At 43.6% G+C, this 60,948-nt stretch overlaps 1 protein-coding gene and 7 non-coding genes across 8 annotated transcripts; 4 read left to right on the plus strand and 4 right to left on the minus strand.

Moving 5' to 3' along the window:
- Positions 1-10,241: 10,241 nt before the first annotated feature.
- Positions 10,242-12,161, minus strand: LOC147089536 (uncharacterized). The gene has a single exon (XM_085977092.1). It carries the CDS (start codon positions 12,090-12,092, stop codon positions 11,274-11,276), a length of 819 nt encoding a protein of 272 aa, XP_085833218.1. The 5' UTR covers positions 12,093-12,161; the 3' UTR covers positions 10,242-11,273.
- Positions 12,162-31,244: 19,083 nt separating this feature from the next.
- Positions 31,245-31,317, minus strand: trnak-cuu (transfer RNA lysine (anticodon CUU)). The gene has a single exon. It is a non-coding gene; the product is annotated as a tRNA-Lys (tRNA).
- A 1,685-nt stretch (positions 31,318-33,002) lies between these two features.
- On the minus strand, positions 33,003-33,075 carry trnaf-gaa (transfer RNA phenylalanine (anticodon GAA)). Its single transcript has one exon. It is a non-coding gene; the product is annotated as a tRNA-Phe (tRNA).
- An 8,763-nt stretch (positions 33,076-41,838) lies between these two features.
- Positions 41,839-41,911, minus strand: trnak-uuu (transfer RNA lysine (anticodon UUU)). The gene has a single exon. It is a non-coding gene; the product is annotated as a tRNA-Lys (tRNA).
- A 3,681-nt stretch (positions 41,912-45,592) lies between these two features.
- Positions 45,593-45,665, plus strand: trnav-aac (transfer RNA valine (anticodon AAC)). Its single transcript has one exon. It is a non-coding gene; the product is annotated as a tRNA-Val (tRNA).
- Positions 45,666-49,692: 4,027 nt separating this feature from the next.
- trnav-aac (transfer RNA valine (anticodon AAC)) lies at positions 49,693-49,765 on the plus strand. Its single transcript has one exon. It is a non-coding gene; the product is annotated as a tRNA-Val (tRNA).
- A 1,977-nt stretch (positions 49,766-51,742) lies between these two features.
- Positions 51,743-51,815, plus strand: trnav-aac (transfer RNA valine (anticodon AAC)). Its single transcript has one exon. It is a non-coding gene; the product is annotated as a tRNA-Val (tRNA).
- Positions 51,816-53,792: 1,977 nt separating this feature from the next.
- Positions 53,793-53,865, plus strand: trnav-aac (transfer RNA valine (anticodon AAC)). Its single transcript has one exon. It is a non-coding gene; the product is annotated as a tRNA-Val (tRNA).
- The last annotated feature ends 7,083 nt before the right edge of the window (positions 53,866-60,948 follow it).

The raw sequence follows: 60,948 nt of genomic DNA on the forward strand, positions 1-60,948 counted from the left end.
GCGACCCCAATAAACGTAATTGGAACACAGGAACATCGCAACATAGGAGCAGGATAAGGCCATTGAACCCCTCGAACCTGTTCCGACATTCAATGAGATCATGGCTGATCCATGACCTAACTCTATATACCCGTCTTTGCCCAAATCCCTTAATAGATTTGGTTAACAGAAATCGATCAATCTCAGATTTAAAATTAACAATTGACCCAGCATCAAGTGCATTTTGGGCAAGTGAGTTTTATGAGATATACGATTGAGAGTTTTGATGAGATAACTGAGAGGGTAGGTGACAGCAGTATATTTCATGACGGGTGTATGGATTATCACAAGGCGGTTGATGGGGCACCATATATAAGGTAAGTGTACAAATCTGAAGCCCATGCGATAAAAGAGCCAGTAGCAGCATGGATATAAAAGGGCAAAGGGATAGAATGCAATGAGTTGTGGTGAATGGCTGTTATATCGGAATGGGCAGATGTATACAGTGGAATTCGCTCTGGTTCAGAACCGGGGCCACTGCCGATTTTGAAATACATTAACGACATGGACATGGGGGTATAAGGCAGGGTATAGACAAAGTAAATAAAGACAAACGGTTTCCAAGGGCTGAAGGTTCAGTAACCAGGGAGCACTGATTTAAGCTGATTTTGAAAAGAGCCAGAGGCGACATGAGGAACTATTTTACGCAACGAGTAGTTAGGATTTGGAATGCATTACCTGATCGGATTGAGGTTATAGATTAAATAGTAGCCTTGCAGGGCTTTATCAATACTGGGCCCACTCACAGTACCTGCTTTCAAGGCGTTATCATCTCTTGCAACATGATTCGGTAATGGCAAATTTCATCGAATATTCTGTGGAATTTTCATGTAAATTCAGAATCAAAAGGCGACAGTAAAATATCTAGGCTTTTCGGCATTTGAAAGCCGGACCTCTCACAAATGCCCGTCCGAAAGCGAGATTCACACCATGACAGCAAAGCAAGGTAATCGATCTGCCATCTGCTCCATCGCCCGCAGGGAGTGAGATACCATCAGAAGCACCGATTAACTGTCAACTTCAATAACCTGCTGCCCCGGTACAATTGCACACCTCGGGCCAAGAGAATTATCAGTCGGTCTGAAACCGCGAGATTGGGGATGTTTGAGCTGCTATGAAAGCAAGGAGGTTGAAACCATCAGGATCGTACCGGGTTTAGTCACCCGGATGGGGCAGGCACCGGGCAGTACTCACCTAATCCAGAGATTTTTACCTTTGAGGTCCTGGTTTTATAATGTGTACCCTAACTCCCACAGCAGAAGACATTCCTAGTTCTACCTATCTCGTTTGTTCCTACAATAACTGGGTCCTCCCGTTCATACTCCAAGTGTTCTCCAGCCGCAAGGATATGTCCTTAACACTGGCACCAGGCAAGCTTCACGGCCTTAGAGACTCCCAGTCGGAGCTGCAGTGAACATCATCTACGCCCATGACTACACTGTACCCTACCACTACCATATTCCTTTCCTCGCCACCTATTTTGAATGGCCTCTTGTGCGAGTGTAACGTGGTCAATTTGTCCCTTTCCCTAAAGTCTTCGTTCTCAGCCACTCCAGGAGCAAGTATCTTGTAGCTGTTGGACAAAGGCAAAGGCCAAGTCTCCTCGACATCTGCATCTGAGGCCCTTGTAGCTGCCTGACTCGCTTTCACATCATCCCATCCCTGACCACTAATCCAATATAAACCAGTACCTGACCTAAGCAGTGTGACGGCCTCCTGGGTCAAAATGTGTAGGTAATTCCATACCTTTCTTATGCATCGCAATGCCTGGGCCGCGGATTCCAGCTTAACAACTTGAGTTGAAGTTCCACGAGATGCAGACACGCACTGTAGATATGGTTGCCTCGGATCAGGCTGCTCTGCAGAAATTATCACATGTGGCAGAGGCGACACCCCTTCTACACTGCCGTCTCCATCTAACATTGTTCTATATATTTAATTAGTTAAATGTTTTATGTAAATAATTATTTGATTCATTTTTAGTTTTTAAAACTAATTCATTTATCGAGTTTAATATATTAATTTAATAAAGTATTAGCAAGTTAGACGTTCCTAATTCCTGTATTAAAAAACTCCCCTAGCTTAGAGTGGCTTGGTAGTACAAAGTCCCGTAGGACATAACTCCAGGAATGGGCCAGCGGCAGCTGGTGAATTATCAAACACGAGGGGAGAAAAACGTGTTGACCATGTCCGCACCAATCTACCTATCACAGATGCATCTGTTCAGTACAGTATTGTTAGGTGTGACCACTGCACATTCCCGGTGGAGACAAAGTCCAGTTATGACACTGATAACACCCTCCATCGTGTTGTGTGGCACTAACACCGTGCTAAATGGGATAGATTCAGAATATAGCGTTCAAAACTGGGCGTCCATGAGGCATTGTGCGCCGTTAGCAGCAGCAGAATTTTATTCAACTACAATCCGTAACCTCATGGCCGGCATATTCCTCACTCTACCATTACGATCAAGCGAGGGGACCAAAGCTGGTTCAATTAGCAATGTAGAAGAGCATGCAAGGACCAGCACAAATTATACATACAAATGAGGTGCCAACCTGATGAAGCTACAACACAGGACCACATGAATGCTGAACAGCGGAAGCTGCATGCCATAGACAGAGCGGAGCGATCCCACAATCAATTGAACACATCAAAGCTCTGCAGTCCTGCCACATCCAGTCGTCAATGGTTGTGGACAATTAAACAACGAACGGCAGGTGGAAGCTCCATGAACATCCCCAACCTCAGTAATGGGCGGAGTCCAGCACCTGAGTGAATAAGACAAGGCTGAAGCGTTTGCCACCAATTCAGCGAGAAGCGCCGAGTGGATGGTCCATCTCGGCCTCCTCCTGTTATCCCCAACATCACAGAAGGCAGTCCATTCGCATTCACCAACAAAGTCTTTCGGATGAGACGTAGAACAAAGACCCCATCTGCTCCTTCAGGTGGACGTAAAATACCCCTTGGCGCTACTTCGGAGAAGACCAGGGGAGTTATCCCCGGTGTTCTGGCCGAAATTTATCACTCAATCAACGTCACTAAAACAGATTATCTGGTCATGATCACACTGCTCTTTGTGGGATCTTGCTGTGCGCATATGTTCTGCCGTGTTTCCCACATTACAACAGTGACTACACTGCAAAAGTACTTCATTGGCTGTAAAGCACCTTGAGATATCCAGTGGTCGTGAAAGGTGCTTTATAAATGCAAGTCTTCCAAGTCTTCTTTTCAGTGATGGAAGGTGCCTATGAAAGTACTATTAAACAACACTTATTCACGAAATTTTCTGCTCACATTGGGTTCCACCAGGACCACGCAGCTTCAGACCTCATTACAGTCTTGGTAGAACCTAGGACAAAAGAGCTGAATTCCAGAGATATGGTGAGTGTGACTGGCCTTGACATCAATGCAGCATTTGACCGTGTGTGGCATAAAGGAGCCCTAGTAAAATTGAATTCAGTGGGAAGTAATTGGCTGGTGTCATACCCAGCACAAAAGAAGATGTTAGCGGTTGTTGCAGGCCAGTTACCTCAGCCCCAGGTCATCACTGCAGGTGTACCTCAGGCAGTGTCCTAGGATGAACCATCTCCAGCTGTTTCATGAATTACCTTCCCTCCATCATAAGGTCAGAAGTGTGGATGTTCAGTTCCATTCGGTACTCCTCAGATAATGAAGCTGGCAGTAATCAGGCTTCATTTGTTAAGTGACAAGTAACATTGACGCCACACAAGTGACAGGAAAGATCATCTACAGAGAAAATGTCTAAACACATCTCTGATATTCGATGGCATTACCATCGTCGAATCGCCCACCATCAACTCTCCAGGGGTCACCAATAACCAGAAACTTAACTGGAACAGCGATATTAGTACTTTGGCTACAAGAGCAGGTCAGATTCTGGGTATTCTGCAGCGAGTGACTCATTTCCTCACTCCTCAAATTGTTTCCACCACCTACAAGGCACACGTCAGGAGTGTGATGGAATAATCTCTACTTGCCTGGATGAGTGCAGCTCCAAGAACACTCAAGAAGCTCGACACCATTCAGGACAAAGCAACTCACTTCATTGGCACCTCCACCACTTTTCACATTCCCTCCCTCCACCACCAGTGCACCGTGGCTGCAGTGTCTACCATCGACAAGATATACTGCAGCAACTCCCAAACCCACGATCTCTGCCACCGAGAAAGATAAAGGCAGCAGGTGTATCGGAGCAGCAACTAATCATCAACCTGCTATCGGGAGATGTCTCAAGGTCCAAGATGTTATCCCAGCTGGAGGAAGCAGCTGGAAAAAGGCACACTTAAATAATACTAGTTTAATTAGTCCATAAGAACATAAGAAATAGGAGCAGGAGTAGGCCAATCGGCCCCCGAGCCTGCTCCGCCATTCAATAAGATCATGGCTGATCTGATCCTAACTGCCAATCCACTATCACAGAACCATCTCCTGCATCTAACAGAATTAGACACACGAAATAGGAGCAGGATCAGGCTACACGGCCGCTGGACCCGCTCCGCTACGCACAGGGCCATGACCAATCCGAACCTAGACTCATGTCCAAATTCCTGCCCGCTCCCCGTAACTCTTAATTCCCTGTACTTCTAGGAAACTGTCTATTTCTGTTTTAAATTTATGTAATGATGTAGCTTCTACAGTTTTTTGGGGCAGCATATTCCATGGACCTACCACCCTCTGAGTGAAGTAGTTCCTCCTCATCTCAGTTTTGAAGGAGCAGCCTCTTATTCTAAGACTATGCCCCCTAGTTCTAGTTTCACCCATCATCGGGAACATCTTCCCTGCATCCACCCGATCCAACCCCTTCACAATCTTATATGTTTCAATAAGATCGCCTCTCATTCTTCTGAACTCCAATGAGTAGAGTCCCAATCTACTCCACCTCTCCTCATATGTCCATCCCCTCATCCTCGGGATTAACCGAGTGAACCTTCTTTGTACTGACTCGAGAGCAAGTATGTCCTTTCTTAAGTATGGACACCAAAACTGTACGCAGTATTCCAGGTGCGGTCTCACCAATACCTTGTACAACTGAAGCAATACCTCCCTATTTTTATATTCTATCCCCCTAGCAATGAAAGCCAACATTCCATTGGCCTTCTTAATCACTTGCTGCACCAGCATACTAACCTTTTGAGTTTCGTGCACCAGGACCCCCAGATCCCTTTTTACTTCAGTACTTTCCAGTTTCTTGCCATTACGATGATAACTTGCTCTCCGATTTTTCCTGCCAAAGTGCATAGCCTCACACTTTCCAGTATTGTATTCCATCTGCCAAATCTCTGCCCACTTACTTAGCCTGCCTATGTCCCCTTGAAGGTTTTTTATGTCCTCCTCACTCACTACTTCCCCCCCATCTTAGTATCATCTGCAAACTTTGATATGTTTCACTCGGTCCCCTCCTCCAAATCGTTAATATAGATTGTAAAGAGTTGGGGACCCAGCACTGACCCCTGAGGAACACCACTAGTTACTGATTGCCAGTCTGAGCATGAACCATTTATCCCAACTCTCTGCCTTCTGTTAGATAGCCAATCCTCTATCCGTGCCAGAATATTACCCCCAATCCCGTGATTTTTTATCTTAAGCAATAATCTTTTGTGTGGCACCTTGTCAAATGCCTTTTGGAAGTCTAAATACACTACGTCCACTGGTTCCCCTTTATCCACCCTATATGTTGCTTCCTCAAAGAACTCCAGCAAATTTGTCAAAAATGACTTCCCCTTCATAAAACCATGCTGACTTTGTCCTATTAAATTATGATTATCCAAATGTCCTATTACTGTCTCCTTAATAATGGACTCCAAAATTTTACCTACCACAGATATTAGGCTAACCGGTCTATAGTTTCCAGCCTTCTGTCTACAGCCCTTTTTAAATAAGGATGTTACATTAGCAGTTTTCCAGTCTGCCGGGACCATTGCCAAGTCCAGGGAGTTTTGGAAAATTATTACCAATGCATCCACAATCCCTACCGCCACTTCCCTCAAGACCCTAGGATGTAAGCCATCAGGTCCAGGTGATTTATCCGCCATGAGTCCCATTATTTTACCGAGTACCACTTCCTTAGTGATTTTGATCGTGTTTAGCTCCTCCCTCCCTTTAGCCCCCTGTTTGTCCAGTGTTGGGAAATTCTTAGTGTCTTCTACTGTAAAGACTGATGTAAAATATTCATTTAGTGTTTTTGCCATCTCTATATTTCCCACCATTAATTTCCCGGTCTCATCCTCTAAGGGACCAACATTTACTTTAGCCACCCTTTTTCTTTTTATATAACTATAAAAACTCTTACTATCTGTTTTTATATTTTTTGCTAATTTACTTTCATAATCTATCTTCCCTTTCTTAATCAATCTTTTTGTTATTTTTTGCTGTCTTTTAAAGTTTTCCCAGACCTCTATCCTCCCACTAGATTTGGCTATATGCCCTTGTTTTTAGTCGAATACTATACTTAATTTCTTTACTTAGCCACGGATGGCTGTCTTTTCTTTTACACCCTTTTCTTCTCAGTGGAATATATATTTTTTGGAAGTTGTAAAATAACTCCTTAAATGTACACCACAGATCATGTATCGTCTTACCCTTTTCATCTATTTTCCCAATCCACTCTACTCAATTCCGCTCTCATACCTTCATAGTCTCCTTTATTCAAGCTTAGCACGCTTGTTTGAGATCCAACCTTCTCACCCTCTAATTGAATATGGAATTCAATCATGTTATGGTCACTCATTCCAAGGGGATCCTTTACGAGGACATTTTTAATTAATCCTGCCTCGTTACACAGGACCAGATCTAAGGTTGCCTGCCCCCTGGTCGGTTCAGTTACATACTGCTCAAGAAACCCATCCCTAATACACTCAATGAACTCATCCTCAAGGCAGCCCTGCCCAATTTGATTTGTCCAATTAATATGATAGTTAAAATCCCCCATATTTATAGATGTTCCCTCAAGCCTCAACTATTTGCTGATTGATACTCCGTCCAACAGAGTTGTCACAGTTCGGAGGCCTATAGACTGCGCCCACTAGTGTTTTTTTCCCCTTATTATTCCTTACCTCCACCCAAACTGTTTCATTGTCCTGATCTTTTGACCCAATATCATTTCTCTGTATTACAGTGATTCCTTCCTTTATTAACATTGCCACCCCACCTCCCCTTCCTTCCTGCCTGTCCTTCCTGATCGTTAAATAACCTGGTATGTTTAATTCCCAGGCATTGTCACCCTGCAGCCATGTTTCTGTAATGGCCACTAGATCATACCCATATGTAGTTATTTGTGCCATTAACTCATCTATTTTGTTACGAATGCTACGTGCATTCAGATAGAGAACTTTCAAAGATGTTTTGTGACACTTAGTTCCTGCTTTTGCCCTTTTTATTACTTTACCTTTTACTCCATACCTTCTGCCCCTTCCTGACATGCTCTGGTTTTTAATTTCCCCACTGCTACCTAAGTCTATGACCTTCTCTGTTGTCATTTGTATTATTTGCTCTCTAGGAACCTCCCCCCCACTAGTTAGTTTAAAGCCCTCTCTACAGCCCTAGTTATATGATCCGCCAGGACTCTAGTCCCAGCACTGGCCAAGTGAAGCCCGTCCCAACGGAACAGCTCCCTCCTGCCCCAGTACTGGTGCCAGTGTCCCAGGAAGCAAAACCCATTTCTCCCACACCAGTCTTTGAGCCACGCATTTAACTCTCTAATTTTGTTTGTCCTAGCCAAATTCGCTCGTGGCTCAGGTAATAATCCAGAATTACCCTTGTGGTTCTGCTTTTTAATTTGGCCCCTAGCTGCTCAAACTCCCTCAGCAGAACCTCCTTCCTTGTCCTATCTATGTCGTTGGTACCAACATGGACCACGACAACTGGATCCTCCCCCTCCCACTCCAAGTTTCTCTCCAGTCCAGAGGAGATGTCCTTAACCCTGGCACCGGGCAGGCAACACAGCCTTCGGGACTCTCGCTCTCGGCTGCAGAGAACTCTATCTATCCCCCTAACGATACTATCCCCGACCACTACAACATTTCTTTTAACTCCCCCCACTTGAGTGGCCCCCCGCTCCACGGTGCTATGGCCCGGTTGCTCATCCTCCCCGCAGTCCCTGTTCCCATCCTCACAGGGAGTAAGAGCCTCGAACCTGTTGGACAAGTTCAAGGGCTGCGGCTCCTCCAACACTACCTCCTGGATCCCCGTACCTGCCTCACTTCTAGTCACACCATCCTGAACCTGGCCACGGACTACATCTGAATTAATTAATCTAATTGGTGTGACTATCTCCTGATACACAGTTCCAGTTTTTTATATAATCTTAGATCATTACCTTAATACTTATCCCCCATATTTATGTTAGTTCTCCCGGGTTCCACTGCTCCTTCCTCTGAGCCCTGGTTTAGAAGTCACTGGCAGGAAGAACAGGGATGCTGAAAGGACCGGGACAGGTTACACTTCTGAGCTCGATTATGGCATTCTGGGAAATTATTTTCTGAACAGTGAGTCTGTCTCATTTACTTTCCACAGTCTGAAATTGTAAAGCGGGTAACCACCCACTTAACGCACCTAGTATTAACCCATTTAACACTCCTGGTAATAACCCATTTAACACACCGGGTATCAACCCATTTAACACACCTGGTATTAACCCATTTAACACTCCTGGTATTAACCCATTTCACACACCGGGTATCAACTCATTTAACACACCTGGTATTAATCCATTTAACACACCGGGTATCAGCCCATTTCACACACCTGGTATCAACCCATTTAACACTCCTGGTATTAACCCATTTAACACACCGGGTATCAACTCATTTAACACTCCTGGTATTAACCCATTTAACATGCCGGGTAGTAACCAATTTCACACACCGGGTATTAACCGATTTAACACAACGGACATTAACCCAGTTAACACACTGGACATTAACCCATTTAACACAACGGGTATTAACCAATTTAACACAACTGACATTAACCCAGTTAACACACTGGACATTAACCCATTTAACACACCTGATATTAACCCATTTAACACGCCAGGTATTAACCCATTTAACACACAGGGTATTAACCCATTTAACACACTGGGTAATAACCATTTAACACACTGGGTAATAACCATTTAACACACTGGGTATTAACCCATTCAACACACCGGGTATGTAGCTATTCAACATAGACAGGTATAATAACAGGCACAGTCTCAAGTCTTGCTGGACTATTGATGCCAACACCGATATTTGAGATTCGGCACAAATAACAACAGGGATGGTGGAATGAGTTTATTCTGGAGAGTTTTTTTTAATGATAATTTAAAAAGATTTCATGATAATGTGTTAACAGTAGTTTAATGAATACACATACATTATATACATTTTACAGAGAGTATGACGCTTATCTAAATTTGCAAACTCTAGCCAACTCGGGTCTGCTGCAGGTGTCTACTGCTGTTCAGTTAAATTAGTCACTTCCTTAAGAAATCCGGTAACTTGATTTTTCCAGAGGAGAACTACAAGTGGTTTTCTATTACTGCTGTAGCAGGAGCGGGAAATGTGCAGCAATGTGACCAGGGAATGTGCTGTAACGGTATCCGGGAGTGTGCAGCCTCGGAATTGGGGAGTATGCGGTATTGGGAATGGGGAAGCGCTGTAATGGTAACACTGAATGTGCTGTATGGGACACGGTAGTTTCCCATACTGGGACCAAGGAGTGTGCTGCACAGGAACCCAGTTGTGAAGCAATGTCGGCCCGTATTTTCCAATCAGAGGATTCCTGCATGCGCCCTTACCTGAGGGCTCCGGAGTTCCGGACATTTCCACTCCTGAGCCTCTGCTCTACGAAATGCACAGGGCCCAGGTCTCCCACGGGTGCAGGCAGTTCGCAAGCGTCCCTGGGATCACGTGCGCCATGGGGAACCAATGAAAGAAGGGAATCCCCCTTCATATATTTGACAGGGCTCTCAGCTTAGACCTGTCAAAATTATGAATGGGCATCAATGAAAAAATATATCAGAACAATAAATATATATTTTTTTAAATCACGTTTTTAAAATTATTTAAAATTACATTAAATTAAATATTTTAAACAAAAATGTAATTATTTCAAAAAAATATATAAATTTTACGGGGTTAAAATAAACTTACCTTTTTTAAATGTATTTTAAATGATAAATGAGTGAAAAAAAATATTTTTACTTTTTTAAACTCTTTGCTGGTAAAAGCAGGCCTTACGCCTCCTTTTACCAGGCAAAACATTTTAAAGAGATTTCAGCGGGCGGAGATATTGCAGAAAGCGGAACACTCTGCCCGCAGTGGCCCTTCTCTTGTGCATGCACATGATCAGCTGAGAGGATGCTTGACAGATCGGAAGGGCCGGTTTTCAGGGCATGAGCTTCACATGCGTGAATCCGGCACTTATGAGGTCCCGACAGGTGTGTACACAGCTCGTACACACCCGTAGGGATTGGAAAATGTGGGCCATTATTCCCAACTAATTTGGCAAGAACTCTATATGTGGACGAAATTATCACTGGGCAAAATGTCATTTATTTCAGGTCACATTCTGTTTCATTCAACAACAGGTAAAACATACATAACACTGAATGGGATGCAATATGTTCGCTTTAATCAGAACGGCATCTGCCCAGAAATGTACAAAATGAAGAACAGGCTTAGGCGAACGCACGGGGTTGACTGGAATTTAATATAGATTGTTTCCTTTTCAATATCTTTCCCAGTGACGAGGCAGAGATGAATATATATCGCAACCATCCTGCTGCCTTAAATTTTTCTGATCTTTATTTTTAAAACAAGTCTTCCTTTACAGACTAGCACAGATCGGATAAAGCTGTCAACTCTGAGGATCTAAACCCGGTCTGAATGTCGGGAAATTTCACACGATTTGTCTATTTTTTGGAATCAGTCACAACAAGGACTCATTGCCAAAACACCCTTGTACTGCGACCTCAGCATGAGACTGAGTAAAGCAGTTACCCACTCCTGGGCGAGTATCTGCTAAAACCACAGCTGTAGATAGCTTGTGTCCGGGTCCTGTCCTTGCGCAAAAAGGCGAGAAGGTCCCCAAGTATGATATTAACTTGCGTTTTAACACTGGACCAGATTGTGAAATGTTTCCGAAAATATGAAGGCCAATGGAACCCAGTGAAATCTACACATGAAACAAAAATACAGGATACTGTTAGAAAGTGTTAGGCCTTCTCATCTATTTAATTTGTTCATCATTGCGAGGGGGTACTTCACTCCTCTCCTCAACTCCTCTCTAAATTTCCTCTGGGTCACTGCATAAATAAAAGTGTTTGTGCAGCAACTCAGGAGCTGGAGCATGAAGCCGATTTCAGGTACAAATGTCGGCAGAGGGACAGGATATCCCAAGTAATCCAACCGTCTCAGTATAGAACAAACCATAAACACCACCCATAACTGTATGAAATTCCCTGATATAACGAACAGTACAATCATGGATTTCCTACGGCTCTCCATCTCTGGGTCAGTGGGACTCTCGCCACTGCTCCGAGCCCGGAGTCTGCTGCGGGCTCTGTTGGCCACTAAAACGTGCCTGACTGTTAAAGCATTGAACAGTAGAATCAAAAGAAACGGAATAAATGGCATTAAGATATAATTCATTAATTCAACCATGGCCCAGACCAGTGAACGTGATACAACAAGGGTAACGCGGCAAAACCAGGGAGTGTTAGAAAGCCAATACTGATTTGTATATAGAAAATACCAGAAAATGTTCTTCAAACAGCTCAGCACAGTCACTGTGCCTAGAACCACAGCCGCCATTTTCTCGGTGCAATATATAGATTTCACCTTCTGACAACAGATGGCCACGAATCGATCAAAAGTGAAAGTGACTGTAAACCAGACAGAACAGTCTGTGGCGGCATAAAGCAGGACGGCGTGAATATTACACACTCTAGTGTCCCTCAAAAACAAAAATTCTTTCCGATAAACAATAGGAATCTGCCTCAGTATCAGATCGATGATCACGACCAGTAGATCTGCCGCTGCCATGGCCACCAGGTAGTGAGTGACACATTTGGAGAGTCCACACTTTCCCCGAGACAGGATCGCAATCGTCACCACGTTAACTGTGTGCAGCAATAAAATACGATAATCATTCACCAGACATGGGGCATTAACAGTAGTTTTTCGTGTTTGCATGGAAGTAACAGTCCGTTATATAACAGGGACATTAACGTTCTTCACAATTACCTGAAATTGTTCGAAAATGTGCAGCTCAGCTTTGCATCCAGTGATGGATCGTGATTATTCTACCTGTGATAGGGCATCCTGGAGATAGGGCTTGTACTCAGAGTGCCAGCGATAAATCGTCATTTAAGTGGCACAACGTGATCAAATTACACAGGGTAGTAATGTATTCCCTGGAGTATATAATATTACAGGTGATCCATTTAAGATGATTATAGGATTTGATGGAGTATATAGGGGTAACCTAATATCTCTTTTGGCGGAGTCACTAAAATTAAAGCTAGGCCGTTCAAGGGTTCAAGGAAGCACTTCTTTACCCCAGGCTGAGATAGATTTTTGGATCCAAGGAGAATCAAGGAATATGGAGATCTGGAGGGAAAGTTGAGTTCAGGTCGATGATCAGCCATGATCATATAGAATGGCCGAGCAGGCTCGAGGGGCCGTATGGCCATCTCCTGCTCTTACTTCTTATTTTCTTATGTTCTTACAAGAAGGAATGTGTAAATTGTGACCTCTGTCCCCAAAAATGCTTTTCAGGTTGTGGCTCAAGTAAAATATCAAACTGAAAGTGATAGATTATTGATAGACAAGGGTGTTTAGGCATATGGAACCAAGGCTGGTCGATGGAGCGAAGCTAAAACTCATCCAGTATCTATTTGAATGGTGGGGCAGGCTCGAGGGGATTAAAAGTCTGCATCGCATTTATTAAAGAAACCAAGGTTAAAAACAGAAACTGGATTTTGGTATACATACAAAAGCAACGAATTGAGAATTGGGAGCCTCACTTGCAACTGAGCCAGCGGAGAAGGAACAGTTGGAAAATTCTGAAATGTGAATTGCAGTGTGTATGTGTGAGTTAGTTGTTGTGGTGTTATATTTGAACTAAATGTCCCAAAGTGCTGTGATGCGCATAAAGGCATGGGAGTAAGAGGAATGGGTGAATATTTTGAGCACTCTGAATGGGATATTGAGATAGCAACACCCATTCTGGTCATGCAATTACTATGGTCACTTTTATTCAAGGCATTGAGCGCTTCAGTGTAATTTCAGAAATCAAAACTTCCCATTCAATGCTTGTAATGTAATTTTCTGCTACTGGCCTGAAATATTAAATACAGTATCCCTGCTTGTTTTGGATGTGAGACGTGAGGCACAGTCAGATCCTCTCAGAAACCCCACAGTGCAGATAGAGGCCATTTCGGCCCATCGAGACTGCACCGACACATATCCCACCCGATCCCTGTAACCCCTACGCCAACACATATCCCACCCTATCCCCGTAACCACACGTATTTAATCCCCCTAACACTAAGGGTCAATTTATCATAGCCAATCATCCTAACCCACACAACTTTGGACTGTGGGACGAAACCAGAGCACCCGGAGGAAACCCACACAAACACGAGGAGAATGTACAAACCCCACACAGACAGTCAACCGAGGCCGAATTCGAACCCGGGTCTCTGGCGGTGTGAGGCAACAGTGCTAACCACTATGCCACCGTGCTGCCACCTCTGCTCCTGGATTACCAATGGTCAATCATTGGTTCAGACGAGTTACAGTCACACTACGCTGCATGCTCGGTAATTGAATATACAGAGTCACTAAATATACAAAGGCAAAAAATTAACATTTAATGCAGTTCATGTTGCAGGCAGGTTTTCAGGTATTAAATGTAGCATTTATAACAATGATCATGTCTTGTAAATGGTGGCATAATATGAATGATAATATAACAGACCATCTTGTGATTTCAGAAAAGAGCTTAATTCTAGACAAATAATGCTAATCTTGTTCTCTCCCTCAGATGTTTTTAACTCAATCGATTTCAAATTAATGAACAGAGCATGACACAATCATTGATCGAATGGGTTCAATCGCAAAACATTCCCCTTTCAAACATTGAGGATACAAATGAGAGATACGATGAACAGTACAAAATGGCAAGTGTCCTACGCAGAGATATGAAGAACTGTACCAAGGATGCACGGGATTAACTAATAATATTAATTAATTTATCAAATCTCATTAAATGAGTTCAATAGTAATAAACAGTAGGTCAAACTTACAATTCTATCGTAACATTTCAAAAACTGTGACACTGACATAGAGCAGGAAACGTTGGAAAGTGAGACAGCTGGACCAAATTGAATCATCGATGCATTTGTGATTTATCTGTTAGGATTGATTTGTACAATGAAATAAATGAAAGTATCCTGAAGAATCCGAAGACTGTGTGAGGTCATAAAGCAATTTATCATCTGACATTCTGACTCAGTATTTACAGCAAGGAAAGAGAATAATCGCGGGACATGTCTTCTGCTGTAGACTGAAAGAACAATGGGGTCTTTATGTGATTGGCTGAAATGTAACTATTGTGACAAGTTAGGATGGACCAGTCATTGCATTGAACCAATGATTGGGAGTTCACATCAGTGGAGCCTGTGCCATTATAAAACACAAACACCAGAGAAAAAGAGAAAGATGGAAATAAAGCAATAAAGAAGAAAGAGAGAAAGAGTGAAAGAATGTATAAAGAAAGGAGAAAAGAAAAAACAAATAAAAAAGGAACAAAGAAAGGAAGAAGAAAAGAAAGAAAATAAGAGAGAAAAAAGAGTGAAAGAGAGAGAAATTAAGAAAAAAGAAAGAATGAAAGGAATGAAAGAAGAAAGAAATTAAGAAAGAGAAAGAGAGAGAGAATTAATGAAAGAAAGAAAGAAATAAAGAGAGAAAGATACAAAGAAAGAAAGAAAGAAAGGAAGGAAGGAAGGGAGAAAGGAAGGAAGGGAAGGAGAAAGAACGAACGAAATTAAGAAGGAAGAGAGAAAGAGCGAAAGAATGTAATAAAGGAAGGAATAAAGAAAGAAAAGAAAGAAATAAGGAAAGAAAGGATAGAAGAAATAAAACATAAGTTAAATAAGAAGAAAGAGAAAGAGCAAAATAATGAAATTAAGAATAGAAGAAAAACAGAAAGGAAAAAGAAAGAAAGGTTAGAAGAAAGAAAAAATAAATTAAGTACAAAGAAGAGAAAGAGTGAAAGAATTAAATAAAGAACGGAATAAGGTAAGAAAGGAAGGAAGAAAGAAAGAATGAAAGAAAGAAGGAAGGAAAGAAAGATAGAAAGGATGAAAGAAAAAAAGAAACAAACAAACAAACAAAAAATAATAAATTAAGTAAGATGAAAGGTAAAGAGGAAATGAATGAAATAAAGAACAGAATAAGGACAGGAAGAAGGAAAGAAAGAAAGAAAGAAAGAAAGAAGGATGAAGGAAAGAAAGAATGTTGTAAGAAAGAAAGAAACAATGAAGAGAGAAAACAGAAAGAAAAGAAAGAAACAATGATGGAAATAGTTTGCGAAAATCGCTGAAGTTTCTTTCACAACAATAAAAGGAACGAGTCCATTTTAAACACACAACATAAAGAAAGTTTAAAATCTATAAAAGGAAAGAATGGAAAAAGTGAAAGAATGGAAGAAAGAGTGAAAGACAGAAAGAAAGAGTGAAAGAAATAAAGAAAGACAGAAAGAAAGAGTGAAAGAACGAAAGAAAGAATGAATGAAAGTTGGAAAGAAAGAAGAGCTCTCATTTCTATCAGACCTTTCACAACCTCCGGACGTCCAATAGTGCTATACTGCCTGAGGAGTAATTTGAAGTGTAGTTACTGCTGTCATATAAGGAAAGTAATAAAACAAAGAGCTGCCCACACGGAATAAGATGTCACATATTTTTATGCTCCAGTTCCTGAAGTAACTGACCCAGGTAGTAACTTACCTGGGACACCGACTGCAGCTAGGATGGGATAATAAATCATTTGTATCTCGTTAATCACCCATAGAATCTTGAGCTTGAGTGGAAAACTAAGAGACATTTTATCCCTTTCTGTTATTATCGATGATTCGATGGTTGGTGGTGATGCTGGGAGCGATTCTCCAATTGACACGTTGAAATAAAGCCCCTTATTTATTGAAGAGAAAATTCATCCAGTCAGAAAGTCGGCTCCCCTGCTGATTGGGTTTAATTGCAGTCATTGAACAAACAGATGACGCCAGCAAATTTCAGAAGAATTTTAACAAGAAGAGCGGAATTCCCAATCCATTCAAACCCCTAAGGCCAGGATGCAGGCTGCACATTCATATACCCATACAATTCTTAGAATTCTAACAAGAATTTCCATAGATGCCTTTCCTTACTAAAGCTATAAGGAAATACCGGGATGTCCCAGTGTCAAACAAAAAAAACGCAACTGCACCATATTACAGGGGAAATACTAACAAAGAACATTAGCAGAAAGCTAAACAAAGGAAACTTATGAACTTAAATAATAATGTTAATCCCAGTGTGCAGCACACCCTCCAGTCCCTGCGCTGCAGTTTCCACAGATGCTTCCTGACCTGTAGACTGTTTACTGCATGTTCTGCCCTTATTTCAGATTTCCAGCACCCGCAGCATTCTGATTCTGTTTTAAGAATTTATTACCCATAGTCTGACCATTTATTCTGGGGCCCCACTAACATAAGATCCATTCACCGCAGAACATATCTATCCCAGTTGATGGCATCCATCACAATATGTATGTTATGCAGAAAGAAAGAAAGTTGGCATAAAGAAAGAAAAAAGAATGTAAAAAGCAAGAAAGAAAGACATAAAATGTACTGTTGTAAAGTAAGGCAATATTGGAACAAGCACTGATCACATTTAAATGCAGAAATCCTAGAGATCATGTATTGTTGATTAATATAATGTTTAATATTTTTGATTCATTAACAGGGAGAGGGATTTCAGACCAGCCGATTTACTGTTTGTACTCCAGCATATTACCGCCACATGTTAGTGCTTTATCTATATTGGATGGCGATTATCTGAACAAGCGTGCCGCCCACATCTTCAGCAACTTCCGACCTGCTGATATTGTTTAGCTGCAACTTCAGCACTTTGCCGCTAACTCCAGCTACTCACTGATGCGCCATGTTTTACCCACTTATTACCGTGAAAGACCAACAGTCGCCTTTTCCATTCCGCTCGTGCAATTGCCTCTTTGGCCTGTGGTTCATCAATTCTTTCACCAAATATATGATTACAAATTAACCCCTCACTGAGCAGGTCAGTTCAATTCAATATACCTTCAGCATTCTGACAAGCAGTGACACGCCTATTTGCTAATTCCTTTACTCTGTGTTCATCTCAAACATCCACAGCTATTCAACGACTGAACCTAATAGTACCTACTGTTTCACTACCTCTCCATCTCACTAACCAACATTGATTCACCTAAAGACCCTCGTACTGCACTTCACACCACTCCCTCGATTTCACTGAACAACACTGATTTGCCTGTTATGGCCAGTGCTACCCTTTCCACTAAATCTCCAACTTACTGACCAGCATTAATTCACCTATTTAGCCGAGTAATACCCGTTCCATACGCGCTCCAACTCACTGACCAGCATTGACTCATCCATTGAGCCTCTTACTAACAGTTCCACTAACCGATCTATCTCAGTAACCTGCACTGACTCGCCTATTGAGCCTGTAATATCGGTACCACTACAACTATCTCACTGACCTGAAACGAGTCAACTGTTTTACCTCGTACTATCCAGCCCTCTATCCCCTCCTTCCCACTGACCAGCACTGAGTTGCCCGTTGATCTCAGCACTACCCTTTTCACTGGCCATCTATCACATTGAAGCGCACTTTTTGATACTAATTCAGCCCAACCACTTGCCATGCCATCTCACTGACCAGCACTGAATCACCACGACCATATAATATTAACCTTTGCACTGTGGGACTGACTAATCTGTGCAAAGGGCCATGATACGACATTAATTCTAGGAATTAACATTTCATCAGCAAAAATACTTTATTTTTTATGTTTCACATTTAATGGAGAAAAAGCTCTCTCGATGCTTCATCCAGGCAACAGGTAGACCTCATCGCAAAGACAGAGATAATAAGAGAACTGACCAGACACTCAGTCAAAGTGGGGGTTTGTTAAGCAATGTATTAAACGGTCAGAGGGAGGTGCCAATAGTAGTGTTGAGCCCTAAGATCTACAAATCGCTCCCTAAACCTCCGAATCTCTACCACTCTCTCCTCATTAAACCGTTCCTTAAATTCGAACTTTGGAAAAAGCATTTAGTCTTGTGTCCTACTATCTCTTTATGTGACTGAGTGTCAAATTCTGGGTGATCCTGCTCCTGTGAAGCGCCTTGTGACGTTTTTCCATGTTAAAGGCGCTATGTGTATACAAGTTGTTGCTGCTGCTGTTGTTAATGAGAGAATACAAGAAAGCTGACAGGAAAGGGAATGGACAAGTGATGGGTATTATAGGATGGGAAAGTTATGGGGAAGGTCGCAGCATTCGATTAGTCTATAGGGCAAAGATGGAAATAAATACAATATTATGAATTATAAATTTGAGACGTTGGCGTAACAACATATAGTTTAGCTACGACGGAATTGCTAGGCCGTGTGCTTTGATCTGTGCTAGGATATGGGTTGCAGAGATGAGAATGTGTAGAAACTAAAAAGGGGGGGTTATATAGTGGGGTTCGTGTCTCTGGCCAGTCAGAAGTATCTGAGCTGCTCCAGAGCCCCGTGCAGTTTCGAATCGCTCCCCTTTTCTGGTTCTGACCACCGGACTTATTCAGCAACGATGTAGACAAAATGAGACTCGTGGTTGGGTGCAAAGAAGACCAGTATTTATTGAGATGAAAGAAATAACTTGAAAATAATCAATACAGCACACCTATGCTTAATACAGCACTGTTACTTAATACAGTACACCTTTGCTTACTACAGCACACCTTTTGCTTAGTGCAGCACACTATTACTTGATACAGCACTCTTTTGCTTACTACAGCACACCTTTGCTTAGTACAGCACTCTTTTGCTTATTACAGCAGCCTTTTACTTAATGCAGCACACTTTAACTTAATAGGGGAGCAGAAAACAGACATATCGAGGGAAAATTGACTAAAATTACAATTTAACAAAAATTCCCCTTAATTCCCACCCCTAATACCTATCTAGGTTGCCTTGTAATGGGCCATAAAAATCTATGCTTACCAGTGAACGCCTGCTACGTGCCCTTGCGGTCTTACATTCTACACCGCCCCGAAGTAGAGATACCCCGGTATTTAAAAGTAACTGCTGGTATTCCACTTCTTTGGGCGGGCTGTTGAGTTGTTCTTCTTGCAGGCAGAGCACGGAGGCGAGGCGGCAGAGAGAGAGGGAGATGGCTTCCTAAGAGGCTATTTTTATAGCCCATTCGGAGCCGTAATCTTCGCGCCCAAATCCGGATGTATCTGGGCTATACAAAAGGGGTCAAACTGTCCCCATTGACTGCATGGGTTTGAATGTATTACCCCATTCATTTGACTGGTATTCGCTCAGTTTAAATGTCTTACTGAATTTCAGTCAACAGCATTCAAATGCTCTGTAAACAAACCCATTGTCCTGTGGTCAGTCCAACCGCAATTGTTTGACAGCTTTAAGTACATAAGCCTTTGTGTCAACATTGTAGAGAGTTCTCTAAACAAACATCCATTGTCCTGTAGGTGAAATTTCCTAAACTGCAGTTGATTGACAGTTTTAAGTAGTTCATGCATTCACACAGGCTGGTGATTTCAAGTCCTTTTGTCAGCCCGTGCATGAAGTGATACAGGCAGACGTTATTTTGTCTTCTGCCACGAGGTCTGACAGCCATTTTGATACCCTGGGTTTTAAGGTATATTCCACCCAGGTTTTCTTTAATCAAAAAAATAATCTTCAGGGCTGTGGAAATTTTCTAAATTCTTGCAAAACCTTACCGTCCCCCATCGGATACTAAAACTTCCTTGGAGTATCCTGTCCGAAGGTGATCAATAATTTCTGACCCCCCACAAACAACCTTCCCTTATACTTATCTATCTTTCATCCCCCGACAACTCCACCTCCCCTACCCAGACAGAAACGCAGTACACGGTAGGCATCTATTGACAGAAAAACAAGATTAGTTACAATAATTCAAACACGGAGGGGGTCCAATTCCCCTGCACCACTGAGCATTCACAATAATTCAAGCATGGAGGAGGTCCAATGCACCTGCACCACTTGTGACATAGTTTTAACACGATACAACATCTTCAATGGGATTACCACCAAGCCAAAACATATCTGCTAAAAATACAAATGGAAGAAAACGAGCTTCCCCTTTTCAAAAAAAATAAATGCAATTGCCTGACACTTTATTAAATGGCACCATCCTCCAGCCATAACTGTTCTTCAAACTTTCACAATCTACAAATACAACAATTCATAGGCATTTGTTCAATTAACTCTAAACAAGTAGTACAGCTTCACAGTTAGGAACTATGTTCACACATTATTTCCTTTGGAGTTGGGCCCAGTACATAATGCAAAATATAAAATAATTAACAAGCTTTTGTAAACTCTTAATCTTAATCTGGGTTTCCAAGAAAAGTTTAAACGCTGTGGGCATCTGCCTCCTGCAGACCCCTCTTTTCGTGGGCTAGGGGTGCTCCTTTCCTCGAGCACCCAAAGACACGGTGGTCCTCTGTACCTACCGGAACTCTGAAAAATACTTTAAAAAAAGAACATCTTGCCAGATCCCCTGGCTCGGGGGAGTGAGATCGGGTCCCGCGACCTTGGCTCACATATTACAATGCTCTGGAACAGTACCATACTTAAAACTTATACTCTAATAATTAACACTACCGAATTGCAATATAAAATTTAAATTAACACATTCTAACTTAATCCTCTATACACATTTTTTGAACAAAGCTATATACAAGCGCCACCCATCTCTGGGCGGCCAGCCAAATCCCTGTTTGGGCTGCCCCAGGCTGCTCCCTGTGGCGTGGCTGGAGTGATTCCAACTTCTGGTCCCTCGCAACTTATGGCTGCTGGTTGGGGACTTCTGTCTTTTGGCTTCTCCCTGACTCGGGAGTCCGCCCTATTCCACTGGAAAGCTGGTGACCATAATTCCTTGGGCTGGGGTACCCGAAGAGATCTCCTAGGGAGTCTTGATGGTGGGGCGACCCTGGGGAGCGGACCCTTATCTCGGGACACACTCCTTGCTGGCTGGGGACCTTCTCCTTCGGGTCCCTCCTTGCCATCGGCTGCTGGTGGCTGAGAGACTTCCCCTTCAGGTCTGAAACCTGGTTCAGGCTCCTCCCCAGAGTCCCACAAGAGAGGGGGAATCGCTCAGGCCAAGTGCTGGGGAACTTCACTCACGCACGTGACTGAACCTGCGTGTGAAGTCTGTGTGTGTGTACACGCTGTAGGCTGATGATTTCTGACCTCAGGTACAATCCCAGCTGCCTGTTTCCCTGCCCCAGCTCAAACAACCTGCATTGTTTAATATAACTGGCAGCCTGCCAGTAATCCTGTTCTAAATCCTTTTCCCTTACCAGGGCGGCCTTAAAGGCGGAATCTTGGGGCTTGGACCTGCTTTTGGTCTGGGGCCAAAACTATACCCTGTGTGCCTCCCTTGTCACGGATTGCAGCTACCGGACCTGCTCTACAGGGGTCCCAGAACTCTCCTTCCTTGTCCCCCAGCTAAAATAACTTACACTGGTCATGATTGGCTCCTCCCCTAACACAAGCCACAGCGCCTGCCTGTGCAGCCTGTGAGCTTGTACCTGCTGCGGGCTGAGGATTTCTGACCTCAGGTATCACTCCCAGTTGCCTGTTTCCCTGTGGGTCCCATTAAGCTAAATGGGACCTTGTTAGACCGGGATGAATTGGTCAGGTCTTCCGAGTGGACCACCGTGCTGGAGGCTCCAATGTCCATCGAATATCTCCCCTGCACCATCTTCACCTCATCTTATCATAGGGCCTGCTCCCCTCAGCATTTTCTCGGAGACACAGGTCAACTTGTTGCGCTGGCTCTAGTCATTGCTGGGAGTGGAATGGGGCAGACAGGTTCAAAGCACCGGTGCTATTCTCCCCTGGCCAGTCAGAAGAGACCGTAGGGGCTATAAAAATGACTCAATTGCAGCGGGAGGGATATCTGGCCTGCCTTTTGGGCTGGGGCTGTGGGATCCTTTCCCTTGTTCTCCTTCCAGGGATTTTACAGTCTTTTCTCCAGTGACCATCTTTCCCGTACCCATAACAATTTGATCTAGCCTGGGAGGGACTGTTACCCTTCTGGTGCCAATTTTTCTTACTCTGGCTCCCAGGTTTAACCTCATGGACTTTTGCCTTGGGTTGGGGCACCTCGAAACACCTCATGTTTCTGAAGGCTACTGTGAGCTGGCGGATCACCACTTCTTCAGTGGTCTGGGGGTGTCGGGGGTCAAACCAAGCCAGGACCTGGGCTTGGATCTGGGGTAGTCTGTTTGTCATAAGACAACGGAGCCAGTGAGTCAATTGGACTGGGTCCAGTGCTGCCCGCCCTGGCATTCCCGGGCATGCGCTCTGGTAGACTGGCCACAGCCTGTCTGCGAACGCCTGCGGGGACTCCCCTGGGAGCTGCACCATTCTTTCTACCCGGGCGGACTACCATCATTGGGTCCCATGGCCTCCAATATCTCATTCTTCCGATCCTCATAATCCTTCTGCCCCTTTTGCACTCGCCAGATAGGACCTGGAGGAGATCACCTCCCAGGGAAAACAGCAGCATTTTTGCTTGCTCTGCGTCATCGCAGTCATTAACACAAGTTGCCTTTTCTACCTCCCTGAAGTGCAGGGAGGGGTTTCCCTTTCGAGTGAGCTTGGGGATGTGGCTAACCATGTCCCTGAGCTGGTGGGAGCCATATGGCACCACAAACTAATTCTGGATGGCCCCTGGGTCAACTTCATCAACCGGCGGACTGTACCTCCGTTGTCGGAGGGGGTACACTGGTCCTGGTCCCGCCCTATCTAGCGGGGCCTGCTATGCTTCTTCTACCACCTCAACCTCCACCGTCCTTTGCTGCCAGAGCTCCTGAAAGCTCGGAGCTGTGGGTGGCGGTCGTGGGACCTCTGATTCACTGACCGACCTTGTTCTGGGTGTTGACTTTGAGACGGTTCTATTAGGGTTGTCGGTAAAATCCGACTGACCTGTCTTCGGGCTGATAAGACATATCATCCCCTTTGCCCTCTTTAAAGCCATATTCAAGCTTTCTATCTCTTCCCTTCAGGGGCCATGATTTGCTTCCTCAAACCCTTGGTCGCAGGCCAGCTTATATGCTGCCTTTACCTCCCTAAACTTTTCCTCTTGCTAATTTACTTCTTGTATGAGACGGGCGTTCTCCTCCCACACCCTCATCTCATTGCTCTTGGCCTCTGCAGCTAGGCACTTCAGGTACTCTAATTCGTAACTTGTGTGGCTTTTGGCCTCACTAAACTGGACCACCAGGCACTCTATCTTTGCTTGGTATTCTTCAAGCTCCCTTTCCTTATCCAAACTCTCTGCTCTAACTTCCCTAAGCCTGCGGGAACCTAACCACAAACAGATCAGTGGGATAAAAATAAACCCAATAACGGCTGCACTCTCCAGAACCAAACCACCGTCTGCTACATCGCATACTGTTGCCGATGGTCCTGCTGTGGTCGCCATTTTGTAGAAATTAAAAAGGGGTGGTTATATAGTTGGGTTCTTGTCTCTGGCCAGTCAGAAGTATCTGAGCTGCTCCAGAGCCCCGTGCGGTTTAGAATCACTCCCCTTTTCTGGTTCTGATCACCGGACCTATTCAGTAGCGATGTAGACAAAACGAGACTCGTGGTTGGGTGCAAAGAGACCAGTATTTTTTGAGATAAAAGAAATAAATTGAAAATAATCAATACAGCACACCTATGCTTAATACAGCACTTTTACTTAATACAGTACACCTTTGCTTACTACAGCACACCTTTTGCTTAGTACAGCACACTTTTACTCAATACATCACCCTTTTGCTTAATACAACACTATTTTGCTTACTACAGCACACCTTTGCTTAGTACAGCACTCTTTTGCTTAATACAGCAGACTTTTACTTAATGCAGCACACTTTAACTTAATAGGGGAGGAGAAAACGGACACATCGAGGGAAAATTGACTAAAATTACAATTGAACAAAAATTCACCTTAATTCCAACCCCTAATACCTATCTAGGTTGCCTTTTAATGGGCCAGAAAAATCTATGCTCACCAGTGAACGCCTGCTCCATGCCCTTGCGGTCTTATATTCTTCACTGCCCCAAAGTAGAGATACCCCAGTATTTAAAAGTAATTGCTGGTATTCCACTTCTTTGGGCGGGCTGTTGAGTTGTTCTTCTTGCAGGCAGAGCACGGAGGCGAGGCGGCAGAGAGAGAGGGAGATGGCTTCCTGAGGCTATTTTTATACCCCATTCAGAGCCATAATCTTCGCGCCCAAATCCGAATGTATTTGGGCTATACAAAAGCGGTCGAACTGTCCTCATTGACTGCAATGGGTTTGAATGTATTACCCCATTCATTTGACTGGTATTCGCTCAATTTAAATGTCTTACTGAATTTCAGTCAACAGCATTCAAATGGTTTGTAAACAAACCCATTGTCCTGTGGTCAGTCCAACCGCAATTGATTGACAGCTGTAAGTACATAAGCCTTTGTGTCAACATTGTAGAGAGTTCTGTAAACAAACATCCATTGTCCTGTGGGTGAAATTTCCTAAACTGCAGTTGACTGACAGTATTAACTAATTCATGCATTCACACAGGCTGGTGATTTCAATCCTTTTGTCAGCCCGTGCTTGATGAGATACAGACAGACTGCCTTTTGTCTTCTACCACGAGGTCTGACAGCCATTTTGATACCCTGGGTTTTAAGGTATATTCCACCCAGGTTTTCTTTAATCAAAAACATAATCTTCGGGGCTGCGGAAATATTCGAAATGTTTGCGAAACCTTACAAATGCTCTCAATATCATGAATGGTAGATGATGGGGGGCCGCCTGGATGATTATTGGAATTCTTGAGGTCGGAGATGAAAAGACACAGATGAGTTTTTCTGTGGTGGTTGGGATGTGACCAGAATTGAGGCGGGAGATGTGCCAGAGGTAGATATGGAATTGTTTTCTGATTAAGCTGGTGCTACGGCAGCGAGTTCGAATGGGGTCAAAGTTTGGTAGGCAGAATGGGTGAAATTAAAGAGAGGCGGGTGTTCAGGGGTAGAGTGTGGTTGGAGGATGTTGCAGTCTTGGATTGGTGGTAATCACTGATAATGAGAAAAGGGAAGCAGAACTGGGAGCTGAATGGATTGTATTTAGCTCAGTGACATAGAAACCCATGAGCTCCACGCATTGCTTAAAAATATAACGCTGTTCATTGAACGATGTGCACTTCTATATTCCACTGAGAAGAAAAGGGTGTAAAAGAAAAGACAGCCATCCGTGGCTAAGTAAAGAAATTAAGGATAGTATTCGACTAAAAACAAGAGCATATAAGGTAGCCAAATCTAGTGGGAGGATAGAGGATTGGGAAAACTTTAAAAGACAGCAAAAAATAACAAAAAGATTGATTAAGAAAGGGAAGATAGATTATGAAAGTAAATTAGCAAAAAATATAAAAACAGATAGTAAGAGTTTTTATAGTTATATAAAAAGAAAAAGGGTGGCTAATGTAAATGTTGGTCCCTTAGAGGATAAGACCGGGAAATTAATGGTGGGAAATATGGAGATGGCAAAAACACTGAATGAATATTTTGTATCAGTCTTTACAGTAGAGGACACTAAGAATATCCCAACACTGGACAAAAAGGGGGCTATAGGGGGGGGGAGGAGCTAAACACGATCAAAATCACTAAGGAAGTGGTACTCAGTAAATTAATGGGACTCAAGGCGGATAAATCACCTGGACCTGATGGTTTACATCCTCGGGTCTTGAGGGAAGTGGCGGTAGGGATTGTGGATGCATTGGTAATAATTTTGCAAAATTCCCTGGACTCAGCAAAGGTCCCGGCAGATTGAAAACTGCTAATGTAACACCCTTATTTTAAAAGGGCAGTAGACAGAAGGCTGGAAACTATAGATCGGTTAACCTAACATCTGTGGTAGGTAAAATTTTAGGAGTCCATTATTAAGGAGACAGTAACAGGACATTTGGATAAACATAATTTAATAGGACAAAGTCAGCATGGTTTTATGAGGGGGAAGTCCTGTATGACAAATTTGCTGAAGTTCTTTGAGGAAGTAACATATAGGGTGGATAAAGGTGAACCAGTGGACATAGTGTAGTTAGACATCCAAAAGGCATTTGACAAGGTGCCACACAAAAGATTATTGCTTAAGATAGAAAATCACGGGATTGGGGGTAATATTCTGGCATGGATAGAGGCTTGGCTATCTAACAGAAGGCAGAGAGTTGGGATAAATGGTTCATTCTCAGACTGGCAATCAGTAACTAGTGGTGTTCCGCAGGGGTCAGTGCTGGGTCCCCAACTCTTTACAATCTATATTAACGATTTGGAGGAGGGGACTGAGTGTAACATATCAAAGTTTGCAGATGATGCTAAGATGGGAGGGAAAGTAGTGAGTGAGGAGGACATAAAAAACCTGCAAGGGGACATAGACAGGCTAAATAAGTGGGCAGAGATTTGGCAGATGGAATACAACACTGGAAAGTGTGAGGTTATGCACTTTGGCAGGAAAAATCGTAGAGCAAGTTATTATCTTAATGGCAAGAAACTGGAAAGTACTGAAGTACAAAGGGATCTGGGGGTCCTGGTGCACGAAATTCAAAAGGTTAGTATGTAGGTGCAGCAAGTGATTAAGGCGGCCAATGTAATGTTGGCTTTCATTGCTAGGGGGATAGAATATAAAAATAGGGAGGTATTGCTTCAGTTGTACAAGGTATTGGTGAGACCACACCTGGAATACTGCATACAGTTATGTGTCCATACTTTAGAAAAGGCATACTTGCTCTCGAGTCAGTACAAAGAAGGTTCACTCGGTTAATCCCGGGGATGAGGGGATGGACATATGAGGAGAGGTTGAGTAGATTGGGACTCTACTCATTGGAGTTCAGAAGAATGAGAGGCGATCTTATTGAAACATATAAGATTGTGAAGGGGTTGGTTCGGGTGGATGCGGGGAGGATGTTCCCGATGATGGGTGAAACTAGAACTAGGGGGCATAGTCTTAGAATAAGGGGTTGCTCTTTCAAAACTGAGATGAGGAGGAACTACTTCAGTCAGAGGGTGGTAGGTCCATGGAATATGCTGCCCCAAAAAGCTGTAGAAGCTACATCATTACATAAATTTAAAACAGAAATAGACAGATTCCTAGAAGTAAAGGGAATTAATGGTTACGGGGAGCAGGCAGGAATTTGGACATGAGTCTAGGTTCGGATCGGTCATGGCCCTGTGGGTAGCGGAGCGGGACCAGGGGCCATGTAGCCTGATCCTGCTCCTATTTCGTGTGTCTAATTCTGTTAGATTCAGGAGATCGTTCTGTGATTGTAGATTGGCCGTTAGGATCAGATCAGCCATGATCTTATTGAATGGCGGCGCATGCTCGAGGGGCCGATTGACCTACTCCTGCTCCTATTTCTTATGTTCTTATGTTCACTGAACCGTGCTCTCTAAGAGATACTTTATCCAGAAGTCATTGATCCCAATAAGCATTTATCATTCTGGAGGTTGCACCTAAATAAATCTTATGCTGAGACGCTGGTTATCTCGGAGACTCATCAGAATGAGTTATGCTACAGACAGAGGCTGTTACACAGGAACATTTTACCAATAAATACTGGACATGTAAGCCGGCAATTCTAATAAACCCTGGAAAGCAAAATATATAGGCTGTTGATCCCAGTAAATCCCGACAAACCCAATAATATAGCTGGTAATCCAAGTGAACCCAGACAAACCCAGATATCTTGGCTGGAGTTTACAGTAAATTACGATTAATCCATTTATATATATAGGCAGGTCTCAATGAGCCCTCATAATCACAGATATATTGTCTGTCGATTCTAGTAATCTGTCATAAACCCAGAAATATAAGCAGGCGATCCCGAATAAACCTGTTAGGAGCACAGGAGCATAGCAACAGTAGTAGTAGCCATTCAGCCCCTCGAGCCATTCAAGGGGATCACGGCTGATCTATTGCCTAACCACATTCACCTGGCTTTGCCCCATATCCCTTGATAACTTTGGGTAACTGAAATCTAATAATATCAGATTTTAAATTAACAATTGACCCCACATCAAATGTTTTTTGTGGAAGAGAGCTTTATGAGATATTGTATTGAGTGTTTTGCTGAGGTAACAGAGAGGGTGGGTGATGGCAGTGCATTTGCTATTGTGTATATGGACAATACAAATCTTTTGATAAAGCTCCATATATTAGGCATGTGAGACAATTTGAAGCCCATGCAATAAAAGGGGAAGTAGCAGCATGTATATAAAGGGGGCGAAGGGATAGAAAGCAGCGAGTTGTGGTGAATGGCTGTTATTGCGTAATGTATAGAGGTGAAAATTGGTGTTCCCTCGGGTTAACTACTCGGACCACTGCTGTGCTTGGCATACATTAACGTCATGGACATGGGGGTATAGGCCCAATTTTGAAAATTGCAGAGGATACGAAATATGTAACACTGAAGAAGATAGTAAGAGACTTCAATTCGTGGTGATTGAAGGTCAATCATCACAGCCCAGGACATCGCTGCAGGATTTCCTCATGGTAGTGCCCTAGGCCCAACCATCTTCAGCTGCTTCATCAATGACCCTTCCTTCAAGATAATGTCAGAAATGGGGATGTTTGATGATAACTGCGCAGTGTTCAGCGCAATTCACAACTTCTCAGATAAGAAGAAAGCAGTCCAAGTCCGCATGCAACATGACCTGGATGGCATTCAGGATTGGGCTGATATGTGGCAGGTAACATTCGTGCCACAGAAGTGCCAGGCAATTACTACCTCCAACAACCGAGAGTCTAACCACCGTCCCATGATATTTACCAGTATTACCATCGCCGAATCACCTACCATCAGCATCCTGGGGGTCACCATTGACCAGAAACGTAACTGTACCAGCCACATAAATACTGTGGCAACAAAAGCAGGTCAGAGGGTCGGTATTCTGCGGCCAGTGTCGCACCTCCTGACTCCCCAAAGACTTTCCACCATCTACAAGGGACAAACAAGGAGTGTGATGGAATACTCTCCACTTGCCGGGATGAGTGCAGAACAAACAACACGCAAGAATCTCGACACCATCCAGGACAAAGCAGCTCATTTATTGGCACCCCATTCACCATCTTAAACATTCACTCCCTCCGCTACCAGTGCACCGTGGCTGCAGTGTGTACCATCTATAAGATGCTTTGCAGCAACCGCTAAGGCTTCTTCGGCAGCACCTCCCAAACCCGCGACCTCTTCCACCTAGAAGGACAAGGGCAGCAGGTGCATGGGAACAGCACCACCTCCAAGTTCCCCTACAAGTCACACACCGTCCTGCATCGTCGCTGGGTTAATATCCTGGAACTCCATCCCTAACAGCACAATGGGACTACCTTCACATCACGGACTGCAGCGGTTGAAGAAGGCGGCTTGCCAACACCTTCCCAAAGGTAATTAGGAATGGAAAATAAATGCTGGTCTTTCCAGCGACGCCCACATCCCATGAAAGAATTTTTAAAAAGGATGACACAGACAGGCTGTTGTAATGGGCGGCCACATTTAGATGAAATTCAATGCTGAAAATTGTGAGTTGATATGATTACAAGCTAAATTGAATAATTTTTAAAGGGTTAACGGACAGACATCACTGGGGGAATTTGTGAACAATTCGTTGAAGATGGCAGAACAGCTTTTGAACGCTGTTAATAAACCATGTGTGATCCTTGCTTATATAAATAGAAACATAAAGTCCAAACGGCATGAAGTTGTGGATAACCAATATAAAATACGATTTGGGCCGCAGCTGGAGTATTTAGTCCTATGCTGGGTGCCGCACTTTCAGAAGGACATGAAGGATTTGAAGAGAGCACAGAAGAGATTTACTTCATTGGTTCCAGTGATGAATGATTGCCGTTACGTGGATAGACCAGAGAAGCTGGAGCTGTTCTCCTTAGAGCATAGACGGCTAAGAGGAAATTTGACAGAGGGTTTTAAAATCAAGAAAACGATTAGATAGAGTAAATAAACAGAAAAGATGGATGAATATAAAAGACAAAGCTGAAGTGTCTGTAACCATCCTGAGAGAAGCCAGACTTCATTCAATTCGATTAATTCCAAGCGATATTAAGAAACAGCTGAGCTCATTAGTTACAGCAAATGCAATGAGCTCCGACAACACTCCGTCTGCAGCACTAAAAGCGTGTGCTCCAGAACTAGCCACGCCTCGGGGAAGCGGTTGTGTCAAGAGATTGAGTAAACTCGGCCTGTAATCTCTTGAATTCGGAAGAATGAGAGGGGATCTCATGAAGCATGCAAAATTATTACAGGGTTTGATCGGTTGGATGCTGGGAGAATGATTCCCTTGGCTGGGGAGTCTAGAACCAGCGGACACAGCCTCAGGATAAAGGTTAGGCCATTCAGGACTGAGAGAAGACATTTCTTCACACAGAGAGTGGTGAATCTTTGGAATTCTCTTCCCCAGAGTGCTGTGGAGGCTCAGTTATTGGGTATGTTCAAAACAGAAGTCGGTAGATTTCTGACTGGTAAGGGCATCAAGGGATATGGCGATAGGGCCGGTGAGTGGAATTGAGGCAGGAGATCAGCCATGATCTCATTGAATCCCCTGCACTGCTTAAAAATCTGTTCCATTACCTTTTTTTCCAGTTCTGACGAAAGGTTATCGACCTGAAACGTTACCTCTGCCTCTCTCTTCGCAGATGCTGCCTGACCTGATGAGTATCTCCAGCATTTTCTGTTTCAATTCATATTTCCAGCATCTGCAGTATTTTCTCAGTTTGCATTTCTTTCATTGTGCAAAACAAGGATATCGCTCAATTAATGATGCTTTGAAAGCAACATAAAAGTTTAACAAAATAACTACCACCCAACGTGGGGCTCGAACCCACGACCCTGAGATTAAGAGTCTCATACTCTGCCGACTGAGCTAGCCGGGCCTGTTGAAGCAAAATTGCCTTGTCGCTGATTGCAGTCAGGAACCTTGTGGCTCCGGCCCGGTCACAACAGCATGTGTGAGCCACGTTTCTGCAAACTACGAAACAAGTTCGCCAGAAGCCCAAGGCGTAAAAGGAACTCAAGCAGCAAAATCCCTTTCATTAACCACAGGGGTTCAGGCAAATTTCTGATCGCAAATCGCTTTAGCCCTTGTCAATATCTCGGAGTATCCTGATTCTGTCTGTCTCTCTGGCTCTGTTTATTGTGTCTGTGGCCACCTGCGGGTAGATTTTGAACGAATACCTGTGTTTGTGTCTGCTTGTTACTTTAAACAAATGAGGGCATCAGGCGCTTCTGTGCATGACACTTAGGAATCAGGAGAAGGCAGGAGGAATGAAACAGTGTTTGTGGAACGTGTCTATATACAAACTACGAACATCTGTGGTTATGTTGTGGACCTCATGGCGCAACGGTAGTGCAGCTGACTCCAGATCCGAAAATCTGCATGTTCAAATCTAATCGATCTCCCAACTGAGCTATTTCAGCGTGGTATGTTGGCAATTCAAACAGCCCCAAAACGCACTGTTTTCTGACCGGGAATCAAACCCAGGCCGTGGCGGTGAAAGTGCCTGAATCCTAACCACCAGACTACCAGAAATGCTGCAGCAAGTCTCCTGCCAGCAAGCACAGCAACGCAGTGTTTCCTGCCTGCTCCTTTGCAATTCAGATCCTTTCACGCCAGGCAAACTGTTCGGACAAAATGATATTATTTACATGAGAACACAAAAACGTGTTCGCGAAAGCACGGCACCAAGTGCGGGTAGGCATCCACTTGAAATCGATTTCCTTCAGTGGTTTTCTCTGGATGTTGTCTCTCTCGGTGCTGGCGAACATTTCATTGATGCATTTGTCCTGAACTGAAGCCTTTTGCCCATCTCGCGGGGTCAGAGCTGCTCTGTCTGTCTATTACCTGCCTGTTACCCTGACCGGGAACAGGCCGCCTGCTCAACGTTCAACAGAAAACCCAGAAAGGCAAATAAACAGAAAGATGTGTCTCTCAGCCCCGGTGGCAAAGGTGCAATGGATGTTAATCCAAATAAATCCCCCGTGAGAGTCTGTGTGCATTGGCTTCCTTATAAAGCTTGTATTTGAAATGTGCGGGAAAAGCGTAAAATTATGAAAACATCCTGATGGCCAGTATGGGGATCGAAGGCGCGACCTTGTCGTTATTAGCACCAGGCTTTCACCAACTGAGCTAACCGGCCACAACGCACTCATTGGCCAGGCTCGAACCCAGGCTGCGAGATTGTCTTTCAGCCTCACACTGGGTGACCGAGTTACTGCACAATCATTGAACACACCACATCGGTTAAACATTGTTAACTGTTCGTATATACAACTGGGCAGAGTGCAAATCGAAACTAACAGAAAGACAGCTCTATGGTCGAACAAACCTCATTCTAAAATTTATTATCGCACCACAGCCCCTCCCACAAACACTGCTCCGGTATAAAAGCAGACGGCGGGACCCCGACTGGATTCACACCTGCAGCGGACGGTTGGAGCCGGATCCAGCATGTCCAATGTGGTTTCACTCCCATTCGTTTGGGAAACGTGGCATCAGGAGCTTAAAATTTCTGCTCATTCACTCCTCTTGTAGTGAAGGAGACAGAAAGTAACTAAAACCTGCCGAAACCCGGTATCGAACCAGGGACCTTTAGATCTTCAGTCTAACGCTCTCCCAACTGAGCTATTTCGGCTTCACGTCAAACGCAGTATTCTGTCGTTCTTTTGGAGGATTTTCTATCCCCGGGTGGAATTGCCCCTCTCGCTCATTCCTCACTTCGGGCAATGTGACCCGACCAGATCTCGGAGCTCAGGTTGTGTTAATGTAAAGCTGCAGTGTTGATAAAGATACAATGCTGACACAGCACGGGGGACCTCACCGTGTTGGACACAGCGTGAAATGCAATGACATGTTCAAATAAAGTTACAGAGCACAACACATGTGTAAAATTCCCTGTTCTTTTCTCCACACTGATGGGTTGTGAAGGGAGAGACGGGCCGAAGTCTCACTGAGCCGCACTGATCACGAGCCAAATCAAGTTCAATCTTCAGGTATGGTGCTGAGCCCGACACAGAAGTGAAAATGCCCGTGGTTCTTAGTTCCTCACGCAGTGGGCTACTGAGCAATACAGGAAGGGCTAATGAACATCTCAATGCTCAAGTTATCACGGGCCACGGACTCTCTGATTACAGGCTTGCACACGTTTGTATGTTTCAAAATTTGCATTTTTCACACTGGCAATGAATTAATCGATAGCCGTGCCTGTGATAAGCTAAGTTTGTTGGGAGGTGCAGTGGGCAAGAAGATACACGGAAGACTGATGAAAACCGTGACTGCCCTGACACTGTGAGCTGCAGTTAAATGTTGGCAACATTTAAAGTCAGCCAGTCTAAATTTGACAGAAATCCATTCCTGCTGACTTTGAAACAGCACGCATTTTACAGAAATCAAGGATGTATATTTTGTATCGCTGTATGAAGAGTGATGTTGAGCTAGCGGTGTGGAAAGTTGAATCAGCGGCGGAGCATTGCTCCGTAAGGGTGCGTTGCATGGTGGCAATTCAAACAGCCCCAAAACGCACTGTTCCCTGACCGGGAATCGAATCCAGGCCGCGGCGGTGAAAGCGCCGAATCCTAACCACTAGACTACCACGGAAGCTGCTGCCAGCCTCCTGGCAGCAAGCACATCAACGCAGCTTTTCATACCTGCTCCTTTGCAATTCAGATCCTTTCGCGCCAGGCAAACTGTTCGGACAAAATTATATTTTTTACATGAGAACACAACCGACGTGCTCGCGAAAGCTCGGCAGCAAGTGCGGGTAGGCATCCACTTGAAATCGATTTCCTCCTGTGTTTTTCTCTGGATGTTGTCTCTCTCGGTGCGGGGCGAACAAATCATTGATGCATTTGTACTTCATTGGTTCCAGTGATGAACGATTGCCATTACGTGGATAGACCAGAGAAGTTGGAACTGTTCTCCTTAGAGCATAGACGGCTAAGAGGAAATTTGACAGAGGGTTTTAAAATCAAGAAAACGATTAGATAGAGTAAATAAACAGAAAAGATGGATGAATACAAAAGACAAAGCTGAAGTGTCTGTAACCATCCTGAGAGAAGCCAGACTTCATTCAATTCGATTAATTCCAAGTGATATTAAGAAACAGCTGAGCTGATTAGTTACAGCAAATGCAATGAGCTCCGACAACACTCCGTCTGCAGCACTAAAAGCGTGTGCTCCAGAACTAGCCATGCCTCGGGGAAGCGGTTGTGTTAAGAGGTTGAGTAAACTAGGCCTGTAATCTCTTGAATTCGGAAGAATGAGAGGGGATCTCATGAAGCATGCAAAATTATTACACGGTTTGATCGGTTGGATGCTGGGAGAATGATTCCCTTGGCTGGGGAGTCTAGAACCAGCGGACACAGCCTCAGGATAAAGGTTAGGCCATTCAGGACTGAGAGAAGACATTTCTTCACACAGAAAGTGGAGAATCTTTGGAATTCTCTTCCACAGAGTGCTGTGGAGGCTCAGTTATTGGGTATATTCAAAACAGAAGTGGGTAGATTTCTGACTGGTAAGGGCATCAAGGGATATGGCGATAGGGCCGGTGAGTGGAATTGAGACAGGAGATCAGCCATGATCTCATTGAATCCCCTGCACTGCTTAAAAATCTGTTCCATTGCCTTTTTTTTTATAGTTCTGACGAAAGGTTATCGACCTGAAACGTTACCTCTGTTTCTCTCTTCGCAGATGCTGCCTGACCTGCTGAGTATCTCCAGCATTTTCTGTTTCAATTCATACTTCCAGCATCTGCAGTATTTTCTCAGTTCGCATTTCTTTCATTGTGCAAAACAAGGATATCGCTTAATTAATGACGCTTTGAAAGCAACATAAAAGTTTAACAAAATAACTACCGCCCAACGCGGGGCTCGAACCCATGACCGTGAGATTAAGAGTCTCATCCTCAAACCGACTGAGCTTGCCGGGCCTGTTAAAGCAACATTGCCTTGTCGCTGATTGCGGTCAGGAACCTTGTGGCTCCGGCCCGGTCACAACAGCATGTCTGAGTCGCGTTTCTGCAAACTACGAAACAAGTTCTCCAGAAGCCCAAGGCATATAAGGAACTCAAGCAGCAAAATCCCTTTAATTTACATATTGATTGGACTACCCAAATTAGTAAAAATTCTGAGGAGGAGGAATTCCTGGAATGTTTTCGGGACGGTTATCTGGACCAATATGTCGAGGAGCCGACTCGAGATCAGGCCATTTTAGACTGGGTATTGTGCAATGAGAAGGGACTTATCAGCAATCTTCTTGTACGAGGCCCCTTGGGTCAGAGCGATCATAATATGATCGAGCTCTCAGTCGAGATGGAGAGTGAGGAAATTGAATCAGAGACTAAGGTCCAGAACTTAAATAAAGGGAATTACGAGGGTATGAGACGGGAATTGGGTATGATTGATTGGGTGGTGTTTCTGGGGGGATTGACAGTGGATAGACAATGGCAAGCATTCAAAGATAGAATGGAAGAATTCCAGAACATGTTTATACCGGTTTGGCATAAAAATAAACCTAAAAAGGTGACTCAACCGTGGATAACGAGGGAAATTAGGGACAGCATAAAATCAAAAAAAAGGGCATATCAACTGGCAAAAAAAAGCACCAGACCGGAAGATTGGGGGCAGTACAGGATACAGCAAAAGAGGACAAAGGGATTAATCAGGAAGGGGAAAATAGAATACGAAAGTAAACTTGCAGCAAACATAAAGACAGACTGCAAAAGCTTTTATCGGTATATCAGGAGGAAAAGACTGGTAAAATCCCAAGTCGGTCCCTTGCAGTCCGATTCGGGAGAATATATAATGGAGAATGAGGAAATGGCAGACCAATTAAACTCATACTTTGGTTCTGTATTCACAAAGGAGGACACAAATAACCTCCCAGGAATATCGGCAAACATAGGGACTAATGAGAGGGAGGAGCTGACAGAAATTAGTATCTCTAGGGATATGGTGTTGGGTAAGTTGAGGGGACTGAAGGCCGACAAATCCCCGGGGCCTGATAAACTACATCCTAGGGTACTTAAGGAGGTGGCCCTGGAGATAGCAGATGCTCTAAGGATCATCTTCCGGAACTCCATTGACTCGGGAACAGTACCCGTGGATTGGAGGGTAGCTAATGTTACCCCAATATTTAAAAAGGGGGGTAGAGAGAAAGCAGGGAATTATAGACCAGTAAGCCTTACATCGGTTGTGGGCAAAATGCTAGAGTCCATTATTAAGGATAAAATAGCGGAGCACTTGACAAATGGGGAAAGGATCGGACAGAGTCAACATGGATTTACAAAGGGTAAATCGTGTTTGACTAATCTGCTGGAATTTTTTGAGGAAGTAACTGGTAAAATAGATGGGGGAGAGCCAGTGGATGTGGTGTACCTTGACTTCCAGAAAGCCTTCGATAAGGTTCCACACAAAAGATTATCATGCAAAATTAAGGCTCATGGAATTGGGGGCAAAGTATTAACGTGGATAGAGAACTGGCTGGCGGATAGAAAACAGAGAGTTGGAATAAACGGCTCGTTTTCGGAGTGGCAGGCAGTGACCAGCGGGGTGCCGCAAGGATCTGTCCTGGGACCCCAGCTGTTCACAATATATATAAATGATCTGGATCAGGGAATTGGATGCAATATTTCCAAATTCGCTGACGACACTAAACTAGGAGGAGGGGTGGGCTCTGATGAGGATGTCAGGAGGCTACAGTGCGATTTGGACAGGTTGGGGGAATGGGCGGATACGTGGCAGATGCACTATAATGTGGATAAATGCGAGGTTATCCACTTTGGGGGTAAAAACAGGAGGGTAGATTATTATCTAAATGGCAATAGATTGGGAGATGGGGAAGTGCAGAGGGACCTGGGTGTTCTTGTGCACCAGTCACTGAAGGAGAGCATGCAGGTGCAACAGGCGATTAAGAAGGCAAATGGTATGTTGGCCTTCATATCAAGGGGGTTCGAGTATAGGAATAGGGAAACCTTACTACAGCTGTACAAGGTGCTGGTGAGACCGCATCTGGAGTATTGTTTACAGTTTTGGTCGCCCCATCTGCGGAAGGATGTTCTTGCCATGGAAAGAGTGCAACGGCGATTCACCAGGCTGATACCTGGAATGGCGGGAATGACCTACGAAGAGAGATTAAATAGTTTGGGCTTGTACTCACTGGAGTTTAGAAGATTGAGAGGGGATCTCATCGAAACATATAAAATTATGGCAGGCCTGGACAGGCTGAATTCAGAGAGAATGTTTCCAATGGCCGGGGAGCACAGAATCAGGGGCCACAGTCTAAAAATAGCGGGCAAATCATTTAAAACAGAGATGAGGAAGAATTTCTTCACTCAAAGAGTGGTGAGCCTGTGGAATTCCCTGCCACAGAGGGCTGTGAAGGCTAATTCAATAAATATTTTCAAGAGAGAATTGGATATATTTCTGAAGGCTAAGGGGATTAAGGGTTACGGAGAAAAGGCGGGGACGGGGTACTGAACTGGTAAGATCAGCTATGATCTCAGACGAAGATCAGCCATGATCTCATTGAATGGCGGAGCAGGCTCGAAGGGCCGAATGGCCTACTCCTGTTCCTATCTCTATTAACCACAGGGGTTCAGGCAAATTTCTGATCACAAATCGCTTTAGTCCTTGTCAATATCGCTTGTCTATTTCCCGGAGATTCCCGATTCTGTCTGTCTCTCTGGCTCTGTTTATTGTGTCTGTGGCCACCTGCGGGTAGATTTTGAACGAATTACCTGTGTTTGTGTCTGCTTGTTACTTTAAACAAATGAGGGCATCAGGCGCTTCTGTGCATGACACTGAGGAATCAGGAGAAGGCAGGAGGAATGAAACAGTGTTTGTGGAACGAGTATATATACAAACGACGAACATCCGTGGTTATGTTGTGGACCTCATGGTGCAACGGTAGCGCATCTGACTCCAGGTCAGAAAGTCTGCGTGTTCAAATCTAATCGATCTCCCAACTGAGCTATTTCAGCATTGTATGGTGGCAATTCAAACAGCCCCAAAACGCACTGTTTCCTCACCGGGAATCGAACCCGGGCCGCGGCGGTAAAAGTGCCTGAATCCTAACCACTGGACTACCAGAAATAGCTGCAGCAAGTCTCCTGCCAGCAAGCACAGCAATGCAGTGTTTCCTACCTGCTCCTTTGCAATTCAGATCCTTTCGCACCAGGCAAACTGTTGGGACCAAATGATATTTTTAACATGACAACACAAAAGACGTGTTCGCTGAAAGCACGGCACCAAGTGCGGGTAGGCATCCACTTGAAATCGATTTCCTTCAGTGGTTTTCTCTGGATGTTGTCTCTCTCGGTGCCGGCGAACATTTCATTGATGCATTTGTCCTGAACTGAAGCCTTTTGCCCATCTCGCGGGGTCAGAGCTGCTCTGTCTGTCTATTACCTGCCTGTTAACCTTATCGGGAACAGGCCACCTGTTCAACGTTCAACAGCAAACCCAGAAAGACAAATAAACAGAAAGATGTGTCTCTCAGCCCCGGTGGCAAAGGTGCAATGGATGTTAATCCAAATAAATCCCCCGTGAGTCTGTGTGCATTGGCTTCCTTATAAAGTTTGTATTTGAAATGTGCGGGAAAAGTGTAAAATTATGAAAACATCCTGATGGCCAGTACGGGAATCAAACTCGCGACCTTGTCGTTATTAACATCAGGCTTTCACCAACTGGATTAACCGGCCACAATGCTCTTGTTGGCCAGGCTCGAACCCAGGCTGCGAGATTGTCTTTCAGCCTCACACTGGGTGACCGAGTTACTGCACAATCATTGAACACACCACATCGGTTAAACATTGTTAACTGTTCGTATATACAACTGGGCAGAGTGTAAATCGAAACTAACAGAAAGACAGCTCTATGGTCTAACAAACCTCATTCTAAAATTTATTATCGCACCACAGCACCTCCCACAAACAATGTTCCGGTATAAGAGCAGACGGCGGGACCCCGACTGGATTCGCACCTGCAGCGGACGGTTGGAGCCAGATGCAGCATGTCCGATGTGGTTTCACTCCCATTCGTTTGGGAAACGCGGCATCAGGAGCGTAAAATTTCTCCTCATTCACTCCTCTTGTAGTGAAGGAGACAGAAAGTAACTAAAACCTACCGAAACCCTGGACCTTTAGATTTCAGTCCAACGCTCTCCCAACTGAGCTATTTCGGCTTCACATCAAAAGCAGTATACTGTTGTTCTTTTGGAGGTTTTTCTATCCCCGGGTGGAATTGCCCCTCTCGCTCATTCCTCACTTCGGGCAATGTGACCCGACCAGATCTCGGAGCTCAGGTTGTGTTAATGTAAAGCTGCAGTGTTGATAAAGATACAATGCTGACACAGCACGGGGGACCTCACTGTGTTGGACACAGCGTGAAATGCAATGACATGTTCAAATAAAGTTACAGAGCACAACACATGTGTAAAATTCCCTGTTCTTTTCTCCACACTGATGGGTTGTGAAGGGAGAGACGGGCCGAAGTCTCACTGAGCCGCACTGATCACGAGCCAAATCAAGTTCAATCTTCAGGTATGGTGCTGAGCCCGACACAGAAGTGAAAATGCCCGTGGCTCTTAGTTCCTCACGCAGTGGGCTACTGAGCAATACAGGAAGGGCTAATGAACATCTTAATGCTCAAGTTATCACGGGCCACGGACTCTCTGATTACAGGCTTGCACACGTTTGTATGTTGCAAAATTTGCATTTTTCACACTGGCAATGAATTAATCGATAGCCGTGCCTGTGATAAGCTAAGTTTGTTGGGAGGTGCAGTGGGCAAGAAGATACACAGAAGACTAATGAAAACCGTGACTGCCCTGACACTGTGAGCGGCAGTTAAATGTTGGCACCATTTAAAGTCAGCCAGTCTAAATTTGACAGAAATAAATTCCTGCTGACTTTGAAACAGCACGCATTTTACAGAAATCAAGGATGTATATTTTATATCATTGTATGAAGAGTGATGTTGAGCAGCGGTGTGGAAAGTTGAATCAGGGGCGGAGCATTGCTCCGTAAGGGTGCGTTGCATGGTGGCAATTCAAACAGCCCCAAAACGCACTGTTCCCTGACCAGGAATCGAACCCAGGCCGCGGCGGTGAAAGCGCCGAATCCTAACCACTAGACCACCAGGGAAGCTGCTGCTAGTCTTCTGGCAGCAAGCACATCAACGCAGCTTTTCATGCCTGCTCCTTTGCAATTCAGATCCTTTCGCGCCAGGCAAACTGTTCGGACAAAATTATATTTTTTACATGAGAACACAACAGACGTGTTCGCGAAAGCTCGGCACCAAGTGCGGGTAGGCATCCACTTGAAATCGATTTCCTCCTGTGTTTTTCTCTGGATGTTGTCTCTCTCGGTGCGGGGCGAACAAATCATTGATGCATTTTTACTTCATTGGTTCCAGTGATGAACGATTGCCGTTACGTGGATAGACCAGAGAAGTTGGAGCTGTTCTCCTTAGAGCATAGACGGCTAAGAGGAAATTTGACAGAGGGTTTTAAAATCAAGATAAACGATTAGATAGAGTAAATAAACAGAAAAGATGGATGAATACAAAAGACAAAGCTGAAGTGTCTGTAACCATCCTGAGAGAAGCCAGACTTCATTCAATTCGATTAATTCCAAGCGATATTAAGAAACAGCTGAGCTGATTAGTTACAGCAAATGCAATGAGCTCCGACAACACTCCGTCTGCAGCACTAAAAGCGTGTGCTCCAGAACTAGCCACGCCTCGGGGAAGCGGTTGTGTTAAGAGATTGAGTAAACTAGGCCTGTAATCTCTAGAATTCGGAAGAATGAGAGGGGATCTCATGAAGCATGCAAAATTATTACACGGTTTGATCGGTTGGATGCTGGGAGAATGATTCCCTTGGCTGGGGAGTCGAGAACCAGCGGACATAGCCTCAAGATAAAGGTTAGGCCATTCAGGACTGAGAGAAGACATTTCTTCACACAGAAAGTGGTGAATCTTTGGAATTCTCTTCCCCAGAGTGCTGTGGAGGCTCAGTTATTGGGTATATTCAAAACAGAAGTGGGTAGATTTCTGACTGGTAAGGGCATCAAGGGATATGGCGATAGGGCCAGTGAGTGGAATTGAGGCAGGAGATCAGCCATGATCTCATTGAATCCCCTGCACTGCTTAAAAATCTGTTCCATTACCTTTTTTTTTATAGTTCTGACGAAAGGTTATCGACCTGAAACGTTACCTCTGTTTCTCTCTTCGCAGATGCTGCCTGACCTGCTGAGTATCTCCAGCATTTTCTGTTTCAATTCATATTTCCAGCATCTGCAGTATTTTCTCAGTTCGCATTTCTTTCATTGTGCAAAACAAGGATATCGCTTAATTAATGACGCTTTGAAAGCAACATAAAAGTTTAACAAAATAACTACCGCCCAACGTGGGGCTCGAACCCACGACCCTGAGATTAAAAGTCTCATGTTCTACCGACTAAGCTAGCCAGGCCTGTTGCAGTAACAGTGCCTTGTCGCTGATTGCAGTCAGGAACCTTGTGGCTCCGGCCCGGTCACAACAGCATGTCTGAGCCGCGTTTCTGCAAACTACGAAACAAGTTCTCCAGAAGCCCAAGGCGTATAAGGAACTCAAGCAGCAAAATCCCTTTCATTAACCACAGGGGTTCAGGCAAATTTCTGATCACAAATCGCTTTAGTCCTTGTCAATATCGCTTGTCTATTTCCCAGAGATTCCCGATTCTGTCTGTCTCTCTGGCTCTGTTTATTGTGTCTGTGGCCACCTGCGGGTAGATTTTGAACGAATTACCTGTGTTTGTGTCTGCTTGTTACTTTAAACAAATGAGGGCATCAGGCGCTTCTGTGCATGACACTGAGGAATCAGGAGAAGGCAGGAGGAATGAAACAGTGTTTGTGGAACGAGTATATATACAAACTACGAACATCCGTGGTTATGTTGTGGACCTCATGGTGCAACGGTAGCGCATACTGACTCCAGATCAGAAAATCTGCGTGTTCAAATCTAATCGATCTCCCAACTGAGCTATTTCAGCGTTGTATGGTGGCAATTCAAACAGCCCCAAAACGCACTGTTTCCTCACCGGGAATCGAACCCGGGCCGCGGCGGTAAAAGTGCCTGGAATCCTAACCACCAGACTACCAGAAAAGCTGCAGCAAGTCTCCTGCCAGCAAGCACAGCAATGCAGTGTTTCCTGCTTGCTCCTTTGCAATTCAGATCCTTTCGCGCCAGGCAAACTGTTCGGACAAAATGATATTTTTAACATGAGAACACAAAAGACGTGTTCGCGAAAGCACGGCACCAAGTGCGGGTAGGCATCCACTTGAAATCGATTTCCTTCAGTGGTTTTCTCTGGATGTTGTCTCTCTCGGTGCCGGCGAACATTTCATTGATGCATTTGTCCTGAACTGAAGCCTTTTGCCCATCTCGCGGGGTCAGAGCTGCTCTGTCTGTCTATTACCTGCCTGTTACACTTATCGGGAACAGGCCGCCTGTTCAACGTTCAACAGCAAACCCAGAAAGACAAATAAACAGAAAGATGTGTCTCTCAGCCCCGGTGGCAAAGGTGCAATGGATGTTAATCCAAATAAATCCCCCGTGAGTCTGTGTGCATTGGCTTCCTTATAAAGTTTGTATTTGAAATGTGCAGGAAAAGTGTAAAATTATGAAAACATCCTGATGGCCAGTACGGGGATCAAACTCGCGACCTTGTTGTTATTAACACCTGGCTTTCACCAACTGGGCTAACCGGCCACAATGCTCTTGTTGACCAGGTTCGAACCCAGGCTGCGAGATTGTCTTTCAGCCTCACACTGGGTGACCGAGTTACTGCACAATCATTGAACACACCACATCGGTTAAACATTGTTAACTGTTCGTATATACAACTGGGCAGAGTGTAAATCGAAACTAACGGAAAGACAGCTCTATGGTCTAACAAACCTCATTCTAAAATTTATTATTGCACCACAGCCCCTCCCACAAACACTGCTCCGGTATAAGAGCAGACGGCGGGACCCCGACTGGATTCGCACCTGCAGCGGACGGTTGGAGCCGGATCCAGCATGTCCGATGTGGTTTCACTCCCATTCGTTTGGGAAGCGCGGCATCAGGAGCGTAAAATTTCTCCTCATTCACTCCTCTTGTAGTGAAGGAGACAGAAAGTAACTAAAACCTACCGAAACCCGGGACCTTTAGATCTTCAGTCTAACGCTCTCCCAACTGAGCTATTTCGGCTTCACATCAAAAGCAGTATACTGTTGTTCTTTTGGAGGTTTTTCTATCCCCGGGTGGAATTGCCCCTCTCGCTCATTCCTCACTTCGGGCAATGTGACCCGACCAGATCTCGGAGCTCAGGTTGTGTTAATGTAAAGCTGCAGTGTTGATAAAGATAGAATGCTGACACAGCACGGGGGACCTCACTGTGTTGGACACAGCGTGAAATGCAATGACATGTTCAAATAAAGTTACAGAGCACAACACATGTGTAAAATTCCCTGTTCTTTTCTCCACACTGATGGGTTGTGAAGGGAGAGACGGGCCGAAGTCTCACTGAGCCGCACTGATCACGAGCCAAATCAAGTTCAATCTTCAGGTATGGTGCTGAGCCCGACACAGAAGTGAAAATGCCCGTGGTTGTGGGTTGAGTAATGATAATAGAAACAAATATGAAGTGTCTCACAGACTTCAATGATTCCTTAATACCGTTGGTTGACTAAAAGCTATCAATCGCAGGTTAAAATAAGCAATTCATGATGCATCTTTGAAAGAGCTATCCAATCAGTCCCACTCCGCTGCTCTTCCCCCATAGCCCTGCTGACACTCCTGCCAGCGGAAACTGTTTCCCCCATAATTTTGATCACCTCTATTAAATCTCCCCTGACCAGTGATTAATGGAGCTCAACGCGGGCAAGTATCAGATCATCCAATTGGGGCCGAGCAAAGATCAGTCAGTGTGTGGTCTGAAAACATCATGTGAGAGAATAGTTTTTTTCTGTGAAGTATCCGGTCTCGTTAAATTTTACAAACGTTGCCCCAGGTCGCTGATCTCTCAAGCAATGAACATTTTAAACCATTCTCCTAAAATGCAATGTATTAAATGAGATATGGGTTAACAGTTCAGGAGATGCAAAGAGCAAAATAAATGAATGAGGTTTCGACTGTCCCTCAGTAACCATATTATTATGGCTTTCATTCTGCAAAATAAAGTTACCGGTTAATTAATGGTGATTAAAGCAGTTCTTATTTATTCACATTAGATGCATGTAATTAATTTAATAAAATTACATCGCATTCATGAATAACAAACGGTGGTCTCAAAATTTCTTCCCTAACCGTGAATCGAACCCAGCCTGCAAAACTGATAGGAATAAATTATTGAATTATTTAATGGTGCCTCGAAAAATGTCACGCTGCTAAATTAAAATCACTGCTTTAATGTGTTTCGGTGTTGAAGGGGATTGAAAAAAGCCCAGACTGCGCCCGCGGTGAGACAGAGTTCGAACTTACAAAGAAGTTAGTGCTGCGAAGTAACCGCTGAGCGAAAGCTGACACCGATTAGAGGACGAGAAACCGCTCAATATAAAGGATGAGCTCACAAACGTTAATTTCTGTATTCTGTGTAAAAGGACTCCCAAATCCTTGAATATACTCAATGACTGAGCATCCACTGCCCTCTGAGGTTGAGAATTGCAAAGATTCACAAGCCTCTGAGTGAAGAAATGTCTCCTCATCTGACTCTCAAATGGCCGGCCCCTTATCCTGAGACTCTGCCCCCTAGTTCTAGACTCTCCAGCCAGGGGAAACAACCTCTCAGCTTCTACCCTTTCAAGCCCTCCATGAAAATTGAACCTTTCAATGAGAACTCCTCTCGTTCTTCTGAACTCCAGAGATTATAGGCCAAATCTACTCAATCTCTCCTCATAGGACAATCCTATCATCATTGAAAACAATCAGATTTGCTTCCCAGTCAGGGATTTCAGTTCTGACAAAGACCATTGAAGTCTGTGAGAATCTTAATAATTGTATTAAAACCAACAAAAATGTGTGTTGCACACTGAAGGAAATTGTAACATGTTTGCTGGGTGGCAGTCAAACTTTAAAAACTTTCTTCATAGATTCATAGATGTATAGCAAAAGGCAACTGTTTGATCCAGCGTTTTCGTAGTGTAGTGGTTATCACGTTCGCCTAACACGCGAAAGGTCCCCGATTCGAAACCGGGCGGAAATATTTTGTAAATCATGTTCATTTAAATCGTAGAAAAATGGATCAATTCGCATTTGTTATGCAATGTAACAAAGTCCTGTTACATTTGTGTTATTCTGTACAGTTGTGCACACACACAAGTCACTACGGTTTCGCTCGCTCACTTCCGTTTCCAGCCCTGACCGTGCAGACAGCCCCTCTCAAAGTTACACATTCCGGCTGCTTTCAGTTGAATTGTGAAAGATTATTCAAGGATCCTGCAGCTTTACTTCGGTTCACAACAGCAGACCGAAGCCGCGTTGCTGCAAACAACAAACCATGTTTTCCAGGATTCCAAGGTGTGTACGGAACTCAACCATTAAAATTCCCTTCATTAACCTCAGGGGTTCAGGTAATTTTCTATGATTCTATAACAAGTTATTAAAGTTTGACTGTCATCCGGTATACATGTTAGCAATTCCTGCAGTGTGCAACAAAATGTTGTGGGTTGATTAATGATAATAGAAACAATTATGAAGTGTCTCACAGACTTCAATGATCCCTTAATACCGTTGGTTAACTAAAGTCTATCAATTGCAGGTTAAAATGAGGAATTCATATTGCATCTTTGAAAGAGCTATCCAATCAGTCCCACTCCGCTGCTCTTCCCCCATAGCCCTGCTGACATTCCTGCCAGTGGAAACGGTTTCCCCCTTAATTTTGATCACCTCTATTAATTCTCCCCTGACCAGTGATTAATGGAGCTCAACGCGGGCAAGTGTCAGATCATCCACTTGGGGCCTAGCAAAGATCAGTCAGTGTGTGGTCTGGAAACATCATGTGAGAGAATCGGTTTTTTCTGTGAAATAGCCGGTCCCGTTAAATTTTACAAATGTTGCCCCAGATCGCTGCTCTCTCAAGCAATGAACATTTTAAACCATTCTCCTGAAATGCAATGTGTTAAATGAGATATGGGTTAACAGTTCAGGAGATGCAAAGAGCAAAATAAATGTATGAAGTTTCGACTGTCCCTCAGTAACCATATTATCATGTCTTTCTTTCCGCAAAATAAAGTTACCGGTTAATTAATGGTGATTAAAGCAGTTCTTATTAATTCACATTAGATGCATGTAATTAATTTTATAAAATTACATCGCATTCATGAATAAGAAACGGTGATATCAAAATTTCTTCCCTAACCGTGAATCGAACCCAGCCTGCAACACTGATAGGAATAAATTATTGAATTATTTAATGGTGCCTCGAAAAATATCACACTACTAAATTAAAATCACTGCTATAATGTGTTTCGGTGTTGAAGGGGATTGAAAAAAGCCCAGACTGCGCCCGCGGTGAGACAGAATTCGAACTTACAAAGAAGTTGGTGCTGCGAAGAAACCGCCAAGCGAAAGCTGACACCGATTAAAGAAGGAGACACCGCTCAATATAAAGGAAGAGCTCACAAACGTTAACTTTCTGTATTCTGTGTAAAAGGACTCTCAAATCCTTGAATCTACTCAATGACTGAGCATCCACTGCCCTGTGAGGTTGAGAATTGCAAAGATCACAAGCCTCTGAGTGAAGAAATGTCTCCTCATCTGAGTCTCAAATAGCCGGCCCCTAATCCTCAGACTCTGCCCCCCAGTTCTAGACTCTCCAGCCAGGGGAAACAACCTCTCAGCTTCTACCCTTTCAAGCCCTCCAAGAAAATTGTACCTTTCAATGAGAACACCTCTCGTTCTTCTGAACTCCAGAGATTATAGGCCCAATCTGCTCAATCTCTCCTCATAGGACAATCCTATCATCATTGAAAACAATCAGGTCTGATTCCCAGTCAGGGATTTCAGTTCTGACAAAGACCATTGAAGTCTGTGAGAATCCTAATAATTGTATTAAAACCAACAAAAATGTGTGTTGCACACTGAAGGAAATTGTAACATGTTTGCTGGGTGGCAGTCAAACTTTAAAAACTTTCTTCATAGATTCATAGATGTCTAGCAAAAGGCGACTGTTTGATCCAGCGTTTTCGTAGTGTAGTGGTTATCATGTTCGTCTAACACGCGAAAGGTCCCCGGTTCGCAACCGGGTGGAAACATCTTGTAAATCATGTTCATTTAAATCGTAGAAAAATGGATCAATTCGCATTTGTTATGCAATGTAACAAAGTCCTGTTACATTTGTGTTATTCTGTACAGCTATGCACACACACAGAACACTACGGTGTCGCTCGCTCACTTCCGTTTCCAGCCCTGACCGTGCAGACAGCCCCTCTCAAAGTTGCACATTCCGGCTGCTTTCAGTTGAATTGTGAAAGATTATTCAAGGATCCTGCAGCTTTACCTCGGTTCACAACAGCAGATCGAAGCCCCGTTTCTGCAAACTACAAACCATGTTTTCCAGAATTCCAAGGTGTATACGGAACTCAACCATTAAAATTCCCTTCATTAACCACAGGGGTTCAGGCAATTTTCTATGATTCTATAAAAAGTTATTGAAGTTTGACTGTCATCCGGTATACATGTTAGCAATTCCTGCAGTGTGCAACAAAATGTTGTGGGTTGATTAATGATAATAGAAACAATTATGAAGTTTCTCACAGACTTCAATGGTCCCTTAATACCGTTGGTTAACTAAAATCTATCAATTGCAGGTTAAAATGAGGAATTCATATTGCATCTTTGAAAGAGCTATCCAATCAGTCCCACTCCGCTGCTCTTCCCCCATAGCCCTGCTGACACTCCTGCCAGTGGAAACGGTTTCCCCCTTAATTTTGATCACCTCTATTAAATCTCCCCTGACCAGTGATTAATGGAGCTCAACGCGGGCAAGTGTCAGATCATCCACTTGGGGCCTAGCAAAGATCAGTCAGTGTGTGGTCTGAAAACATCATGTGAGAGAATCGTTATTTTCTGTGAAATAGCCGGTCCCGTTAAATTTTGCAAATGTTGCCCCAGATCGCTGCTCTCTCAAGCAATGAAGATTTTAAACCATTCTCCTGAAATGCAATGTGTTAAATGAGATATGGGTTAACAGTTCAGGAGATGCAAAGAGCAAAATAAATGAATGAAGTTTCGACTGTCCCTCAGTAACCATATTATCATGTCTTTCATTCTGCAAAATAAAGTTACCGGTTAATTAATGGTGATTATAGCAGTTCTTATTTATTCACATTAGATGCATATAATTAATTTAATAAAATTACATCGCATTCATGAATAAGAAACGGTGATATCAAAATTTCTTCTCTAACCGTGAATCGAACACAGCTCGCGATACTGATAGGAATACGTTATTGAATAATTTAATGGTGCCTCGAAAAATGTCACGCTGCTAAATTAAAATCACTGCCTTAATGTGTTTCGGTGTTGAAGGGGATTGAAAAAAGCCCAGACTGCGCCCGCGGTGAGACAGAGTTCGAACTTACAAAGAAGTTAGTGCTGCGAAGTAACCGCTGAGCGAAAGCTGACACCGATTAAAGGATTAGAAACCGCTCAATATCAAGGATGAGCTCACAAACGTTAATTTCTGTATTCTGTGTAAAAGGACTCCCAAATCCTTGAATATACTCAATGACTGAGCATCCACTGCCCTCTGAGGTTGAGAATTGCAAAGATTCACAAGCCTCTGAGTGAAGAAATGTCTCCTCATCTGACTCTCAAATGGCCGGCCCCTTATCCTGAGACTCTGCCCCCTAGTTCTAGACTCTCCAGCCAGGGGAAACAACCTCTCAGCTTCTCCCCTTTCAAGCCCTCCATGAAAATTGAACCTTTCAATGAGAACTCCTCTCGTTCTTCTGAACTCCAGAGATTATAGGCCAAATCTACTCAATCTCTCCTCATAGGACAATCCTATCATCATTGAAAACAATCAGGTTTGATTCCCAGTCAGGGATTTCAGTTCTGACAAAGACCATTGAAGTCTGTGAGAATCTTAATAATTGTATTAAAACCAACAAAAATGTGTGTTGCACACTGAAGGAAATTGTAACATGTTTGCTGGGTGGCAGTCAAACTTTAAAAACTTTCTTCATAGATTCATAGATGTCTAGCAAAAGGCGACTGCTTGATCCAGCGTTTTCGTACTGTAGTGGTTATCACGTTCGCCTAACACGCGAAAGGTCCCCGGTTCGAAACCGGGCGGAAACATTTTGTAAATCATGTACATTTAAATCGTAGAAAAATGGATCAATTCGCATTTGTTATGCAATGTAACAAAGTCCTGTTACATTTGTGTTATTCTGTACAGTTGTGCACACACACAGAACACTACGGTTTCGCTCGCTCACTTCCGTTTCCAGCCCTGACAGTGCAGACAGCCCCTCTCAAAGTTGCACATTCCGGCTGCTTTCAGTTGAATTGTGAAAGATTATTCAAGGATCCTGCAGCTTTACCTCGGTTCACAACAGCAGATCCAAGCCCCGTTTCTGCAAACTACAAACCATGTTTTCCAGAATTCCAAGGTGTATACGGAACTCAACCATTAAAATTGCCTTCAATAACCACAGGGGTTCAGGCAATTTTCTATGATTCTATAAAAAGTTATTGAAGTTTGACTGTCATCCGGTATACATGTTAGCAATTCCTGCAGTGTGCAACAAAATGTTGTGGGTTGATTAATGATAATAGAAACAATTATGAAGTGTCTCACAGACTTCAATGATCCCTTAATACCGTTGGTTAACTAAAGTCTATCAATTGCAGGTTAAAATGAGGAATTCATATTGCATCTTTGAAAGAGCTATCCAATCAGTCCCACTCCGCTGCTCTTCCCCCATAGCCCTGCTGACATTCCTGCCAGTGGAAACGGTTTCCCCCTTAATTTTGATCACCTCTATTAATTCTCCCCTGACCAGTGATTAATGGAGCTCAACGCGGGCAAGTGTCAGATCATCCACTTGGGGCCTAGCAAAGATCAGTCAGTATGTGGTCTGGAAACATCATGTGAGAGAATCGGTTTTTTCTGTGAAATAGCCGGTCCCGTTAAATTTTACAAATGTTGCCCCAGATCGCTGCTCTCTCAAGCAATGAACATTTTAAACCATTCTCCTGAAATGCAATGTGTTAAATGAGATATGGGTTAACAGTTCAGGAGATGCAAAGAGCAAAATAAATGTATGAAGTTTCGACTGTCCCTCAGTAACCATATTATTATCTCTTTCATTCCGCAATATAAAGTTACCGGTTAATTAATGGTGATTAAAGCAGTTCTTATTTATTCACATTAGATGCATGTAATTAATTTTATAAAATTACATCGCATTCATGAATAAGAAACGGTGATATCAAAATTTCTTCCCTAACCGTGAATCGAACCCAGCCTGCAACACTGATAGGAATAAATTATTGAATCATTTAATGGTGCCTCGAAAAATATCACACTCCTAAATTAAAATCACTGCTATAATGTGTTTCGGTGTTGAAGGGGATTGAAAAAAGCCCAGACTGCGCCCGCGGTGAGACAGAATTCGAACTTACAAATAAGTTGGTGCTGCGAAGAAACCGCCAAGCGAAAGCTGACACCGATTAAAGAAGGAGACACCGCTCAATATAAAGGAAGAGCTCACAAACGTTAACTTTCTGTATTCTGTGTAAAAGGACTCTCAAATCCTTGAATATACTCAATGACTGAGCATCCACTGCCCTGTGAGGTTGAGAATTGCAAAGATCACAAGCCTCTGAGTGAAGAAATGTCTCCTCATCTGAGTCTCAAATAGCCGGCCCCTAATCCTCAGACTCTGCCCCCCAGTTCTAGACTCTCCAGCCAGGGGAAACAACCTCTCAGCTTCTACCCTTTCAAGCCCTCCAAGAAAATTGTACCTTTCAATGAGAACACCTCTCGTTCTTCTGAACTCCAGAGATTATAGGCCCAATCTGCTCAATCTCTCCTCATAGGACAATCCTATCATCATTGAAAACAATCAGGTCTGATTCCCAGTCAGGGATTTCAGTTCTGACAAAGACCATTGAAGTCTGTGAGAATCTTAATAATTGTATTAAAACCAACAAAAATGTGTGTTGCACACTGAAGGAAATTGTAACATGTTTGCTGGGTGGCAGTCAAACTTTAAAAACTTTCTTCATAGATTCATAGATGTCTAGCAAAAGGCGACTGTTTGATCCAGCGTTTTCGTAGTGTAGTGGTTATCATGTTCGCCTAACACGCGAAAGGTCCCCGGTTCGCAACCGGGCGGAAACATCTTGTAAATCATGTTCATTTAAATCGTAGAAAAATGGATCAATTCGCATTTGTTATGCAATGTAACAAAGTCCTGTTACATTTGTGTTATTCTGTACAGTTGTGCACACACACAGAACACTACGGTTTCGCTCGCTCACTTCCGTTTCCAGCCCTGACCGTGCAGACAGCCCCTCTCAAAGTTGCACATTCCGGCTGCTTTCAGTTGAATTGTGAAAGATTATTCAAGGATCCTGCAGCTTTACCTCGGTTCACAACAGCAGATCTAAGCCCCGTTTCTGCAAACTACAAACCATGTTTTCCAGAATTCCAAGGTGTATACGGAACTCAACCATTAAAATTCCCTTCATTAACCTCAGGGGTTCAGGTAATTTTCTATGATTCTATAACAAGTTATTAAAGTTTGACTGTCATCCGGTATACATGTTAGCAATTCCTGCAGTGTGCAACAAAATGTTGTGGGTTGAATAATGATAATAGAAACAATTATGAAGTGTCTCACAGACTTCAATGATTCCTTAATACCGTTGGTTGACTAAAAGCTATCAATCGCAGGTTAAAATGAGCAATTCATGATGCATCTTTGAAAGAGCTATCCAATCAGTCCCACTCCGCTGCTCTTCCCCCATAGCCCTGCTGACACTCCTGCCAGTGGACACTGTTTCCCCCATAATTTTGATCACCTCTATTAAATCTCCCCTGACCAGTGATTAATGGAGTTCAACGTGGGCAAGTATCAGATCATCCACTTGGGGCCGAGCAAAGATCGGTCAGTGTGTGGTCTGAAAACATCATGTGAGAGAATAGGTTTTTTCTGTGAAGTAGCCGGTCCCGTTTAATTTTACAAATGTTGCCCCAGATCGCTGCTCTCTCAAGCAATGAACATTTTAAACCATTCTCCTAAAATGCAATGTGTAAAATGAGATATGAGTTATCAGTTCAGGAGATGCAAAGAGCAAAATAAATGAATGAAGTTTCGACTGTCCCTCAATAATCATATTACCATGTCTTTCATTCTGCAAAATAAAGTTACCGGTTAATTAATGGAGATTAAAGCAGTTCTTATTTATTCACATTAGATGCATGTAATTAATTTAATAAAATTACATCGCATTCATGAATAAGAAACGGTGATATCAAAATTTCTTCCGTAACCGTGAATCGAACCCAGCCTGCAACACTGATAGGAATAAATTATTGAATCATTTAATGGTGCCTCGAAAAATATCACACTACTAAATTAAAATCACTGCTATAATGTGTTTCGGTGTTGAAGGGGATTGAAAAAAGCCCAGACTGCGCCCGCGGTGAGACAGAGTTCGAACTTACAAAGAAGTTGGTGCTGCGAAGTAACCGCTGAGCGAAAGCTGACACCGATTAAAGGACGAGAAACCGCTCAATATAAAGGATGAGCTCACAAACGTTAATTTCTGTATTCTGTGTAAAAGGACTCCCAAATCCTTGAATATACTCAATGACTGAGCATCCACTGCCCTCTGAGGTTGAGAATTGCAAAGATTCACAAGCCTCTGAGTGAAGAAATGTCTCCTCATCTGACTCTCAAATGGCCGGCCCCTTATCCTGAGACTCTGCCTCCTAGTTCTAGACTCTCCAGCAAGGGGAAACAACCTCTCAGCTTCTACCCTTTCAAGCCCTCCATGAAAATTGTACCTTTCAATGAGAACTCCTCTCGTTCTTCTAAACTCCAGAGTTTATAGGCCCAATCTACTCAATCTCTCCTCATAGGACAATCCTATCATCATTGAAAACAATCAGGTTTGATTCCCAGTCAGGGATTTGAGTTCTGACAAAGACAATTGAAGTCTGTGAGAATCTTAATAATTGTATTAAAACCAACAAAAATGTGTGTTGCACACTGAAGGAAATTGTAACATGTTTGCTGGGTGGCAGTCAAACTTTAAAAACTTTTTTCATAGATTCATAGATTTATAGCAAAAGGCGACAGCTTGATATAGCGTTTTCGTAGTGTAGTGGTTATCATGTTCGCCTAACACGCGAAAGGTCCCCGGTTCGAAACCGGGCGGAAACATTTTGTAAATCATGTTCATTTAAATCGTAGAAAAAAGGATCAATTCGCCTTTGTTATGCAATGTAACAAAGTCCTGTTGCATTTGTGTTATTCTGTACAGTTGTGCACACACACAGAACACTACGGTTTCGCTCGCTCAATTCCGTTTCCAGCCCTGACCGTGCAGACAGCCCCTCTCAAAGTTGCACATTCCGGCTGCTTTCAGTTGAATTGTGAAAGATTATTCAAGGATCCTGCAGCTTTACCTCGGTTCACAACAGCAGATCTAAGCCCCGTTTCTGCAAACTGCAAACCATGTTTTCCAGAATTCCAAGGTGTATACGGAACTCAACCATTAAAATTCCCTTAATTAACCACAGGGGTTCAGGCAATTTTCTATGATTCTATAAAAAGTTATTGAAGTTTGACTGTCATGTTAGCAATTCCTGCAGTGTGCAACAAAATGTTGTGGGTTGATTAATGATAATAGAAACAATTATGAAGTGTCTCACAGACTTCAATGATCCCTTAATACCGTTGGTTAACTAAAATCTATCAACATACACTTAAAATTCGTTTAGGTAAATTTTTCAAGGTTTAAAATTTTAAGTTTTATATTTATATTTCAAAACATTCAATTTGAATTTTAAATCATAGATTCATAGAATCATAGATTGATACGGCACAGAAGGAGCCCATGCAGCCCATTGAGTCTGCGCTGGCACTTTGAAAGAGCTCTTCAAATAATCCCACTCCCCTGATGTTTCACACAGAATCACACAGAAACCCCACAATGCAGATAGAGGCCATTTCGGCCCATCGAGCCTGCACCGACACATGTCCCACCCGATTCCCGTAACCCCTACAGGAACACATATCCCATCCTATCCCCGTAACCCCACGTATTTAATCCCCCTAACACTAAGGGTCAATTTATCATAGCCAATCAACCTAACCTGCACACCTGCAAATTTCTCCTTTACAATTATTTATTCAATTCTCTTTTGAAAGTTACTATTGTGTCTGCTCCACCGCCCTTTCAGGCAGCGCATTCCCGATCACAACAACTGGCTGCGGTAAAAAAAACTCCTCATCTCCCCTCTGGTACCTTTTGCCGGTTAGGTTCAATCGGTGTCCTCCAGTTACCGACCCTCCTGCCACTGGAAACAGGTTCTCCTTATTTACTCTTATCAAAACATCTTGTAAATTTACAAACCTCGATTAAATTTCCTCTTAATCTTCTGCGGAAAAACAATTGCAGCTTCTCAGTCGCTCAACATAACTGAAGTCAACTCATCCCTGGGGCCACTCGCTCTTTGTGCTTGTCTCTCTTTTTTGTCTCTATCTGTCACTCTCTTTGTCCCTGCCTCTCTCTTTGTCCCTGTCTCTCTCTTTGTCTCTGCCTCTCTCTTTGTGCCTGTCACTCTCTTTGTCTCTGCCTCCCTCTTTGTCCCTGTCTCTCTATCTGTCTGTCTGTCTCTTTCTCACTCTGTTCACAGTTAGCTTCCAGTTCTGATCAAACAGTGCAAGTTTCAGTTCCACGTTAGTACAGTGGTGAGTATCCCTGCCTGTCACGCGGGTGACAGGGGTTCAACTCCCCGACGGGCAGGTTTTTTTTTTAACAACCCTAATTTTTTAATTTCTTCCAAGTCCTTGAAATGCTCCTTGGAAAAGTTGAACTGAAAAAGTTCAAGTGAAATAATTTTAAAAGATTTACTGACATAAGAAGAACTGTATAAAAACTTCCTGCACCTGTTCCTCGTTGGAATCGTGCTCTCCCTCTATTTCCCACTCACTGTTGTGTGGGGCAGAGAGGAGTCATAACGGCACAGAATGAGACCATTGAATGCTTAATTAAATTCATTTATTTTGAACATGTGACCATTTATTCTTTCTTCCGTGGTGTGAAATGTTATTCATTTGGAGATTTCTATTATGCTTATGGGATTCCGTACATAAAGCATCATAGGAATCCCCTGTGTGATTCGTTGGCCTGGCCAACGGGTGCTGCCGAACCGTGAGTGCCAATGGTATCCGTGGGCCTTTATGCTTGCGTACGCCAGCAGGCCCAAGACCGCAAGAGTGCGAAGCTCCGGAGACACCAGTTAATTGGGATTTGTTTCTCGGTTCGGAGGCGTAAGCCGGCGCCAAACCTCGGATCGCAATTTCAAGGCCCATCGTATTTTAGGAGGCTGGTTTTAAATGTTTATTACTTACGACATCAGGAATCTGGGGAAAATTTTGTTCAATATAACCGGGCCGGTTTTTGCGCAGAATAAAAATGTTCCACTCGAACATATCCACCCGGGCTCGATTTGGGAACTGTTCATGTAGGAGGCGAACATGATCGTCGCTGCACTACCGAAACCGGAGCGTTAGTGTCCACGGAAAAGCGAATCAGCAGTGAGCATAACATCTGATGGTGATCATTTTCAGATTCAATGCAGTCAGCCATTGAATAAAGTGAATAATTTTACAGTGAAAAGATTTGGAAGTATTACTCGCATCTGTGCCTTTAGTTAAAGTTTGTGGCGTCTGACTCCCGCTCATGTCTCTGAATAAGAAAGGAGAGGCTTGACATTGACCAGACTGCACTGCGCCTGGTGTTTGTGAACTCATCCTTTATATTGAACGGTTTCTCATTCATTGACCGGCGTCAGCATCAGCTCAGCGATTACTTCGCACCACCAACTTAATTGTAAGCTCGAAACTCTCTCACCGCGGGCGTTGCATAGTGATTTTATCGTCATTTTCAATCCCCTTCTTCTGCACCGAAACAAATTGTTGCCGTGATTTTAAAACAATGCTGCGTGATTCAAAGCGATCACCTTTAAATGATTCAGAAAACCAGTCCTTTCACCTCCGTAACACGGGATCGATTCCTGGTAAGAAAAGTAACTTTTATAACACAGTTTTAAAATCAAAATCTGATGAAATTGACTACATTCAGCTGATGCGAAAATTTAGAATTGTTTTAATTACCTTTAATTAACCGATAACTTTCTTTTGCAGAATGAATGAATTAATAGCTTTGCACCATTTAAAAAATATTCTGTTTGTCTATTCTTCCTACCACAGTGAATATCCTCACATTTCCCTACATTATGCTCCGTCTGCCGCCTCATTGCCCGCCCAATCACTTAATCGGTCTATATCCCATTGTAGGCTCTTTGTGTCCTCACAGCTTACTTTCCCACCTAGCTTTGTATCATCAGAAAACTTGGATACATTACACTCTGTCCCTTCATCTAAGTCAGTAATATAGACTGTAAATAGCTGAAGCATGCGCACTTGATCCTTGCGGCACTCGACTAGTTACAGCCTGCCAATCTGAAAATGACCCTTTTATCCCTAATCTCTGTTTTCTGTCCGTTAACCAATCCTCTATTCTTGCTAATACATTACCGCCAGTCCCATGAGCCCTTATCTTGTGTAACAACCTGTTACGTGGCGCCTTATCGAATGCCTTTTGGAAATCCAAATATGCTGCCTCCACTGGTTCCCCTTATAGTTCCAATTAATGCCTGAAGCAGAACATCCCGTTGTGCCAATGGAGCCTGTTTGTCGGACAAGGCTACATGTAAGGAAGGAGTGTGGTAAGGAGATAAGTGAAGTGATACTTTGGTAACAAGGTCGGGTAATAAAAATAAAAGTGCTGGAAACACTCAGCAGGTCAGGCAGCATCTGTGGAGAGAGAAGCAGAGTTAACGTTTCAGGTCGAAAATCTTCCATCAGAAGGTGGCCAGTTGTGTTAGGTTACACTATTAAACGTGCAAATTGTCACGTAGTAGAGGTAAGGAAAATATATCAAAAGTTTGGAACAGATAATTTAGAATTCGATAAAGGTTTGAGCAACTTGTATATCGAACTCGGAACTATAAAGTGTTGGAGTTCCTCGGCTAAAATTCGCAAAGATTTGTTTAAAAGCTGTTGTTAATTATACTTCTAATTGTTGCAGGATTAATAAATCTGACATTTATTGTTGCGAACACTTTTACTGCTCTGCGCGTTTCCCAGCTGTGCTCGGAGCGCCGTCCCCTTCAGTCCATCGCTCACAGGGTCTGTTCCATTCAGCGTTTCTATTCTCTGGACCTTCGTGAAATTTCATAGATTGAAAGCGACGCGTCTCAACCCCGAGCTCGTCACCGACTCGCTAACCGCTGCACAGCGACCACACTCTGCTCCCGTGAGATGGAGGCCCAGGAGCTGTTTCAAGCTCGAGTGCAGTTACAAGCAGAACTCATTCAAACAAAGTCCAAGTCATTGAGGCGCCTAATTCTTTGCACCTTCCCAGCGTGTTGAGATTCATGTGGGGGTGATTTGGGCACGCCTTTCCCCACATTGCAACACTTCAAACGTACTTCAATGGTTATAAAGCGCTTTGGGACGTCCTGAGTTCGTGAAAAGCTCTGTATCAATGCCAATGTTTTTTTTTGCAGAAGTTCGAACAGCAAGTTCATAATTCGCGGGCAAAATAAATGCTCGTCCGGGATTTAAACCGGGGACCTCTCGCAAGTTTCAACCAATAACCCCGAAGCGAGAATCATACCTCTAAAGCAACGAACCAACTGATAGATAATACTGGAAATAAGAGCTAACCATTGTAAAACCATTTTTTCTGTGTGGTTTTACTTGATGATCAGAGCACTTGAGACCGAGACAATGACTTTGCCTTTTGGACCTGTCTTCTCAAGCGCCGCCCGGTCCCAGACCTACAGTTCATTAACTGTGGTTCAGATATTGGATGGGATAAAAATTGATAAAGAGGAGGTACTAGAAAGGCTGGCTGTAAACCTTTTGTTTATATTCTCTTCTGGACGCCGGTTTGCTGCAGCTCTCTTTTTCCCATAACATACTGAAAACCAAGGAGCCGACTGGTTAAATGTAGTGGAGATAAGAGGTTACTATTGTAAAAACCATTTTGTGTATATGGCTATTCTTGATGAGCAGAGCACTTGAAACCGAGACAGTGACTTTGCCTTTTGGACCTGCTTTCTGAAGCGCCGCCCGGTCCCAGACCTACAGTTATTGAGCTGTGGTTGAGATATTGGATGTGATAACAATTGTTAAAGAGGAGGTACCAGGAAAGCTGGCTATATTTATGTCCATAAGTCAGCAGGACCAGATGAAATGCATCCTAGGATGCTCAGGGAAGCACAGGTGGAAATTGTGAAGTTACTGGCCAGAATCTTCCAATACTCATTGGATACGGCGGTGGTGCCAGACGTCTGGAGAATTGCAAATGTTACACCCTTGTTCAAAAAGGAGTATAAGGCTCAACCCAGCAACTACAGGCCAGTCAGCTTAACGTCCGTAGTCAGGAAGCTTTTAGACAGGATAATCCTGGACAAAATGACCGGTCACTTGGACAAGTATGGATGAATTAAGGAAAGTCTGCACGGATTTGTTAAAGGCAAATCTTCTTTTACCAACTTGATTAAATTATTTGATGAGGTGAAAGAAAGGGTTGATGAGGGAAATGCGGTTGATGTGGTGAACATGGGCTTCCAAAAGGCACTTGATAAAATGCCGCATAACAGGCTTGCCAGCAAAGTTGAAGCCCATGGAATAAGAGGGACAGTGGCAGCATGGATGTGAAATTGGCTAAGAAACAGGAAACAGAGTAGCGGTGAACGGTTATTTCTCTGACTGGAGGAAGGTGTTCCCCAGGGGTCGGCATTAGGACCACGGCCCATCTTGACATATATTAATTATTTGGAGTTAGGTGTCCAGGGCACAATTTCAAAATTTGCTGATAATACAAAACTTGGAAGTATAGTGAGCAGTGAGGAGTGTAGTGATAGACTCCAAGTGGACATGGACAGGCTGGTGGAATGGGCGGACAGGTGGCAGATGAAGTTAGATGCAGAAAACTGTGAAGTGATACATTTTGGTTGGAAGAATGAGGAGAGGCAATATAAATTAAAGGATACATTTCCAAAGTGGGTGCAGGAACAGAGAGACCTGGGGGTATATGTGCACAAATCATTGAAGGTGGCAGGACAGGTTGAGAAATCAGTTTAAAAAGCTTATGGAACCCGGGGCTTTACAAATAGAGGCATAGAGCGCAAAATCAAGGAAGTTATGATGAACCTTTATAAAACACTGGTTCGGCCACAACTGCAGTATTCATGTTCCAGAAAATGTTATTCTGTGCAATAACCGGTCCTGTTAAAAAGAACAAAAGTTGCACAAGACTCCTGGTGACATAAGCAATGAACATTTTAAACCAGACTCCTGAAATACATTGGCCTGGAAATTGCGATCGGGGGCTCGCCACCGGCTAAGGCCTCGGAATCGAAAAACAAATCCAAATTACCTGGTGTCTCCGGAGCTTCGGACTCTTGCCGCCCTGGGCCTGCTGGCGTCCGCCTGCATAAAGGCCCACGGATCCCAGGGGCGCACACGGTTCGCAAGCATCCCTAAGATCACATGGGCCAGACAAACCAATCAAAAAGGGGGGTTCCTATGAGGGTAATGGAGATTCCATTTATGTACAGAAACCCCATAACATAGTCGACATCTCCAAATAAATAACATTTCACACCACGGAAATAAAAATAAATGATGACTTGTTCAAACTTAATGAAATTAATTAAACATTTAAAATACAATTTTTAATTTTATGAAATATATATTTGAACATTTTAAAGCAGTCCAGAGTTTACCTAAACTAATTTAAAATGTATGTATTTGTATATCATTAAAAAAAAATATTTTAACATTTATTTTCACCCGTGCACTGGCAAAAGAAGGTCTTACGCCTGCTATTAGGCTGGATAGCTCTTTCGACCAACTTGGACACGAAGGGCCGAATGGCCTCTTTCTGTGCCGTAAATTTCTATGATTCTATTACCAGGTGTAAGGGTTTCCTGGGCATCCGTTGGCAGTAGTTAGACCAAATCTGCACCAGCAAAAGTGATGTTGTAGCGGATGCGGTGGCTCTGTCCAAGCGAAACTTGACAGATCACAAGTTCTGGGCTTTCGGGCGTGCGGAAACCTGGAACTTGCGGGGTGGTTCTGATGGCGTACGAGAGCCTACGCTGTGCATTCGCTGTCGGAAGCACCGTAAAATCCGGGCCATGGTGTAAAATGAGATATGCA

The sequence above is a fragment of the Somniosus microcephalus genome, unplaced genomic scaffold, assembly GCF_052327205.1.
Source record: "Somniosus microcephalus isolate GS21.2 unplaced genomic scaffold, FLI_Smic_1.0 unresolved_chr4, whole genome shotgun sequence".
Lineage (NCBI taxonomy): Eukaryota > Metazoa > Chordata > Chondrichthyes > Squaliformes > Somniosidae > Somniosus > Somniosus microcephalus.

Bases quoted from the DNA above. Each gene is read 5' to 3' on its own strand.
- LOC147089536 (XM_085977092.1), bottom strand. From the start codon at position 12,092: ATGGCAGCGGCAGATCTACTGGTCGTGATCATCGATCTGATACTGAGG.